This window comes from Manis javanica, chromosome 17 (genome assembly GCF_040802235.1).
Source record: "Manis javanica isolate MJ-LG chromosome 17, MJ_LKY, whole genome shotgun sequence".
In the NCBI taxonomy this organism is placed as follows: Eukaryota; Metazoa; Chordata; class Mammalia; order Pholidota; family Manidae; genus Manis; species Manis javanica.
Genome location: NC_133172.1, coordinates 11,352,663 through 11,413,610, shown reverse-complemented (window position 1 = coordinate 11,413,610; position 60,948 = coordinate 11,352,663). Strand labels below are relative to the sequence as shown.

The 60,948-nt window shown below is 46.6% G+C and overlaps 2 protein-coding genes and 1 pseudogene across 2 annotated transcripts; all 3 read left to right on the top strand.

Moving 5' to 3' along the window:
- The first annotated feature begins 3,323 nt into the window (after positions 1-3,323).
- LOC140847147 (leukocyte immunoglobulin-like receptor subfamily A member 6) lies at positions 3,324-10,807 on the top strand (annotated as a pseudogene).
- Positions 10,808-21,118: 10,311 nt separating this feature from the next.
- Positions 21,119-27,236, top strand: LOC140847146 (immunoglobulin alpha Fc receptor-like). Its single transcript, XM_073226397.1, is given in 5 exon segments — positions 21,119-21,215; positions 24,141-24,202; positions 24,204-24,434; positions 26,311-26,584; positions 26,935-27,236. Coding segments are annotated over 5 exon segments (966 nt in total).
- A 3,435-nt stretch (positions 27,237-30,671) lies between these two features.
- On the top strand, positions 30,672-34,096 carry LOC108386623 (natural cytotoxicity triggering receptor 1). Its single transcript, XM_073225863.1, is given in 8 exon segments — positions 30,672-30,705; positions 30,785-30,820; positions 31,010-31,294; positions 32,382-32,527; positions 32,529-32,664; positions 32,899-32,946; positions 33,719-33,766; positions 33,906-34,096. Coding segments are annotated over 8 exon segments (924 nt in total).
- The last annotated feature ends 26,852 nt before the right edge of the window (positions 34,097-60,948 follow it).

Genomic DNA, 60,948 nt, shown 5'->3' with positions numbered 1-60,948 from the left:
AGCTGTTCAGCCTCACCTGAGTACTCAGACAGGAGCCACTCTCCACTGAGATGCCGGGTCTCTGAACAAACACTTTGCCCAACATCACAGGCTATGTACTGAGGAATGGGACGTGGGCTCCTGTGAGCTCCTGAGCCCCTCTTGTCCATGAATCTCAATGGGATGGAAGTCACCAATATGGACTTGGGGGTGTTTCAGGGACCGGGTTCACCTGCCTTAGTGGGGGTTGTCAGTATCAGTGCCATAGGGCCTGATGGGAGCAACTCATTCTGCCATCCTGTTGACACGGCTGTGAGCCTGCTTCTCTGATTATCACATTCTCTGTGTTTCATGTGATGTAGTTTCAAAATCCTTTTGTCTTACTATTTCATAAATTTGAACAAATATTCCATGTTTTAGTATTTTACTTATTTCATGAAACATTGGATTTTGAAATAACACCTTCCTATTGCTGATTGCAAATAAAATTGCAGATTACTCAGGGAATATGATGTCTACCCTGACAGTATACATGTACGTGTATGAAAAGAATTGAAGTAAATTTTGTCTAATAAATGCTTAACATTTTAGGGACAACATGGGCCTTAAATATGATTGTTCTCTCTTTATTACCATGCACATAACATTATGTGTTATTTACTTATTTTTATACAATATTTTTCACAAATCATTTTAGGCATTATATATAATATAAATAATGCAAAGCTTTATAATATTTATACACATCAGATTATGCATTAAAATGTGCCACTTACATTTTTAGACATTCTTTTCACCTTCTTAACTTACAACATTTGGTGGAATAGCCAATTATGTATTAACACATGCTTTATGTATTTCAAGAATGTGTGATTAGAGAACTTATGTTTAGGAGTGCTTTACGTTTGCAGTGTACATATTATTTTAAAAGATTAAAAATTTTTAACACTTTTGCCTTATATTCAATGAGGTTAAATATTTATATATTTATCAGTTTATTGTCTTAAATAATAAAAACACATCCTCCCTTGATTTAAAATTCACGTTAATGATTCTGTTTTGGATGACAGGTTATTGCTAATAAAAATTTATTTTCTCTGGGGGCATGCTTTCATCTAACCATTGAGTAGGTCAATTAATCTTTCATTGTTTGGTAATGTATGAAAATTTTGAATTATTACCGTTTTACTTAAGTGTTGGCTCAGTGTGGATGGAAACATTTCTTCTCTTACTCTCCATTTGGTCATTTTATATAATATATCAACCTTCACTTTGCCACGAAATATCAGGACTCAGATTTCCTGCTCGTACTTACGCACAGTGGCACGTACGTGTGTTTCTGCATCCGTGGGAAATGCCCAGCCTCCTGGAAATGTGGGAAATGACGGCCCCGGGCTGTTCCTGCGCGGCATCTCACGCTGTCCTTCCAGCTCTCACACTATCCGTTGGCCTCTCTCTCTCTGTTGCACATGGACCTTAATTTTCTAATTTCAGACTCTCTGTGTTGCATCTATAGGACACCCTCAACACAGTATTCAAATCTGATACTATGATCTTGATGGAGAAGAAGCTGTGACTTCTCCTTGATGGAAAGATTATTTCGAATGTGTTAAATGGAAGTATTACATTTCTAAGATATTTTTCTAATTCATTTATAAAATTCTGTACTCTTCTGTAATATAAACCCTGATGTTGTTCCAAGAACGCAAGTCCCTCCTTCCTTTTCAGATACTTAAACATGCGTCAATTACAGTGAGTCATACGCCCTCGGGGCCTCTGTCCTCGTACGCAGAGCCCGCGCACGGGGCGGCAGACCCTCTTCCGCAGCACGAATCCCCATTATCGGGGTCACCCCTCCGTGTCCACCTGAGCAAACACTCCCCTCCCCTGCCCTGCAGGAGCTTCTCCGCGGCGCCCCGAGGGGCAGGGCGCAGGCGCGGGTGGTGTCAGCTGCACCGGCCCTTGGCGCCCACTCTCCCCATGTAGGATCTGACTAGGGCTGTGCCCGCAGGGACGGCCCCAAGGGGACCTCACACTCACCCGGGACGCGGGCTCCCGTCAGACTCCCCTGAACAGACCCTGTTTCCCCCCCCACACGGGGGCGGGGTCCGTGCTGGGGCAGGGGCGGGGGCAGAGGGGTGCCAGCGCCAGTTCCAAACCTGGGTGGGGGGACATCCCCTCTATTCACCCAGAGCCTGGAGCCTCCCTCCTGAGTAAACGAGCCCCGTCTCCTGTCCCCAGAAGGACACCTCCCCTCTGATGACCCCGGGCTGCACCCGGCACCACAGGCCAATCAACAATATTTTTGTTGTAGCTCATCCCAATTTGGGCAACTTTCATTTCTCTTTTTCTGCATAACTGGCTACATATTTCAGAAATACTATAGAGAACTTCTCAGTTTAGGAGCACGGGGGGCTCTGGAGTGGGGACACCCATCTCCCACCTGCACTGTGGGGCCGACACCACGACCTCTCCGGCCGCAGACCCCACACGCATCACCAGGCCTGCAGGTTCACAATGACTGACAGTCCCTGGGCACCACTGACCCGCAGCCACCCCGGCAGCGGGGTCGGGACATTACGTGGCCCAGGAGGAGCCTGAGGCTCAGAGGCAGGTGGTGACGCTCACGGGCACACGGGCAGTGGGCAGCGAGGAACACTTACCCAGCAATCAGCGCTGTCCGGACCAGCCCCTAACCACGCACTGGCCCCTGAAGCTGAGGCGGGACCCTGTGGGGGGCAGAGCCCTGCCCCAGGAGCAAGGGCCGTGAGGAGGCAGGAAGGACCCAGGGGCCCGTCCCAGGGAGGTGCGGGGGATGCTGTGCTCAGCAACTAGGGAAGCCCCTGAGGGCCGGGGGGTGGGGGGGGAGCCACCAGCCCAGGGCTGAGGCAGCCGGTTCCCTGCCCTGCTCCCCGCGTCTCCCCGGGGCTCACGGCCTCGGCTGCCCGGCCCTGCAGGCGCACTGACCCGTCAGACGCGGGTCTGCTGCCCTGGGCTCTGAGGGCAGCTGGACGGCTTGGCCCCTGAAGCACCCCCAGGGCTGGGGGACCCCGTCCCGGGCGAGGCCCCGCGGGATGTGCTGGTGGGCGGGCTGGGGTGTGGGAGAACCCCGGGGAGGCTCTGGGAGGAGGGACGTGGCTGGTCCCCCTTCCCTGAAGGGGCGTGTCCGGGAGGCCGGGGGCTGCCTGGCTGCTCCGCAGGGACCCAAGGCCGGGCTCCGGGAGGCTGTTCCCCTTCCTGCGGGCTGCGGACACGTGGGCCCCGTGACACAGAGCCCTCCCCCCAGTGCCACGCCCTGTGGTCGGCCTGTCCTTCGGGCACCGTGGCAACAGGGAGCAGCTGCCATGACGCCCACCCTCACGGCCCTGCTCTGCCTCAGTGAGCGCTGGGGGCGCCCTGGTCAGGGAGGGACCCGCCCCCCAGCCCGGCCTGGTCTGTCGGGAAAGCACCCCCAGGGCTGGGGGACCCCGTCCCCGGGGCTCAGCAGCCTCACGGGGAGGGGGTCTCTGCTCAGGCTCCAGGACAGGGACCTCACCGGACTCTCTCCCAGGGCTGAGTGTGGGCCCGAGGACCCGCGCAGGCCAGTGAGTCTGTCCCCAGGGGCCCAGCCCCCTCCTCCTCACGGGGACCAAGGCCCCCCACTGGGCAGCTGGGGATGGAGACCTGCAGGTCTGGGCTGAGCGGTGGGGCATCTGGGAGGTTTGGGGCTGATCTGGGGACCCGGGTGGGAGGGCTTGGGACCCAGCCTCTGGTTTCCTTCCAGGGACCCTCCCCAAACCCACCATCTGGGCTGAGCCAGGCTCTGTGGTCCCCCAGGGGAGCCCCATAAACATCTGGTGTCAGGGCACCCTGGGAGCCCAGTGGTACCATCTGGAGAAAGAGGGAAGCTCAGTAACCTGGGACACACAGAGCCCACTGGAGCCGAGGGACAAGGCCACGTTCTCCATCAAAACCATGACAAGGCAGCTCACAGGGACGTATCACTGTTCCTATGACAGCCCCCCTGGCTGGTCAGACTGCAGTGACCCCCTGGAGCTGGTGGTGACAGGTGAGACCCATTCAGGGCCCCAGCCCCAGGCTCTGCCCTCAGGAAGGGGGTCTGCTCTCAGGTGTCCCCTCTCCCAGCCCAGCCCTAGGGGTATGTGGGGACGTGAGCCCCATTTATCATGGCCGCCTCCCCTCTCCTAGGAGCCTACAGCAAACCCAGCCTCTCAGCCCTGCCCAGCCCTGTCATGACCTCAGGAGGGAACGTCACCCTTCAGTGTCACTCACGGCAGGGATTCAGTGGGTACATTCTGACTGAGGATGGAGAACACAAGCCCTCCAGGACCCTGGATGCACAGCGACTCCCTGGTGGGCATTACCAGGCCCTGTTCCCCGTGGGGCCCGTGACCCCCAGCCACGGGTGGACATTCAGCTGCTATGGCTATTTGAGGCAAGTCCCCAGGTGTGGTTGGAGCCCAGTGACCCCCTGGAGCTCCTGGTGTCAGGTGAGGACCAGCCCTGCCCCCTCTGGGTTTGGAGGCACCAGACAGGTTAGGGGGCTCTGCTCCCAGGGGAGCCCAGAGCAGGGTGTGGGCTGAGGGGAGCCTGGGGCTCCTGGGCCAGAGCCACAGGGGGTGAGGGACAGTGAAACCCGGGTTGGGACAGGAGGGGCTTGGGGAGCAGCCCCTTCCATGCCCGCTGGTCTTTCCCCAGGTGTGTCCGGGAAGCCCTCCCTCTTGAGCCAGCAGGGTCCTGTCATGACCCCTGGGCAGAACCTGACCCTCCCGTGTCACTCTGGCGTCGGCCATGACAGGTTCGCTCTGACCCAGGATGAGGGACGAGGCCTCCCCCAGAGCCTTGTGTGGCAGCCCCAGGCCCACATCCCCCTGGGCCCTGTGAGACCCTCACACAGGGGCCGGTACAGGTGCTTTGGGGGACACAGCCTCACTTCTGAGTGGTCAGCCCCCAGAGACCCCCTGGACGTCCTGGTGGCAGGTGAGGAGCCGGTGGGTCAGTCAGGGGCCCAGACTCTGCACAGGCCTTGCCGGGGTCCCCGGTGGTGATGTCCAGTTTGGGGGTGTGGGGACCCCAGGGAGGGAAAGAGGCAGAGAGGCTGGTGGCTCCATCAGAACAGGGCGGCGGCACCCCTCACCCACCTTCCTCTCCCTAGGACAGCTCCCGGACAGACCCTCCCTCTCGGTGCAGCCGGGCCCCACAGTGGCCTCAGGGGAGAAGGTGACCCTGCTGTGCCAGTCGTGGAGCCCGGGGGACACTTTCCTTCTGTCCAAGGAGGGGGCAGCCCAGCACCCCCTGCGTCTCAGAACTGGACACAGCAGAGCCAGGCCCAATTCCCCATGAGCCCTGTGACCTCAGCCCACGGGGGCACCTACAGGTGCTACAGCTCAAACAGCAGCGCCCCCTACCTGCTGTCACAGCCCAGTGACCCCCTGAAGCTCCGGGGCTCAGGTGAGGGGCCCCTGATCTGTCCTGTCTGAGCTCTGTCACCTCTGGTCCCCATCTTCAGGAGGGCCTGGGACAGGAATGAATGAGGGGTGTAGGGGATCCTCAGAGGAGGCCTAGCCCAGGAGGGATGGAAGAGAGGCATCCCCCTGGGCCCCCATCCCACAGTGTCAGCACAGATGGGGTGGGGTCAGGTGGAGGGAGGTGGGGGTGACCCAGGAGGTCGTGAGCAGACATAGTGGGAAGCAGTGGGCCCTGCTCACCCCTTAGTGTCCAGATCAGAAGGGGAGGCCCTGGGTGGGCAGCCCGACCTGGCGCCATCCTACAGAGAAGCAGCTGTGGGTCCCTCCCTGCAGGGCTCCCTCTGAGGCCCTGGGGCTCCCAGCTCAGGGCTCCCCTGAGACCGAGGAGGGTGGAGCTTGCTCTCCAGGTAACTTAGCCACTTGTGTGATTTCTTTATGGTTTTTACTTAATTTTATTTTCATTTACCTCACTTTATTTATTTTACATTTTTATTTGTTATAAAATTTATTTGCATTTTACCTTCATAAGAAATCAGTTGGGCTTTTTCCATTTAAGAAAACTTGAAGACTGGCTAACGTGATATTATAGTAGTTACAGGTTTACGGCATGGGGATTTGACATTCGTGTGCATTATAAACGCTCACTTGCCACCGTCACCACACGCAATGATTACTGGATTACCGACCGTGTTCCCCGTCCTGTACCTTTCATCCCCGTGACTTACATATTTTAGGACTGGAAGGTTCTCCCTCTTTGTCCCCTGCACGTATTTCGCCCGTCCCCACACCCTCCTCCCCTCTGGCCACCCCCCGATCGTTCTCTGTACGTCTAAGTCTGTTTAGGGTTTTTATTTATTTGCTTATTAGTCTTCTGCTTTGATTCTACATACTTGGGGTCAGTCCCCCACACAGTGTTTTGATTATCACAGGCCTTTTGTAGAGTTTGCGACAGGGAGCGCGGTCCCTCCAGCTCTGCTCCTCCTCCTCAGGATTGCTGTGCCCCCGGGTGCTCTGTGGCTGCACGCACGGTGGGGACTATGCGCCCCAGCTCCGTGTTCAATGCCGCACGGTGGGGACTATGCGCCCCAGCTCCGTGTTCAATGCCGCACGGAGGGGACTATGCGCCCCAGCTCCGTGTTCAATGCCGCACGGTGGGGACTATGCGCCCCAGCTCCGTGTTCAATGCCGTTGCAATCTGGATAGGGTTTGCCCTGTGTGCGTGGATTGTGGGGTGGCATGCCATTTACAGTGTGTCGTATATTGCAACTTACATGTTTTATGTATCATACACAGCATAGTATATATCAGGTTGAGGTTCATTACATTTGAACACGTTCTGCAAGCACTACCCTATTATTATTAGTCATCCTGCTCTTTATCTATATGATGCCATGACTTAAATCCTTTTATTTTGTATATCCCTTGCCTACTGTATGGAAGTGATTTTACTGCTTTTTCCTTAGAACTTCATCCTAGCTGGTAACTGATGGATCTGTGACCTTCTGTGCTCTTCCCACCAGTGATATTTTTCCCTTTTATAATTTTCCTAGGTCTGCTTATGGCCTCCCCCCATAAAGCAGTCCATTTAACATCTCTGTAAGGCCGGTGTAGCGGTGGTGAACCCCTCTAACCGTTGCCCGTCTGGGAGACTCTCTCTCACCTTCCAATCTGAACGATGACCTTCCGGGCAGGGGATTCCTGGCTGTCGGTTTTGTCCTTCCAGCTCTGTGAGTGTGTCAGGCCCCTCCGCCCTGGCCTGCGGAGTCTGCTGATAATCAGCTGACAGCCTTATGGGGCTCCCCTGGCCCGGAACTGTCTCCTCTCCTACTGGTGCTTTGAAGGTGCTTTTTAATCCTTAATCTTTGCCTTTTTAGTTTTCTTGTGTCCTGGTGTGGATCCTTGGCTTCATCTTGTTCGGGGCTCTCTGTGCCTCCAGGACCTGGATGCCTGTTTCTTTCCCCGGGGGGGGGGGAGTTTCAGCTATAACTTCATCAAATACGTCCTCTGCCCTTTCTCTCCTCTTCCCCTTCTGGGACGCCCATAATGCCAGCGTCAGTGTCCTTGCTGTGGTCCCATGGGTGTTCTTTACGTGCCCCTGAGGTTTTTGAATTCTCCTGTCCACTTGCTCTTCTGTCTGGGTGCCTCCCACTGTCCCGTCTCCCAGATCACTGCCCCGTTCTTCTGCACCTTTGGACCTGCTGCGGGGTCCCTCCTCTGTGCTTCTCATTTCAGTTGTATTCTTGAGCTCTGAGTGGCTCACTTTTACATTTCTATCCCTTCCCTGAAATCTTTTCTGAGCTCATCCACCCCTCTCCCCACCTTTGTGACCAGCACTTTGAGCTCATTATCAGGTAGATTGCTTATCTCCACCTTATTTAGCAATTCTTCTAGCATTTTCTTCTCCTTTCACTTGGCCCATGTTCCTCTGCCTCCTCACGCTGTCTGGCTCTCTGCATTTGTTTCCATGTATCAGGGAGGTGAGCTGTGTTTCCTGGTCTTCAAAGCAGTGGTCTGATGTGATAGGCGTCCTGTGTTGCCCAGAAGGGCAATATCCCTGCCATGAGGACCGGATGCCCCAGGGGCGTCCTCTGCCAGGCTCGTTCCACCCTCCTGTGTGTCTGAGCCCTGACTCTGCGAGTGGGCTGTGGGGGAGCCTGCCTCTCTGCCCGGCTGGCAGCACTGGCGGCCCGACTACTGCAGCTGCACTTTGAGGAGGGCTTCCTCCTGGCCAGGTGCCTGGGAGGCCTGGTTGGATCTCCTACAGGTGTGCTGGTGAGTGGGGCCACCTACTCAGGGCTGGGGAAGCTCTGGGGGCTCTGTCAGGGTGGGGCTGGTCCCCGGGTGTGCTGGGGTGGGAGTTGCTTGTAGAGGTGCTGCACAGGGGAAGGCTGGGGTGCAGCGAAGCCCGCGGGCTGAAGCCTGATGTTGTAGGAGCTCATCTTCCCAGGGCCGCTCTCAAGGGCCAGGCAAAGCATTTCCTGGGCTTTATCCCTCTTCCCCTCTGTGCCTCGCTCCCTCCAGCTACTGGGCTGGGCTGGGCTTGGAGCCCAAGCAGCTCTGCCCCTTTTACACTGTCAGTGTGGCCTCCTCCGTGGCATCTGGGGAAGGTCCTCTCTGCGGGACCTCAGGTCGTTTTCTGAATGAGTTTCATGATGTGTGGTTGCTGCCTGCGTCTGTGCTGGGAGGGGGCTGTCACAGTGTCCTCCTACTCTGCCATCTGCCCAGAACCCTCGGAAGTCAATCACTTTCCAACTGGTCACTACTTTACTGATAACACTCACACCAACCCCAAGGAAACTGAAGCCTCACTCACCATCGTGCACCAAACCCACCGACATCAACACCTCTTGATGATGACGACCGTGTAAAATGCTGACTGGAACAGTGTCATTTCAAGGAAACACCCCGTGGTCAGCCCCAGTCCCCCTGTGGCAAACACACTGAACAGTCTGTTTTCTGCAACAGCACGATGGACTCACCCATTTCTCTTCACTTCTCTGTTTCAGCAGGGTTTCCTTAGGGAAAAAACTTTTTGGAAAACTAAATTGTGAATTTCTTTTCCAGACAATTGTATGCCTCCTGAACAATTACATTTTCTCTGATGTATAATCATGGTGAGATATATTTAAAAGTCTTTTGGTATCAGATACTAGGATGCTAACCCTACAGGGTCATGTCTGTCACTCATAGTTTCTGAAAAGTATAAGCCTATTTCAGTGCTTCATGTGGAGATCTGTAGGAAGACTGATTTCTAACGGTTTTTTTATGTCAAAAGGGTTCAGTGGATTTGAAGGATTCCCTATTTTTTTGTGCCCCCCCAGTTTTACAGCAGCACTGATTTTCTCTGTTCCTTAACGATTTGAAGACAAGAACTGCGCCCTCCTCTTTCTGGACATTATATATGGGAAAGGTAGATAGTCTTTTAAGATATAAGACAAGCGATTAGTCTTCTCTCCTTGAATATGTGCAGCAGTTTCCAAAGTTTCATGAAGCTAGAAAGAGGTGCGGCGGCGGCGGAGGAGGGTGGGCTCCCTCCTCTGGCCTGCGCCCCCCGCCTGACTCACGTACCCCAAGCGCCCAGTGCCCAGTGCCCGCCTCTCCTCTGGACCCTCCCTCCACCCCGCAGATACGACTTCATTCCTTCCCCAAGAACATGCTTAGACCCGTCTGGGGACCCGCTCTTCCTGTAGCCTGCAATGTGCCTTGTCTGGGTCTTCATGCGACCCTCTCGGGCACCATGTCTGATTCAGGAATCAGCTTAAATGTCATCTCAAGTGTGACTGTGTCTGTGGCACTGCTCACAACAGGCCTGCCTTGGTAGATGCACACAGGACCACACTCACAAAGCAGAAATTCACTTTGCACGCCCCTCTGAATTAATACCACCCTTCAGAAAATGTATCTTTGTCTCTGTGTGTCCCCTGCGAGTAGGCCTGACTCTGTGATGTATGATTTAATGACAAAATAAGTAGATGGGAAACTCCAGGTGGTGATTAAAATGCAGCCCTGAGAGGGAGGAAATGGGGCAGGTGTGCAATGGGGGACCCGGGGCAGAGCCTAACCCTCTGTGCTCCTGCACTCAGGCGACTCCGAGACCAGCCCCTCAGCCTAGGATCTGGGTTCCCAGCCGCTGAGTGAAGGGAAGTTCTCACATCCAGACGAAAGAGCTCACATGGTGCCCAACCCAAGAATAAACAGGGCAAGAGCTCAGTTATTTCTGTATCGAGACCGTTTTTCCCTTGAGGCCTGAGCTCTCAGGGCCACATCTGCTCCAAATGGAGTCAGAAGCAAAGCATGAATTGAAAAGACAGGGAGGCTGAAAGGACCCAATGAGAGCAGAGGGGGTCCTCCTGCAGCAGTGGGAGGGCTGCTCAGGCGGCTTGATGGGCATCTCGTGAGAAATGGGGGGGGGGTGTCAGAAGGCAACAGAGCCCAGGCTCCTCAACTCCTCATCCAGCCCCGCTTTTTACTGTTCTCAGTGGCAGCTGAACCCGTCAGCTCATCACAGAACCAGTCGGCCCCTAAGAAAGCTGAACAGGAGCAATTCTCAGCCATGGGGCCGGGCTGAGGGTCCTATCCTGTCAGGGGACTGTGGGTATCCAGGGTATACATCCAGGATCCTGGGGTGATTGCGGTCTGTGCTGACCTCTGTGACCTCTTTGCCAACAATTCCTAGCCTCCCACCCCCAGGATTACACGATGGAGAATCTCTCTGGATGGGTGTGGCTGGTGTGGTCCTGGTGGTCCTCGGGGTGCTGCTGTTCCAGGCTCGACACAGCCCTGCAAACCGCCAAGATGCAGCCAGGAGGCCCACGCAGGAGAACAAGCCAAGGATCCCGGGGACAGAGCCTGGGAAGTGACCTTGGGTGCCCCGGAGCTTCTGGAGAAGTGTCTGGGGCGCATGCTGTGTGAGCCGTGTGCAGGCCACCGTGAGGTGGAGGAGGCGGTGTTCACGTGCAGGGACGAGGCCTGTACTCTTCTGCCATTAAGCTGCAGAATGTTCCCTCCCGACCACAGCTGAGGGTCTTGACTGGCTCCTGTCTCTCCCCATTTCTGTGAAATCTGCTTATTCCCTGCATGCTGATTGGGTCGCCATCGCCAGACACATCTACTCTGGTATGTGTTTGTGTAATAAATTTTTATTTATTTCTAGTTAATACATACCTTGAAGGACACTAAGGAATCTCCATCTCTCGACTGCAGAGCAGGCAATCTCTTTTAATAAATTGTCACAACAAAGATAACAACAATCAAGCCTGATAAAGATAAATCGAAAGTGATGCCCTAACACCCTCTCTGGGCCCCACAAGCCTTCCACTTGTCATCAGATGCCGCTGTGCAGTCTGCTCAGAAATATCCTCCTGGAACCAAGACATCCTTTGGAGGGAGAGCTGGACTGACCTGTTGTTAAAAATGCTGACTCACAGCATTTGTCCATTTCTCTGGTGTATATGCTCCCGTCATGGCCAAGTTTAAGGACCAATGTGAGGCCCTGGTGCAGTCAGGAAGTGATGCACAGAATTGACTTTCACAAACCAGGAAAGCCAGAGGGGGACCCCTCTTTTTGTACTCTGAGAGCCCCAGCCTGTGCTGGAGTTTCCTTGCATTTGATGTGTGGGGATCATCCCTACTCAGTGGTGTGGCACAGTTTCCATGAATATCAGTCATGGGAGAGAATAGTGGACACACAGAATTCCAATAGGCTCCCTGTAAGAGTGCTAATTACATCAATCAATTAGAGAGAAGACTGACTTACCCAGTAAAGTAAGAGACACCTGGTGCTGATCATAAGTATACACTTTAAAGGAAATGTGTGCATGTGCACCGGGATCCATTCACAAGAACCCTGGTAAGAGAGAATCAGCTCCCCTTTCCTGTGTCAGAGGCCCTGGTCTGCCAGGCCGTGGATCTGTCCGTCTGGTTCTCTCTGTTCTCCTCACAGGCGCAGAACCGGACAAGCAGGCTGGGCCCGCCTGGGTCCCCAGGGGCCCCACCTGTATTTCCGGAGGGGAGGGGTGTGGCCTGCTGGGGCATCTGCCCAGACCTGGTCTTAGGGCGAGTCCCCACACCCCGGAAAACATCAACAAGTGAACCGCTATCATGAACAAAACAGCTCTGGGAGACCTTAATGTCCACTTAGGAAGTTTTAGCAACCATGAAACGAAAAAATCTGAGAATCGCTGCACAAGAAGAGATGGAAAACAACATCCCTTGGCAGTGTCATCCCATCCCCTGAGCGAGCACTGAACCGCCAAGAAGGAACTTCACAGCTAGAAGGAGCTCATCTCACCAGGGAAGGAAGAGGAGGGGCCCTGTGCGCGGACCCCAAGACGTCACCCAGCCCAAACCGGCAAAGCGGAGATGTGTTGAGCCCCATGGGAACAAGGAAGAAAAGCAGAAGCTCTTGCTGGCAGACGTGCTCTCAGCAGATTTTGCCACCAGTGAACACAAGGCCCAGTACAGCTGCCACAGCCTCTGCAGGTCTTGCCAGCTTTTGCCCAGGTGCTCGCATTCACTGACACCAGCTTTCTGAGTCTCTCCCTGCCCCTGCTGGTGACCGGGAGCCATGCTAGCAGCCACATCAGGCTTCTGTAGCCGTGTGAGTGCAGGACGCCAGCCAAGACTCCCTGGCACCCCCTGCACTGTGCCCACACTAAGGGTCAGCCTCTCCAGCTGGGACCCGACTTCTGTCTCTGGCCTCCGCTGAGACAGGGCAGCATTAGGAAAGCGCACCCCCAGCTCCAGATGCCGCTGCTGCCCGCTCCAGGCCTGAGCTACAGGACCCGGGGGCACTGCTTAAGACCCCAAGAGCCCTCACAGCCCCCACAGACCGCCCCCCACCTCACCCAATTAAGGACCACACAGTCATTAATGCCATGCACCCAAGTAGGTGAGCCAAAGAGACATCACCACCACCACCCACATCACCCCCAAACAAAATATAAATACTGCACTACTAGACCCAGGGTCACTTTCACCCACGGGAAAAAGGCTTCCTTCCCCAAGCTAGCAAAGGAAGATAAACAAAATTGACAGACCTTTATCTGGGAAATTGCTTTCTCAGAAATAAATGAGAGGACTCAAATAAATAAAATCAGAAATGAGAGAGGATACTTTATAAGTGATACCACAGAAACCCACAGGATCATGAAAAACTACCGTAAACACTTACACATGAAGAAACAGGACAACCGAGAAGATGTGGATAAATTATTAGAAACATGCAACCTATCAAGAATGAGGGTCAAGAAGAAATAGAAAATCTGAACAGACCAATATGAGTAAAGAAATTGAATCAGAATAAAAAACTTCCCAGTATACAGAAACCCAAGAATGGATGGTTTCAGTGGAGAATTCTACTAAATGTTTAAAGAACTAACACCAGTCCTCTCACCTCTATCCTCAAACTCTTCCAAATAATTGAAGAGGAAATAATCCCAAACTACAAAATCCCTAATTTCATGAGGCCAGTCCCTGACATGAATGCCAGATAAGGACACTATGAGAAAATAAAATTACAGACCACTGTCCACATATGGACGCAAAAATTCTGAACAAAATATTAGTAAAACAAACTCATTGAAACATTCAAAGGGTCATACACCATGATCAAGTGGGATTTACTCCTGGGGTTCAACATAGGCAAATTGATTAAAATGATATACCATGTTAATAAAATGGAAGATAAAACTTATGATCATCTCAACAGATGCCAAAAAGCACTGACAAAATGCAATTCCCTTTCATGAAAAAATGCTCGACAAATTGGGTGCAGAAGAACAGACCCCAACACAATAAAGGCCATATATGACAAGCCCACAGCTAACATCATGTCCAACAGTCCTCTAAGACCAGGAACAAAGCAAAGATGCCCACTCTCACTTTTATTCAACATAGTACTGGAAATCCTAGCCAGAGAAATCGGAGAGCAAAAAAAAGAAATAAAAGGCATCCAAATCAGAAAGAAAGATGTAAAACTGTTTCTGTTTGCAGATGACATGATATTATATATAGAAAATCCTAAAGACTACAGCAAAAAGAACTCTAGAACTAATTGATGAATTCAGTAAAGTTGCAGGATACAAAATCAACATACAGAAATCAGTTGCATTTCTATGGACCAATGAAAAAACATCTGAAATATAAAGGCAACTTGTCTGGGTCACTGCTCAGCAGAAGCTGCACCTTCCTGCCTGCGACTGAGTGCCTGGCAAGGAGTCTTGGTGAGTTCTGGAAGGGAAGGAAGGGAAGGGAGTGCTAGGGCGGAAGTGCTGGCCTGGAAGTCTGGGCCTCCCCCAGCAGGGAGCCCTGCCCGTGGGAGCAAGGTGGGCTCTGATGGCCAAGTTCATCCTCAGCTGAATGCAGGCCTGGCTGGTGAGGCTCACAGGACAAGGAAGGGCTGGAGTGGGAGGCCGTGTCTTGGATGGCGAGGGATCATCCATCACGAGTCTTTTTTCCAGGATTGTTATTGGTCCAGAGGATCTGTGCACAAGTGGCTGAGCCCCTTCTCCCAACCTTGGGTTACCATCCACCCCAAATATGAGTGGTGGGTCTACCACAAGGAGCCTTGTGGGTGAATCCCTTGTGGAAAAGAAAGGGGGGGTCCAGGGAAATCTGGTCCAGAGACCCTCCTCAGCCACTCTCCCCTTGGCTGAGCCAGGCTCTAAGGGCACCTGAAGACTGTGGTGCTCAGAGAGCGGGTGTGGGAGGATCTGGTGTCAGCTGTGGTGCAGGAAGCAATTGGTGGCAGGAGCAACAGGGCACTTAGATGCGGCAACCACTCAAGCTCGCCAGCATTTCCGGGGGGCCCGCCGCTCCTGCTGTCCTGCTGGAAGAGCGGTTGAAAGGGACATAGTGGGTGGGTCACAGGGCCTGGGGGAAGGCGGCCAGGGAGGCCCCAGTGCACACGAGGCTGACCACAGCATGCAGTGGCCTCTCTCCTGACCCCACCGGAGAACTCAGGAAGGGCTCTGTGGGAAATGGGTCGAGAGCAAACGTGCCTCAGATGAGCACCGTGGGAATGGAGCTGGGCACTACCAGAGGCAGCGAAACAGAGGAAAGGAGGGAGAAGACAGAGGGGGACACAGAGACACAGAGAAGAGGAGAGACCGATGCGGGAGTCTCCCATTTTGGGTCCCCTGGAATGTGGTGAGGAGGGATGGCTTCCCTAAACTCATGCCATGTATGTTCTTAGGTTTTTACAGAAAACCTTCCCTCTTGGCCCAGCCAGGTCCCCTGATCAACCTGGAAGAGTACGTGATGACCCTGCAGTGTTGCTCAGAGACTGTGTACGAAAGCTTCATTCTTCACAGAGATGGAGCGTCCGGGGCCCCTGGCCTTGGTGGGCAGCTCAGTGCCAGAGGCTCCCATGCCAGCCTCTCCACGGGCCCTGTGGCAACTGCCCTTCTTGGAACCTACAGAGGCTTCGGCTCTCTCAGCCACGCCCCCCATGTGTGGTCGGCCCCCAGGGGCCCCCTGGACATCGTGATCACAGGTGAGAGTGTCCACATTCCCCCCATCCTCTGCGGGGTACAGACGGCATGTCCTAGGTCTCGGGAGCCCCAGCAGGTGATGGGGATGAACCTGAGGTTCTTATAACGACAGAGTGGGTGAGGGCTATATCCAGACAGACAGCCAGGTGGGGGCCATCTGGGACAGCATGAAGGACAGCACAGAGGCGAAGGCAGGGGGGCAGAGTAGGCATAAGGGCGAAGGGACAGATGCAGGCAGATGCACACATGGCAGGGGGAGGGCGCCTCTCCGCTCTGTTTGTTCAGAAACCTGGGGCCGTTTAGAAGCTTGGTTTCCACTTAGCTCCACACTCTCTTCTCCACCAGGACGGCCCAAAGACACCAGGTACCTGACCTAAGTTTCTGGGTCAGGCTGGCCCTTCCCAGGCTGATCCCGTGGGCCCGGTGTCCTCACGCCATGTGGTGCTACATACGCTTGGTTTTTATTCTGGCATGACTTCCTTCCACGTGGTTGAGCCAGGATGTGTCCCAGGCTACCATGGTCCTGGGTGGAGGAGCCAAGCACCAGCCCCTGTATGTGGGCATGTTTTATGGGTCCCCAATATTGTGTCTCTGGTCCCTCCAGAAGTTATAGGATTCCTGAGGTCCAAAGCCCGCAGAGAGATGCAACAGAGAGAAATCAGTCCATGAAAAGCAGAGACACAGAAACACATGCCTGCACACACACAGAATGAGCCACACACTCACGTGCACACACACAGAATGAGCCACACACACTCGCGTGCACACACACAGAATGAGCCACACACACTCGCATGCACACACACAGAATGAGCCACACACACTCGCGTGCACACACACAGAATGAGCTGGAGGGATGGGAGAGAGACACTGGCTCAGAGACAGGGAACAAGAAAGACAACGGTGGAGAGAAAGAGAAGAGGATACAGAGGTGGAGAGAAAGATGGGAGGGGGAAAGCAGACCCCTGAGTGAGGGCCACAAAGACAGAGAAAGAGGGCACTGGGGGGGGGGGTTGACAGAGATTCCCAAGAGAGGCAGAGAAAGTCACGGAGATGGAGATGATAGAAGATTAGATAGATAGATACACAGATGAGAGAGAGAGAGATGATAGCTGAGAGCTGACAGGTGATGGGTAGGTGACGGCATCAGATGACAGGCAATGCAGAAAGATGGGGACAGCACAAAATGAGAGAGTTGGGGTCAAAGAAAATGACAGATCAAACCAAACCAACCCGAGGAGAGGCAAAGAGAATAAAAAATACAAATAGGAAGCGAAATAAAAGGGAGGCGAGGTCAGAGACAGAGGGAGGAGGGGCCAGGAGAGAAGGGCACCAGGCCCGAGCGCGGAGGGCGGGTTCCCCGCCAGCTGCAGGCTCTGGAGAGAGAAGCCCTCCCCACCCAGGCAGCCGGCTTTCCTGCTGGGAAAATGTGAGAACCCGCTCCCCCAGCCCCCCGGGTGCCCTGGGGTGACCAGCAGAGAACCGACCAGCTGGCTGCAGGGCGGAGTCGCAGGGGGCTCCCAGCCGCCTCCCCTGGGCCCTGCCACCCAGCCCACAGGAGCGCACCCCCTGATAGGTGAAGGATAGGGGACAGCGTCTCCCCACGCATGGTCTGCCCAGAGTGACCGGCTGCACCTTCCTGTCCCAGGTGAGGAAGCCTCAACCCGCCCCATGGGTGGAGATCTGCACTGTTTAGGCCGTATCTGAGGGGTGTCCTGCACAGGAATTCTGGGGAGAAGGAAGCCCCCCGTGAAGGGAGGGGGAAAGCAGTGAGGAGACCCCCCCAAGACCCCCCCTCACCTCCCACGTGAGGCCACACTGGCGTCTGTACGTCCAGGCGGACGAGGAGGGGGTCCAGGCGGACCCCGGAGGAGGGCAGGCCCCGCTCAGTTCGGGGGATGAGAGGCCGTGTGGGTCGTCACCATTGTCTGCTTCCTGGGGGCCCTTGCTGACCCCTCGCCCACAGGGCGATTGCCCCGGCGGCACAGGGGCAGCCTACGCAAGGGTCAGAGGCCCTGTCTGCATGGACATCCCAGAGGGAGCGTCGAGTCCCCCTGGACTCTGGGATGGGGGACCGGACCCCCAGGAGCCAGCGCAGGTGACGAGGGAGCCTCAGGGGGTGGGAGGTGGAGCCCCGTTTCTCCCCACTCTCCTTCAGCTGGTCCCCTTCCACCCACGGAGCCAAGCACCACAGCTCCAAAGGGTGACTGAGAACCCCTTTGCTGGCTGTGGGCGCCCGGGAGAGGGGGGCCTTGGGTTCCAGGGTCTGCCCAGCCACCTTCCTGCTCTGTGACCTCGGGCCTGTCCCCTTCTCTCTCTGATGCCCGGGCTCTGCGAGGGCAGGAGGGACCTGGGTGGATGCGGGGCCCCTGAGGAGGCTTCATCTCTAACTTCCTGCAGCAGAGACCCCCTCCGGGGCAGCCAATGGGAGTCCCCCTGACCCCTCAGGGATGCTGCACTCGTGCTCCGCCCCCAGGCCTGCCTGGAGATGAGCCTCCTGGGGACTTGAGGGGGAGAGGAGGGCGTGGCTGCGGGGGGAGGCCCTGTGCTTAGAGGGGGTCCATGTGCCCAGACATGCAGCGAGCTGGGACTCGGTCTCTCGCCCCCATGGAGGAAGGACCCCGCACTGATGCAGCCGCTCCAGGGTGCTGCACGCAGTGGGAACGCCATGTGCATTTCTTTCCTTCCGCCGCTGTAACAGGTCTCCACAAGCTTAGTGGAGCAAAGCAGCAGTTTCTTTTCAAGTCATCGTTCAGTTCTGGAGGTCGGAAGTCAGAAGCCGGTCTCACTGGGCTAAAATCAGACAGCAGCAGGCGGCACCTCCTTCGTGGGCCCCGGGACAGCGCATGTCCCGTCCCCCAGCCTCCAGAGCTGCCCGCCTTCCCTGCCCGAGGCCTCCTGCCTCCCCCTTCGGGGCTGATGACCGGCCAGGCCTCCCTCGCGCAGAGCCGCGCTGACGCCCCTCCCCACACCTCCCGCCTGGTCCTCTCCCCTGCCTGCCTCCTTCTCGGGGGATCGCGCTGGGGCCCCCCAGATCACTTACAATAACCTCCCCATTTTAGAGCCAGCCGTCTGGAGCAGGCCTCGTTCCTCCCTGACGTGCAGTATGACCTGATCACAGATTATGGGGCGCATCTGGCGGTGGAGGCGTCTCTTCCACCTACGGCAGGTGGCAGACAAGACGAATTTGGGGAAGCTGATGCTACGGTGCAGGTAAGTGGGAGGACAAGACGAGTGTCCCCTTGCCCGGGCCAGGACCAGTGATCTCACCCGCTGGGTTAAGACAGGATAAGTGGCATGAAGTAACGGGCATCCGGACTAACCCTCTGGTAAATAATTTTGTTCATCAGATGGGCTAAACAGCCACCTGCTCTCATGGGCTGAAATATGAAACTTACACCAGGACGTCAGAGATACCTTAATAATTTCGACGACTTCTTCTCCTTACAGAAAAGACATTCATTCTTTTTTTTAAATTAACGTATCATTGATATACAATCTTATGATGGTTTCACATTCACAACACCGTGGGTTCAACATTCGCCCGTATTATCAAATCCTCACCCCCTGCCTTGCGGTCACTATCAACATAGTGAAATGTTATAGAGTCATTCTTTGTAGAAAATTTCGAAAACAGAGATAGATAAAAATCACTCATACATCTATAATCAGATAATCATTGTTTCTTTCTTTAATGTTGGTTCAGAATATCTTTGTGTATAGTTAGACAAACTTTTACATATTCGCTTCTTTGCAACCAACACCCCTACCAAAACGTAGACTATTCTGAACGCTCTGGAAGGACCCCTCAAGTCTTCCCAAGTCAGGACTTGAAAAGTCCTGTTGGACATGGTTCTGGCTTCCCTTCCTGTGTCACCGCCAACACGGCAGATCGGTCATCCCCCTCCCTTGCTGTTACTGACCTCCGTCTACACGCGACCACAGAGTATGAACTTTTGAGACTGATTCTTTCTTTCAACATTATGTTTGAAATTTAGTCATATCTTTGCATGTGAGAGTTTCTCCCCACCCTTTGTGAGGAGGAACACACACACACACACACACACACACACACACACACACACGGCCACACTTCCATTTCCTTTTATATAAAATATAAGTATTTCACATATTGGAATCTCCTGAGCATCTCTCATCATTTCTCAAAACTCTAAGTTTCAATTTTATTTTCTGAAAGATGTGCTGTGCTCCCCTTGAGAAAAGCCATGTATTTTACTGAATATTCACAACTCCAGAACACCACCTGCTGCCCACGCATGCTCTGATTTGGGGAAAATTGCCTTGAAAACTGCAAGAGAGTAAAGGCCCTCACTGCCCAGTCTCTTTCTGCATCTCTGAGGTAAGTGGGTAAGATAGACAGATAAATGATGATAGATAAATGATGATAGATAGATGATGATAGATATAGATAGATGATAGATAGATAGATAGATAGATAGATAGATAGATAGATAGATGATAGATGATGGATAGATAGATAGATAGATAGATAGATAGATAGATAGATAGATGATAGATAGATGATGGATAGATAGATAGATAGATAGATAGATAGATAGATAGATAGATAGATAGATGATAGATAGATAGATGATGGATAGATAGATGGATAGATAGATAGATAGATAGATAGATAGATAGATAGATAGATAGATAGATAGATGATAGATAGATGATAGGTAGATGATAGATATAGAGAGATGATGGATATAGAGAGATAGAGAGATGTGGGTGTTTAGATATATAGACATAGACACAGGAGGTTCTTTCTTTAGAGGTGACAAGTAGCTCCTGAGAAATCCCTGTGCCACCAGCACTGAGAAAATCCCCAGTGGGAGAATATACTGAGCACCTGCTCAGGCCCAGGTGGGTGTCCGGAGTCCCGGAGGCCAGAGGGAGGATGCGTGGGTCCATAACAGGCGCGGTCATGGGGTTTCTGACTGATGGTCCCATGAAGAAGAATCTCTGTGTGTATGAGACCGTTTTATATTCTGCCCCAGGCCCTTCCATCTGAATGTGGGATCTGGTCCGAAGAAGGATTGGAGCCCCGTTAGACTCTGGCTGAGGAAACAGCCACTTGTCCTGTGAAACTGGAGCAGGAAGGCCTGGCTCCCCTCACCCACCCGGGAGCTCTCCACAACTAACCTCTCCGGGAAGGAACCGTTTCTCGGGCACCAGTAGATGAGGAAATTCTCTGACCTCATACTTCCCGTGGGTCTCCCTGCCGCGTCTCACCCTGCGGATGTGCACCAGCGGGAGGTGGGCTGGGCCGAGGCCATGTGGGGCTATGGCCTCCAGAGCTGTCACTGTCCTCTGTCCTGGTGATTCCGACATGCAGGCAGGCTAGACAGGAAGAAGGGGGAACCCCCACACAGTCGGTGTCCCTCTTAGCTTGAGGACTCCGTGCTTTTGGGGGCTGCCAAGGACATTCTGGCCTCCTAAGTGGAGAGACGGCCTTTGGCCGCGTGAGCCCAGGGGACCTCGAGGCGTCTCAGCTCTCAGGTCATCAGCTGGGCCCCGAGGGCCTCACCCAGCCCATGTCAAGCTCTCTGGGGATCCCTGGCGGCTCCGGAGTTCCCACAAATGAGAGCCTGATGGGATCTAGAAGATAAAGCCAAACAATCAGTCTCCTCAGCTATGTTCACTGTAGAAGAAAAAATGATTTGCAACAGAGACAGGAAGCCAAAGGGCCGATCTACCCTGAGACCCTCTCTTCCAGTGCTCTGTCTGAGCCAGGAGGTTGGGGCACAGGGAGGTAAGTGCCGCCGGGTCTCCCCAGCTGCCTGTGCCCTGGGGTGGGAAGGTTGGAGGGACCGTCCACCGAGGGGACGGACAAGTCCCCATTGGAGCCGCCTTCCAGTTGGCCGAGCTGTGCCCCCCCACCCCCGGCCTGCCTCTGTCAACCCCTCAGACAGCGTGCTCAGACCCACGCGGATCTCTGCCCCCGTCAGTCTCTGCCCCTCAAGCCATGTGTCTCACTGAGTGTTCGCAAGGGGAAGGATAAGGACGTCAGGAGCTCGCTGGCATTGCCAAAGACCCTTTCCTGTTTTGAGTCTACGTGTTTTCATAGCCTAGTTCTCTCCGGACTATCCACTTGACTTCATTTAAAGGGATGTCGCCTTGGGGCAGCCCGACTCTGCAGCCGGTGTTTTCCTGTGCACCACCCCAGCGCCAAGCACCAGCTGCTACCAGGACCAGGTGTGTGCCACCCAGCTACTGGCTTGGCTTCCTAATGGGTGTGACCCCCTGTGCCTCCACATCTCATCTCTACCAGCTCCCTCTAAAGACCGTAGCCTTTGAAATATAAATGTTTATCTCCCCTTAAAACTCCTCAGTCTTCTATCCTCAGATAGGCCTGTTGACTTCCCCAGGCTCCCCCAGCCCTCATCGCCTGGCCTTGTGTCTCCTCCGGTGCACTTTACCCTGTCCCTCCACGTCTTTGCTCTTCATCCATGCTGACCTTGATTTAGTTTCTCCCTCACTTGCTCCGTTTTACTAACTCAGGTCCTTCTGTTATCACCCGTGGTCCCCCAAACCTGCCTGCCAAGTTTGCCTGGGCAGTCAGGCCTCATCCTTATGTGTCTCAGGACCCTCACATCTGTTACCAGGCCTCCAAATTCCACGTCTTTATACTTCAGACTGCACATCATGATCTGCAGTGATATACTTGTACATTTTAAAATTACTATCTGACATTAACCACATCATCGTCTCATTAAAGATATTCACCAGGTCTCTTTAGGTCAGAGTTTCTCAATCTCAGCACTACCTACATTTGGGACCAGATAATCCTTTGTTTTGGGGTCGGTTCTGTGCACTGTAGGGCCCCTGGTCCTTACCCAGAAGATGCCCATGTTATCTCCCACCCCAGTTGTAACAACCAAAGATGTATCCAGACATTGCCAAACTGTCCCCTTGGAGGTAAAATTGCCCCATGTTGAGAACCGAAGGTCTAGGTCACAATAGTGAATAAACAGTATGCCTGGGTTAGTGGAGGCATCCCTCCATGCACTTTGGAGCCACAAATGCATGGACATACTGGTGGGTAATGGTACTGACTGTAAGGCAGTCCTGCAAGCTGTGGGGAATCTGGTCCGCAGCTTCCGCAACTGCCAGAGCAGGTGTGTCTTGCTTGATGACAACCCTCTCGGGGACGGAGAGCTCCCCTCGTCCTCCTTCCCAGAGCTGCAGTTGAGAGCATCGCCATCAGGTCTAGAATAGATGATACGCCTCCATACAGGGAACCGGCTTTAAGAGCCCCTCTCCACCCCCACCCCCATTTGCTAGTTTCTGCTGAGAGCAGAAATTTCCCAAGTGCACAATCACTTGCTCAAAGCCATTCAGCGCAAATGGACTGGGGCCAAAAGCTGAACGGCACCCCCTTCTACGCCCAAACCTTTCCAGACTCCTGTCTGTCCTCAGTCCTGCCCCTGGAGTGGTCAGGTTGCAGGCACCAGCCTGCTGGCCTGGTCTCACAGAGCGGGTCACCCTACGCAGCAGACCCCTGTCCGCTGCCTCCTCCACCTGCTTTAGGATGGCATGCTCTGCCCACCTGGCAGGGGGCACAGCACAGAATCTGGAGTGAGTCTCCTAGTTGCCAAACCAGATCTGACAACCCTTCAGTTTGTGCTCTTGGGCCACTGGCATGGTATCTCCAAGTCTCAGCCTCTCCCTTTAGAGGGAAGAGCAGAACTGCATGCTGGTGAGGATTACCATGGCGACCAAACACCAAACAAACTTGGTGGCAAACACGGTGGACTGGTGGTTGCTGGGGGCTGTGGGGAGAGCAGAATGGGGGGTGACCCTTTCACGGGCATGCAGACTCCTTTAGGGGTGATGAGATGGAACTAGAGAGAGGTGACGGTCACACAACATTGTGAATATACTACATGCCACTGAATTGGATACTTTAAAATTTTGTGCTATGTGAACTGTACCACAAAAACCAAATGAATGCAAAGGAAGGAACTCAGTTTCTCAAAAATCTAAACAGAGAATCATTATACAATCCAACATGTGAAAAAGCAAAGGAATGGAAAGCAGGGACTTGAACACACATTTGTACTCTGATGTTTGTAGCAGCATTATTCACATTAGCCAAAAAGTGGAGACCCCCCAAATATCCATTGACAGGAAGGGATGATTAAAATGCAGTAGACACAGCAATGTAGTATTATTCCATGTAAAAAGAAAAGACAGGCTGACACGTGTTATAACATGGATGAATCTTGAGGATGTTACGTGAAGTGAAATATGCCAGACGCGGAAAGACAAACATCGTATTCTTCCGCTGATATAAGTACCTCAAATAGGCCACTTCCCAGAGAAAGAGGGTATATTACAAACTGCCAGTGGCTGAGGGGAGACGGAGCTGAGAGTCATTGCTTCATGGGTTAGCGTTTCTGTTGAGAATCATGAAAAATGTCTGAAAATAGAAGTCATGGTTGCCCAGTATGGCGAATGTAATTAGCACTGAGCAGCAGCCTAAAAACTGGTTAAAATGGTAAATTTTATGTTATATATACTTTACCACAATTAGAAAACACCCAAAAAAAACAACTTTAAAAAGGAAGGAATTACAGGTCCTTCACACCATAATTTATATGTGTTCCCCCATCGAGAAGGAAAGCACGGCTTCTCCCCGGGGGGCCACCCAGGTCCCAGCTCTGTTTCCTTGCAGGGGACTCTCCGGTCCCTGTTGTGTCTGCCGCTCCTGGTTCTGTGGTTCCAGGGAACGAGTCTTGTGACAATCTTGTGCTGGGGAGACTCCCGAGTCTTTCCTGTGCCACCTGGGACCCTGGAAAACTCCACATACAAGGTGGTGGAGAAGAAACTGGAATTTCAGAAGAAGGCTGACTGTATCATTAACTGCACAGACGCAGACACCGCGGGGCATTATCAGGGCCGGTATGAGAAACACCACAGCTGGTCAGAGCGCAGTGACCCCCTGGAGCTCGTGGGGACAGGGGAGCAGGCAGCCGGGGTCTCCAGCCCTCATGCATTGTCCTTTTTTTTTCTCTTCACAGACTTTATTCTTAGAACAGTTTCAGATCCACAGAAAAATTCAGAAGAGCCTATGCAGCTGCATGGAAGATGGTGACATCTGCCAGGACTGCGGTACCTGCCTTGCTGCTAATGAACCAGCATCGACCCATTATTATGAGCTGAGGTCCACGGTTTATTTGGATTTCTAAGGGTTCACCCAGTGTCCTTCACCTGTCCTAGGATCCCATCGCACATGGCATGTCGTTGTCCTGTCTCTAGGCTCCCGTCAGACTGTCCTTGGCCTTGACGACCTGGGCAGTTTGAGGCCTGGTCAGGTACTTGCAGGGGGCCCAGCTCTTGGAAGTCACCCGATGCTTCCCTCAGGATGGCTCAGGGGTTCTGGGATCCTGGGAGGAAGACCACAGGAGCTCAGTGCCATCGTCTCCGCTCCATGTGAAGGGAACATCACGCACCCAGGAACACGGGTGCTGATGCTGGCCCTGAGTACCTGGCTGAGGTAGTGTGTGCTGGGTTTCTCCTCCAGAAATTTGCTTTTCCCTATGGAAGGAAAACTGCATGGCGTGGGAATTATGTTCCTGGCACAAGTCCAGCCCTCAGTGTTAAGCTCTGTCCTCAGGGTGGCCGGACCCTGTGTTTCTGAGGGAGGGCCCTGAATTTCCAGGTGCTTCTGTCTCCTGACATTCTTTTTACACAATGTCACCTTTCTCAGCCCCTCACATAGCTCCTCAAACTCTTGGATGCCATCCCCCCCTTTTTTTTTGTCAAAATATCATTTGTGACAGTGTGATTTATAACAAGAAGTATATATTTGGTCTTCGTCTCCTGGCACAGAGCTCCTAAGAATGGGAATTTCCTGTGATTAGAGCACTGAAGGTGTGTTTTGTTGGGCTAATGAGCTGGTGTTAGGTCAGCACCTACAGATGGGGATGGTCACTAGGGGAAGGCCAGGTGACTGGAGGGTTGGAGGTTGGAACTTTCGGTCCCACCCCCACGAGGGGAGAGGGGCTGGAGGTTGACTCGATCACCAATGGCCAGTGATTTAATCAGTCACACCTCTGTCATGAAGCCTCTGTAAAAACCCAAAAAGACAGGGTTCAGAGAGCTTCCAGGGTGGTGAGCACGTGCAGACTGGGGGAATGTGGTGGGCCCAGGGAGCATGGAAGCCCCTCGCCCTCTCCCCCCTGGCCCTGTGCGTCTCCCTCACCTGGCCACCAGCATCTCTTCTACCTGCGGTTCCTGAGTTATGTCTTTCTACAATAAGCCAGTGATCTAGTAAACAGCTTCTCTGAGTTCTGTGAGCTGCTCTAGCAAGTTAATTACACCCAGAGAGGGTCATGGGAACTTCTGATTTGTAGCCTGTCCATCAGAAGCCCAGGGGATCACCTGGACTTTCAGCTGGTGTCCGAAGCGGGGGTGGTCTTATAGGATGGAGCCCTCACAGCATGGGATCTGACATGATCTCCATGTGGACAGTATCAGAATTGAGCTGAATTGTAGGACGCCCTGCTGGTGTCTTAGAATTGCTCGATGGGGTGGGGGAAATCCTGCACATTACACTTGGGAACAGAATTGTCTGTGTCGCCCGGCTTTAGAGACCAGCTCTCCATCTCCCGCAGATGGCATCTCTTCTTGCCCGCAGGCTGCTTGTCTGCACAGCGCTGTTTGCAGAGTGTGCGTCCTGTGCTGGTGCAATGGGACGCTAACAGCTCCCGTCCCTCTGGAGCAGGGACCGTCTGCATTTCCCCTTCTCCGTGCAGACCCAGCGTGCGTGGCAGGGATGAGGGGGAAGGAGGGAGAGCCTGCTGAAGGGCCCCCCTCTCTCCTCTCTTAGGCTTATATGGTAGCCCTTCCTCCCTGCTGATCCAGGCCGCGTGGCAAGGCTTGGAGAGAGGCTTTCCCTCCAGTGCGGTTTAGCGCACGTCCCATTTGATAGATTTTCACTGGCCAAGGATGGAGAAGCTGCCTTGTCCCAGCACCAAAATGGGGGACACCACGGCAACTTCATCGTGGGTCCTGTGAACCCCAGCTTCTCAGGGAACTACAGCTGCTACGGTTGGTACAGCGGCAGCCCTTACATGTGGTTGGCCCCCAGCGAGGCCCCGGAGCTTGTGGTCACAGGTAGGTGCAGCCCAGCCCGTCCCTGTGTCCTCCTCCCTGGGGTTCTCCAGGCCACCCACAGCCTTGGTATCAGGCAAGAACATAAACAGGTGCTCTGCCAGGAAAAGCAAGCACAGCGTCCCCCAAACCACCTCCTTCCCCGTGCACAAGACTCCCCCGGGGGCTGCCGTTCCTTACCCTCGCACCCAGGCAGGCGGCCTCCACGTGGTTCTCAAGAACGCAGGAACTTGTTGAGGAGGGGGTCAGATGGGACCCCACACAGGGAGATGACTCCCCGTTCAGGGCTCTGGGTTGGGGAAGGAGTGGAGCGTGACCACTGATGGCTCCTCTCCTTTGGATTGTATCTCTGCATATCATGAACCAAGACTGCACGATGGAGACTGGGACCCACATGGGTGTGGCAGGGCTGGTCCCTGTGGCTCTCGTGGCCATCCTGGCTGAACACTGGCTCCACCGCCAGGCTTCCCACAAGGGAGACCGGCCTGGCCTGAGCTGGAGTCGATGGGAATGTCAGAGAATGGGGCTCTGGACCAAGCCCTCAGCGCCCCAGGCAGACACCTGGAATGGGTCGGCCCCTGCGGAGTGCCCCAGCGCGTGTGGAAGGCAAGGGAGAGAGGTGCTACCAAGCGTGGGCCCATCTTCAAACCAGTGAAATGGGATTTCCCTTCGTGGAGCCGATGCGCTTGCACCTCCCACCTTTCTGACGTCAGTGATTAAATTCTCAGTGAAGTCTTAGCTTAACTAATCACCCTCCCTATGATAAAAATAATGCAAGGCATTCTCAGTTCTCCTTGCAGACTGCTTTTCACCCTTCCTCTGTAGAAATTCCAGCTCATTATCTTCAGTTTGTCTTGAATGTATTAATGTTTATCAAATTCATCAAAACCGTAACAGGGAAGGGGATGAATGTGTTGAACAACTTGATTGTATTAATTATTTCACAATGTGTAAATATATTAAATCATCATGTTGTACACCCTAAATATATACAATTTTCTATTTGTCAATTATCCTTAATAAAGCCAGGAAGTTTTTTAAATAGGGGGAAGTGAAAAGGGAATTCACTCACTCCCAGAATGGAAACTTCAAACCATCTTGATTAAATGAAGTTCTGAACTTTTGGCTCCTGGGTAGAATATGACAGCTAAGTGCTAGGGTATGGTTTCAGTACCTTCCAGAGAAAACAGACCTGGTCTTAAGACATCACGATGCAAGTCTTTTGAACAGAGACCTCTGCTTAGAGTTAACACTGCACAGAGAAAATGCTGGTGTAAAGGCAATCTTGGCAAGGATTTCCCTCTTAGGAAAAGCATTTCTGGAATTGCTCCAATCACCATCTCAGAATGACAAGAAAACTTGCCTTTGCCGGAAAGTCTGGAAGCAGACTTATGAAAAATCAAAAGCACAGATGTCTTTTCACAAGAATAAGAGATTGAATTTCCTTTCTGAGCTGTGTGGGACCAAACCCATAAATGAATGTAAAATTGTCTACAGCCCACTGGACATCTGAGAAACCCCAGAAAACAGAGTGGAAGACAAGACCTGCTGTCAGTGAGCAGAAACACGGGTGCTGGAGTCCCTTAGGTAAGAAAATTCACTGTAAATGACCATCAGTAAATACTGCAAACCTCATGCAGAAACAAAGAACCCCAAAATTATTATGGAAGAATTAGCAACCCCAAAGGACTTGAGACATAGAACTGCTTCCTGCCTATATTAATTATTAAAATAGTAAGAGAGGAAACCCTAAGGAAACCAAGGCTTGACCAATTCTCTAAAGTCCCTGCCGACCCCAGTTAGGACCACGTGTGGAGATACTAACTTCATCCTCGGTGGTGCCAGGGGGTTGGTTCCGATTCCAGGGACTTCCCTCCCAACTTGCAAAATAATTTCCCGGGAACATAATATCAATGAGCCTTTTAAACAGAATCCCAGTTTCTCTAGGGAGCTTTCTGCAGGGGAGCTATTTCTATGCCCTGGGTCGCTTTACCCCCAAAGGACAGCAAGACCTCTCCTGACAGGGACTCATTAGCGACTTCCCTTCAGGCTGTGGATGGAATCTCGCGGGACAAGATGAGCGAGATGGACTCCGGGAGGTGGGGAGGCCACGCGCCCTCTCGGCCCAGGGGCATCGCTCTCACCTCCAGGTGGGCTTGTCCCTCGTCTTCTCCCTGCCTCCCGCTCAGGCTGAGTGCGATCAAAAACCATAGGTGGGTATATGCCTAGTGAGATAAGCCAGGCAGAAAGACAAATACCATACGATTTCACTCACATGTGGAATCTATGAACAAAACAGCAGGAGACTCAGAGACACTGAGAAGTGACCGGAGGCTCACATGGTGGAGGGGCTGGGATGGGTCCGTGAAACAGGTGAAGGCGTTGATAAAGGGGCTCAAAATCTCAGTCATACTATAAATTAGTCACAAGGATAAAAGTACGGCATAGAGAATATAGTCAATAGCTCTGTAGCATCTTTGTATGTTGACAGATAGCAACTACACTAGTTGGGTTGAGATTTAATCATGCACGTAACTGCCCAATCACTGTGTTGTACACTGAAAACCAATATAGTCTTTTGTATCGAGTACACTTCAATAAAAAGAAAAATCATAGCATTCAGCCAGGTTTCTCAGTGGCGTGCTCTGGGTCTGCTCTCTCTGTATGTGGTCGACATGGAAACTGACGGGTGGCCCTGAGTTGTCACCCACTTCCTTCACACTGTCTTTCCTGTAAGTCTTTCAAGGCTAAAGTCTCCAAAGCACACAAGACAGAGAGTCAGCTGGAGAAGCCCCCAACTGCATGCCCATCGAGCCCTATACTGGACACCCCCAGTAGGAGGACAAGACAGCAACAGTCCAGTGGGTGGCCCTGTCCACAGGGGAGCCACGCACTGGAACTGAGGTCAGAACCTGCCTTGGGGTTTGCTGTCCACGCTCTCCTCTTGACCGAGAGTGAGCGATCCACTCCAGCTTGTCCTCCTCAGGGGGGCTTCTGAGCACAGCGTCACACACGTGAGGACGAAGCCTCCCCTCAAAATGCTATAAGGACATTCTGGTGGAGTCTCGAGACAGGCAGACTGGATGGCTGTTGGCTGGCTGGAGAAGGGGCATTCTGGCATTTGGAGCTGAGGACTGAAGGCAGAAGAAAAGAACGGAATGAAAAAGCTGTTGTTTGCAATCACATGACTGATTCCAGAGGACACGAGGCCAAAGGAAATAAGCCAGACACGCAAAGACAAATAAAACTTGTTTCACTTACATGAGGATGAAACTGTTCTATATTTTGATTAAGGTGTTGGCCACAGGACTATACACATTTATCAAAACTCATAAAACTGGACACCAAAGGAGCAAATTTTATTGTATATAAATTAGAAAGTAAGTGGAGAATGTTTGACAACATCCAGAAATAAGAACAAAAGAAAATAGATTGTGGATGGAGATTTTTCTCATAGGATGTGAGGCAGAATATGAACTGACACACATTTCATTTCCACAAAATGTTTAAACCCTTTAAAACAGAAGAACAATGGCATTTTGAGTTTTAAAATATATTAAAATATCTGAGATTTTAATATTTAATGTCTGGTTTATAACAGACTAAAGGCGTGTGCTTAGGTAAGAAATAGAACATTTCTGCTAAAGAGCAGCGTTCTGTTGAAACACGACAAATCTCTTCCATTCTGATGAAGCCAGTTAGCTTATCCAAACCTACACACATGGTACACGGGAAAACCAAGGTCAAACTCAGTTTTTTGGTGATTCTAAGGTTTTTGCTTTGTACCCTGCCCTATGCCTTCCCTGCACATAATGTCCACATTTCAAAAAGTGGACCCAGAAATGAGTTTCAGGTGAGGCAGACCATTGTCCGCAGACCTGGTTGGGCCCCAGAAATGACCAGCTGTGCAGTGAGAATTATGTCCTTTCCTGGTGCCCTGCGGTCAGAGGTGGAGGGGAGAGCTGCGCCTCGTAAAAAGCCCCATAGTCACAGGTGCTAGTTTCAGCCCCCACATCCTGTGCCTCCTGGTAGCTGTGTGCCACCGGCTGCTCCACGTCAGTTGGGCAGGACCTGTGCCAGGATCTGTGCCATGCCTTCTGCTCTGCCTGCCCTGCTCTGCCTAGGTGAGGTCTCACGTGGAAGGGAGATGGAACCCGGGGGTCTTGGGGGGGAGACAGTGAAGCTCACTAGCCTGTCTTCCAGGGCTGTATCTGAGCCAGAGGATCAGCGGTCAGACACGTGAGCCCCTCCCTTGAACCCCCAGCGTCACTCCTGGGGGTTCAGGCTCAGGATCCACCTGGGAGCAACAGCTGGGAGCCAGGCCAGGGCTTGGGCTCCGGGGATCCGGTTAGGGCGTTGGGCCAGCTGCTGGGCGGAGGTGGGGGGGGGGGACTTTGCCTACAACCCCAGCCTCTGATTCCCTTCCAGAGACTCTCTGGAAACCCGTCATCTGGGCCCAGCCCAATTTCATGGTTCCGAAGGGAAGGCCGGTGACCATCTGGTGCCAGGGTGCTCGCGGCGCCGTTGAGTACCAGCTGTATTTCGAGGGACGCCTTTTGGCCTTAGAGAGACAGAAATCACCTGGAGTGATGAGCAAAGTGAAGTTCTCCCTCTTGGCCATGACCCCCTTCACTGTGTGGCAGTACAGCTGCTTGTACCAAAGTGGGGAGCTGTGGTCCGAGACTAGTGACCCCCTGGATCTGGTGGTAACAGGTAAATGCCCCGTTCTGCAGCCGTAGAGTCATCTCAGCCTGAATCCGGGGCAGCGTCACCGCTTATTAGGCCCCTCCGAGCCCCTCCAAGCCCCGCGCAGAGACTGAGTAGGCCATGATGACCTGTGGGGTCTCCTATTGATCGCCGTCTGTGTCCTAGGGGCCTAGTGACTGAGGGCAGGTTCTCCCGCTAAGAGGTCGAAGTGGATGTTTCTGTGCAGGGGGCTCCTGGGGCGTGTCCTCAAAGACAGCCTCTGAGGTGGGCGAGGGCAGCGGGCCGGGCAGAGCGCGCAGGCGGACTGCGGTGCTGTGTCCCAGAGACCCCAGCCCAGCAAGTGGGGAGCTCCAGGCCTGGGACGGCCCTTCAGGGGAGTCTCGAAATGAGGACGGGGGCTCTGGGCCTCCCAGCTTCAACCAGTGATTAGATGAGAACCCCTCCTACAGAGCCGTTTGCTAAAGGACGGACACTGTGGGATTCCACTTTGATGGCATCCCTGGAACAGTCAGCTGCATAGGGACAGAAAGTAGAATAGCGCTGGCCAGGGGCTGGGACAGGGCGGGTACTGATTAATGGGGACAGGGTTTCAGTTTTGCAAGACAAGAAGAAGGCTTACGGGTGGTGGTGGTGGCGGCTGAGCATCGGTGTGAATGTACTAGACACCTCTCAGCGGTGCACTTAACAATGGTTAAGGTGGTACATTTCGTGTTACCTGTATTCTACAGCAATTGAAAATAGTAACAATTTTTAAGAACGCAGGTGACTGCTGCACCCCGCCGTTGGATGCCGTGGGTCTGGGGTGGAGTCTGGGAATCCTCGTTCCTAACACTCTCCCAGGCAACACTGACATTGCTGCCCCAGGAACCCGACTCAAAGGACCACTGATGGGGTGCAGTTCACCCCAAACACCCCTGGAAGTGCCTCGGTCTTGAAGGGGTAGAGCACGGAGTGTGTGTCCGTGACCACGACAGCAAGGAAAGGGAAGAGAACGGGATTCTGGGGAGCAACACCGGGTCTCATGGACGAGGGGATGGGAGATATCACAGAAGGACACAGATGCCCCTTACCCACCGGCCACCTTCCCCCACAGAAATGTATGACACCCCCACGCTCTCAGTCCATCCCGGGCCGCAGGTGGTCTCAGGAAAGAATGTGACCTTCTACTGCCATCTAGAGACTGCGACCAGCACCTTCTTCCTGCTCAAGGAGGGCCGACCTGGCCGCCCGCAGCGCAGGCAGACATGGGAGCAGCCAGGTGGCATTCCTCCTGGGCCCCGTGAGCACAGCCCACAGAGGAACGTACAGGTGCTTCGGTTCCTACAACAACCATGCCTGGTCTTTCCCCAGTGAGCCTATGAGGCTCCTGGTCACAGGTGAGGAAACCCCCCATCCTCTCCGTGTCCTCCTGGAACCCCCAGCAGCGCCGAGGAAGGCAGCGGAGGGGCAGGTGCGAGAGGAGGACAGGAGGGGACATCCCGCCGCCCGCATCCGCCCCTTCCCTGGAGGCAGGAGCAGCAGGCTGTCCACAGGACACATGCCACAGGGCCGGGTGGGGAGGAAGCCCAGAGAAAGCCCAAACCCTTGCTCTCCCTTGTCCCCATTGCCAGGAGATGTTGGGGACAGCAGCCTTGCTCCCACAGAGCTCACCTCTTCCGGTGAGCTACAGTGACTTCTAGCGTGGGGGGTGGAAACGACCCCGCAGGGGCCCTGAGAACGTGCAGTCCCCTTGGGATACCCACTGAGTGCACAGCATGGGCCGCGAGCTGCGGCTCTCTCTGCCTGGCAGATAAGCAGCCCTGCCTCTGGGGACCGTGTGGCCCAGCACAAGACAGACCGTGAGTCCAGGTCAGGATAATGGAACCGATTGCATAGCATGCGAGGAGGCGATGATATGGAAAAAAGGCAGAACAGGGATAAGGTGACTGGGAGGGCAAGGGGCAAGGGTTGTCTGAACTGGCTTCACAGAGAAGGGGGCATCAGAGCAAATATCTGAAGGAGTTGAGGGCATCAGTCCCGTGGCCAGCTGGAGAAAGGAGTTTCCAGAAAGAGGGAATGGCCGGTGTCTATGCCCTAAGGCGGAGGGATGGCCAGCCTCATGAAAGAACAGCAAAGTGGGTCTGGAAATGATGGCAGGGAGGTGATGGTGGGCACCGGGCAGCTCGTTTAGGGGCTTGAAGAGAATGGTAAGACTTTGGATTTTACTGCATGTGAGGAAGAAGAAATGATGTTGATCAGCTTCATGGTGAAACTGAGACCCAGGTGACCCTCCCGATGGAGCCCCCAGGACCTGGGATGTGGGGTAGGGACCTTGAAAAGCTGTAGGATGTAAGGAGTGGGGGATATAGCCCAGGGAAGGAGAGGCTGGGATGGGAGAGGCTGACACCAGCTTTCTTCCTCCTGTCTTCACATTTTCCTCACCATCTGCAGACTCGGGGGACCCGCCCTTGCTAACCACGGAGGCAGGATTCCAGCAAGGTGAGTGGGCGGCCGGCCCCCCAGGGAGGAGCTGGGCAGGAGCGGGTCAGAGGGCAGCGAGTGCACGGTGAGTGAGGCGTCCTGCCACTCACCCTGTCGTGGGTCCCTGCCAGCGTGCACTCTGCTCTTCTGACTCCAGACCTTGCCCTCTGGAATCACATGGCCCAGAATCTCTTGCGGATTGGCCTGGATTTCCTGGTTCTGATGGCCCTCCGGGGCCTCCTGGCTGAAGAGTGGCTTTGCAGGAAGAGGGCTAGAGAGCAAGCCAACACCGCTTCCAGCTGGGAAGGCAGGAGAAGGTTCAAAACACGAACATTCCTGAACAAGTGATGGGAGACGTGGTGGCCCCGAGTAGAGCTGAGAGCTGATGGTGACCTTGGGTTGTGACCTTGGGCTGTGTGAGCTCTGTACTGAGCCCACGGAGGAGGGAGCCACTGCTGGACACTGGGACAACTGCGTGGGGGCTGGCGAAGCATGCTGGAGCGGGCAGGAGAGAGGGTGCTAAATTTCTTCTGCAGAAAGATCCCATCATCTCTGCTAGAGTCTGTGTTTTTGTGCCTTCTTACTGCAAACCAACATTTCAATCCCTCTGGCCTCCCCTGAAATCACCTCCTTCATTAACATTGTGGCCATGGGAATATTGCCTTCCTACTGGGGTCCTTATTCTATGTATTCTGTCTTTTCTCTGCAACATATCATTCAAAATGTTTAGCAACCCTTACAAAATAGGCTCTTACCGCATGGAACAGGAGCCAGAGAGGCAACCTCCAGATCATGGAGATGCAGGCTGTAGGCAAGAAAACTGATGTACAGCTACCGCAGCCTGTCCCAGCCAGATCTCAGCCATGAGCCGATCCCCTACCCTATGCCACCCCAAGATTCTGTCTGCTTCGCTTCTTCATCCATACCTTGCCTCGTTCTTTGTGTCTCCAAGTACATACCATCTCCTCCAAAAAAGTTTCCAGTTTGACTTACGAGTCCACATTCATACCTCTGGAGCACCTGCCATTTCTCTCTAGCAGGTACTTGAACTCCAGCACGGCATTCATGTCCATTTTCCTGTCTCTGCTAGGCACTCACGTGCATTAAATCACGGTGGATCTGATGGCCATGTCCCCAGCTCCCACGACTGAGAGAGCTCTCAGGAAAGGTATGGTGACTCAGCGGATATATAAATGGGGCCAGAGCACAGGTGAGGACTCAAGACTCTTGACGTTGGTCCTTGCAATGCCGTCTGGCACTGTGAGCTCTGCGCTCCTGAGACTTCCTACGTTATCAGCCCTTGAATATACCCATTACGTGGGCCCTCCCACCCGCCCCAGTGTTCCAACCCCTCACCCAGGTCAAATCCATTCTCTAAATCTGAGTTTTCTGTTAAATATCAGAGAACATGCATTCCAGCCTCAAAGGGATAACGTGGATATTTGATGATATAAAGAATACCAAGGGGGCGGAGAACCCCCAACAGAAAGGATCGAAGGAGGACAACACCAAGACACATAATAATTAAAATGGCAAGGATCAAGGACAAGGAAAGAGTTTTAAAGGCAGCTAGAGAGAAAAAGGTCACCTATAAAGGAAAACCCATCAGGCTAACATCAGACTTCTCGACAGAAACCCTACAGGCCAGAAGAGAATGGCATGATATATTTAATGCAATGAAACAGAAGGGCCTTGAACCAAGGATACTGTATCCAGCACGACTATCATTTAAATATGATGGCGGGATTAAACAATTCCCAGACAAGCGAAAGCTGAGGGAATTCGCTTCCCACAAACCACCTCTACAGGGCATCCTACAGGGACTGCTCTAGATGGGAGCACTCCTAAAAAGAGCACAGAACAAAACACACAACATATGAAGAATGGAGGAGGAGGAATAAGAAGGGAGAGAAGAAAAGAATCTCCAGGCAGTGTATATAACAGCTCAATAAGTGAGCTAAGTTAGGCAGTAAGATACTAAAGAAGCTAACCTTGAACCTTTGGTAACCACAAATCTAAAGCCTGCAATGGCAATAAGTACATATCTCTCAATAGTCACTCTAAATGTAAATGGACTGAATGCACCAATCAAAAGACACAGAGTAATAGAATGGATAAAAAAGCAAGACCCGTCTATATGCTGCTTACAAGAAACTCACCTTAAACTCAAAGACAAGCACAGACTAAAAGTCAAGGGATGGAAAAACATATTTCAGGCAAACAACAGTGAGAAGAAAGCAGGGGTTGCAGTACTAATATCAGACAAAATAGACTTCAAAACAAAGAAAGTAACAAGAGATAAAGAAGGATACTACATAATGATAAAGGGCTCAGTCCAACAAGAGGATATAACCATTCTAAATATATATGCACCCAATACAGGAGCACCAGCATATGTGAAACAAATACTAACAGAACTAAAGAGGGAAGTAGACTCCAATGCATTCATTTTAGGAGACTTCAACACACCACTCACCCCAAAGGATAGATCCACCAGGCAGAAAATAAGTAAGGACACAGGCACTGAACAACACACTAGAACAGATGGACCTAATAGACATCTACAGAACTCTACACCCAAAAGCAACAGGATATACATTCTTCTCAAGTGTACATGGAACATTCTCCAGAATAGACCACATACTAGCTCACAAAAAGAGCTTCAGTAAATTCTAAAATATTGAAATTCTACCCACCAATTTTTCAGACCACAAAGGTATAAAAGTAGAAATAAATTCTACAAAGAAAACAAAAAGGCTCACAAACACATGGAGGCTTAACAACATGCTACTAAATAATCAATGGATCAATGAACAAATCAAAATAGAGATCAAGGAATATATAGAAACAAATGGCAACAACAATACAAAGCCCCAACTTCTATGGGACGCAGCAAAAGCAGTCTTAAGAGGAAAGTATATAGCAATCCAGGCACACTTGAAGAAGGAGGAACAATCCAAAATGAATAGTCTAACATCACAATTATCAAAACTGGAAAAAGAAGAACAAATGAGGCCTAAAGTCAGCAGAAGGAGGGACATAACAAAGATCAGAGAAGAAATAAACAAAATTGAGAAGAATAAAACAATAGCAAAAATCAACGAAACCAAGAGCTGGTTCTTTGAGAAAATAAACAAAATAGATAAGCCTCTAGCCAAACTTATTAAGAGAAAAAGAGAATCAACACAAATCAACATAATCAGAAATGAGAATGGAAAAATCATGACAGACTCCACAGAAATACAAAGAATTATTAAAGACTACTATGAAAACCTGTATGCCAACAAGCTGGAAAACCTAGAAGAAATGGACAACTTCCTAGAAAAATACAACCTCCCAAGACTGACCAAGGAAGAAACACAAAAGTTAAACAAACCAATTACGAGCAAAGAAATTGAAACGGTAATCAAAAGACTACCCAAGAACAAAACCCCGGGGCCGGAGGGATTTACCTAGGAATTTTATCAGACACACAGAGAAGACATAATACCCATTCTCCTTAAAGTGTTCCAAAAAATAGAAGAAGAGGGAATACTCCCAAACTCATTCTATGAAGCCAACATCACCCTAATACCAAAACCAGGCAAAGACCCCACCAAAAAAGAAAATTACAGACCAATATCCCTGATGAATGTAGATGCAAAAACACTCAATAAAATATTAGCAAACAGAATTCAACAGTATATCAAAAGGATCATACACCATGACCAAGTGGGATTCATCCCAGGGATGCAAGGATGGTACAAAATTCGAAAATCCATCACCATCATCCACCACATCAACAAAAAGAAAGACAAAAACCACATGATCGTCTCCATAGATGCTGAAAAAGCATTTGACAAAATTCAACATCAATTCATGATACAAACTCTCAGCAAAATGGGAATAGAGGGCAAGTACCTCAACATAATAAAGGCCATATATGATAAACCCACAGCCAGCATTATACTGAACAGCGAGAAGCTGAAAGCATTTCCTCTGAGATCGGGAACCAGACAGGGATGCCCACTCTCCCCACTGTTATTTAACATAGTACTGGAGGTCCTAGCCACGGCAATCAGACAAAACAAAGAAATACAAGGAATCCAGATTGGTAAAGAAGAAGTTAAACTGTCACTATTTGCAGATGATATGATACTCTACATAAAAAACCCTAAAGACTCCACTCCAAAACTACTAGAACTGACATCGGAATACACCAAAGTTGCAGGATACAAAATTAACACACAGAAATCTGTAGCTTTCCTATACACTAACAATGAACCAATACAAAGAGAAATCAGGAAAACAATTCCATTCACCATTGCATCAAAAAGAATAAAATACCTACGAATAAACCTAACCAAAGAAGTGAAAGACTTATACTCTGAAAACTACAAGTCACGCTTAAGAGAAATTAAAGGGGACACTAACAAATGGAAACTCATCCCATGCTCATGGCTAGGAAGAATTAATATCGTCAAAATGGCCATCCTACCCAAAGCAATATACAGATTTGATGCAATCCCTCTCAAATTACCAGCAACATTCTTCAATGAATTGGAACAAATAATTCAAAAATTCATATGGAAACACCAAAGACCCCGAATAGCCAAAGCAATCCTGAAAAAGAAGAATAAAGTAGGGGGATCTCACTCCCCAACTTCAAGCTCTACTACAAAGCCATAGTAATCAAGACAATCTGGTACTGGCACAAGAACAGAGCCACAGACCAGTGGAACAGAATAGAGACTCCAGAAATTAACCCAAACATATATGGTCAATTAATATTTGATAAAGGAGCCATGGACATACAATGGCAAAATGACAGTCTCTTCAACAGATGGTGCTGGCAAAACTGGACAGCTACATGTAGGAGAATGAAACTGGACCATTGTCTCACCCCATATACAAAGGTAAACTCAAAATGGATCAAAGACCTGAATGTAAGTCATGAAACCATTAAACTCTTGGAAAAAAACATAGGCAAAAACCTCTTAGACATAAACATGAGTGACCTCTTCTTGAACATATCTCCCCAGGCAAGGAAAACAACAGCAAAAATGAGCAAGTGGGACTACATTAAGCTGAAAAGCTTCTGTACAGCAAAGGACACCATCAATAGAACAAAAAGGAACCCTACAGTATGGGAGAATATTTTCATAAATGAGAGATCCAATAAAGGTTTGACATCCAAAATATATAAAGAGCTCACATGCCTCAACAAACAAAAAACAAATAACCCAATTAAAAAATGGGCAGAGGAACTGAACAGACAGTTCTCTAAAAAAGAAATACAGATGGCCAAGAGACACATGAAAAGATGCTCCACATCGCTAATTATCAGAGAAATGCAAATTAAAACTACAATGAGGTATCACCTCACACCAGTAAGGATAGCTGCCATCCAAAAGACAAACAACAACAAATGTTGGCGAGGCTGTGGAGAAAGGGGAACCCTCCTACACTGCTGGTGGGAATGTAAATTAGTTCAACCATTGTGGAAAGCAGTATGGAGGTTCATCAAAATGCTCAAAACAGACCTACCATTTGACCCAGGAATTCCACTCCTAGGAATTTACCCTAAGAACGCAGCAATCAAGTTTGAGAAAGACAGATGCACCCCTATGTTTATCGCAGCACTATTTACAATAGCCAAGAATTGGAAGCAACCTAAATGTCCATTGGTAGAGGAATGGATACAAAAGATGTGGTACATATACACAATGGAATACTATTCAGCCATAAGAAGCAGAAAAATCCTACCATTTGCAGCAACATGGATGGAGCTGGATAGTATTATGCTCAGTGAAATAAGCCAAGCGGAGAAAGAGAAATACCAAATGATTTCACTCATCTGAGGAGTATAAGAACAAAGGAAAAACTGAAGGAACAAAACAGCAGCGGAATTACAGAACCCAAAAATGGACTAACAGGTACCAAAGGGAAAGGAACTGGGGAGGATGGGTGGGCAGGGATGGATAAGGGGGGGAAGAAGAAGGGGGGTATTAAGATTAGCATGCATGGGGGGGAGGGAGAAGGGGGAGGGTGGGCTGCGCAACACAGAGATGACAAGTAGTGATTCTACAACATTTTGTTAAGCGGATGGACAGTAACCGTAATGTGGTTTTTAGGGGGTCCTGATGTAGGGGAGAGCATAGCAAACATAGTATTCTTCATGTAAGTGTAGATTAAAGATTAAAAAAAAAAAGAAAGAAAGAAAAGGGGGATTACTCCTTGATAGGATAAAACTATTGGTAAATCAAAGATTAACACATGCTTTAAATATCCTTAATGTTGATCACTTAAAGGGTGTCAGATGATCAGCTATGGAGGTACTCTTTTCTGATAATATGCCTTTCTCTTAATAAAAAAAAAAAATAAAGCAGTTCCTGTGTGCTGACCTCCAATGAGTTCTACAGTGGTATAGAGGGCATGTCAAAGTGTGGGCAAAGGGTCTGTTTGTTTCTATGCAGAAGATCAAGGCCTAGCTTGGATACCCAGAAAATGAACTAAGATACGATATGAGGAGGAGCTTCCAGCATCAGCACTCTCTGGAGGACTCGTGCCGGGGGATGATCATCAAAAAGCCTCCACAGGGATCCGGGCGATGCTGAGGTTGTGGCTGCGTCCACACCACCGTTTCCTGGACTTGCCATTGGAATGAGGAGGGAGATGTCTAGGCTGGCATGTGCATACAGTGAGACAACGAATTTGACCAGATCTGTACTGTTGGAACTCAACCAGGAGTTGGGAGGGGTGCAAGTTGTAGCGCTCCAAAATCTTACGACTATAGACTATCTACGGTTAAAAGAACATATGGGATGTGAACAGATCCCAGAAATGGGCTGCTTTAATTTGTCTGATTTCTCTCAGACTGTTCAAGTACAGTTGGACAATATCCATCATATCATAGACACATTTTCACAAACGCCTAGGGTGCCTAAATGGTTTTCTTGGTTTCACTGGAGATGGCTGGTAATTATAGATTTGCTTTGTTTATGTTACCGTATTCCTATTATGTTAATATGTGAGCGCAAGTTAGTTAGTAGTTTAAAACCTATACATGCTTAAGGTACTCTACAGGAAGATATCTCAAAGAAATAATCAATCCTCCCATGTTTTCTTCCATATGCTACCTCTACAGCTTTTCTTCTTCCTTCCTAATTACAATCCTTAAATAGAATTCGTGCCTCATATCGAATTTACCGAGTATCATAATTCCTCCAGGTGGTAAAGCTCGAGACAAGTGCTGGGCCTAGAAGCCACAGGGCATAAATCTGCAAAGAAGTAAAAAGCTAACCTTTTCAAACAATATGGCTTCTCTCTCACTTACCAACTTTACATTTCCCTGTATGGCCCCAGAAGATGACTGGTTAGCCAGAGACGGGTAAGTTTCCTCAAGGGAGGAACAACCTAAGACAGGCACAGTCGCAGGGGGGCCATCAGGTGAGAAATTGGGGATCAACAGAGGTGAGGCTCAGAACCTCACCCCCCCTGCTTTGAGAGAAATCTTCTGCATCCGTGGATGTTTTGCTGCCCTTGTCTAGCTTGGATTAATACTTAGTCCATAGGCACACACCTGATCATCTACATTTGCCCTCTTACAGCACTAAACTATGTTTTCTACCTTTATCTTGCATCTACCTACCACTTCAGCATTTTATTAAAAATAAAAATAATAATAATAATAAAGGGAGAAATATGGGATCCACATATAAATCAAGTATAAAAATCAAACGAATATTCATATTTGATCTGATTGTTTATTGTTCATAATGTGTCATCAAAACCGAAAGTTTCTGTTATCACTGCCCTTGCACTGTTCACCATGTAAGAATTTATTCACTATGTAAGAATTCGTTCACCATGTAAGAACTTGTTTGTTATGCTTCAGAAGATTGGAGACTGATGAGACTTAGGCTTGAGATGGATTAATGATTATACATTGAGCATTGACCCCCCCTATACTGAATTTTATTGTTAACAACCATTTGATCAATAAATATGAGAGATGCCCTCTCAAAAAAAAATTGTTTACTTCCAATTAAGTGTCAGAAGGTATTATTCCCTTACTACACTGAGTAAATTAACAAAATATGGTCAACATAGTTAAAAGAAAAAAATCAATATAGTTAACAGAAAAAAACGGCATGAGTGTGAAATGTGTTTTAGCATACCACATGATTTTAGTGGGGGGAAAAACCTACTATAAGAGTAAAAATCTTATTTTGCATTTGCTGAAAATTTTCATCTAACAAAAACTTGCTCCATTTTTATCAGGCCTCAGAAACAGAACGAATAACTGCTGACACTGCAGATGCTCCCCAGAAGCTGGTTACTCATCAAAATGAATGTCAGACCGATATTTAATAGGTTTTGTGTGGAAAGAAGGAAATGGTGAAAAGTCCAGTTAAAATATGTCTGACCAAGATACATTTTTTACATTCCAGCAAACTTTGCTCTTAGTTTGGTGTAAGTATTAAAAACAGAGCAGCATAAACTATAATCTATATCCCTGGATAATGTAGATGATGATAATGAAGATAATGATATAATTTGACTATAAGTTCTGTTTATAAAGAAGCATTCTGTATCATGAGTAACTGAACTACCAGTTATTTTTATAAAGCAAATAACCTATAGTAGGACATACTATGTACACATGCATATATATGTTCACATACATGTGTGTGCATGTGTATAGAAAGAGAGGAGTTACACATATCCTTAACTACTAATCTAAACTCAAGAGAGCTATGCACATTTTTCTTCAAAATTTACTCTTTAGCAAAGCCTGAGATGAAAAGTCACTAGGTTATTTGTAATCTTTCTCAAGAAAAAAAATATATACTAATTGTGATTGTTCGCACATTTTGCAGCAGAAATACTGACTCTGATTACAGGTTATCGCCTCAGGTCCCTCTGGCAGTGTCAGCTGTTATATGGTGTATGCACTACATCTTCTGACTAAAAATGACAAATTCCGAATTCTAAAGCACACCTTTTCTCAGAGAATTTAGATGAGGTTTGTGGACCTATATTATTAAACCTTATAACCCAGAGACTGGAGGGATCATTTTCCCTGATTCAGATTTTTATCAAACACAATCATCTCAGATACTCTGCAACAAATAAAAGAAATTTGTTGGCACACATAATTGAAAAGACTAGCAATTGTGTGGGCTTCACCAGAGTTTGGTCACAGCATCATCAGAGCTCTGTTTTCTGGCACTTTTCTGAGCTGTACCCCTTCCAGTGACTTTCAGCTGGCTCTAGACAACAAATATCTGCAGTGCTAACGGCAGTTGGTAGGTCACCACTGGGTATCATTGCTTTCTGCTCCTACATATCAAGCCTGGGTCCTGAGTTTCACTGTGTTGAGCATCTTAGTCATAAACTTGGATTGAGGATAGGATGCATTAATTGGTTAAGCTTCTGTCACGTGCTATATCCTTAGACAGAATATAGGATCAGCCTCCTAAAACTACCAAACTCTGCAAATTAAAATCAGGGTCTATTGGAACGGATATTAGCTTTGGGGAATCAGTCAACATGATTACGATATAATCCACCTTGCAGAATTGTGGAGATTGAGACCCCAAAACAGCCTAACATAGCAAAAGACAGATTTTAAGCTGAGATTCATATGACACTGAAATCTACCCTCAATTTCTCCAAGCTTTGTTTTAAGACTGATTTTAATTTCTCTGTAGTTGAATCTTTTTCTGAAGAGTTTTCAGTATAGGTAAAATTTGAGATTCCATTTATATTTGTGAAATATATACAATGAAAAATCATTTATTTTGAAATATTTTCCATACTTTAAAATGTAAAACTAACTTTTACATAAGAATACATAAGAATAACATGTATACAACACATAACATGTATATATACCTACATATGGAGAGATATATGGATATGTATGATACATAAGAAAAGCACAATAGTTTGTTTTCCATACAAATGAATACTAGACTTTATACAGACATAGTTAAGTGTTTTCTTTTTGAAATTATTACACTGAGAAATCAAATGTGCTGAAGTAATATCAGAAATGATTAAGATAAATTATTCTGATTATCCATTTAAGGACTAATTGATAATGAAAAAATTCACTACTTTCATATACATAATAAATGTATATTGTCATAACTGGAAGCGACATATAATTTAAGTGTTGTATAGTGATGACAGAAAGAGAAAATCAAGTATCAACGTTTTATTTCAAATACATTTTCATATTTCCATCAGTGGAGTTTACACACTTTTCTATACAACAGATATTTATGGAATATTCGGGATCATCTAGTCTCGATCTTTCTTTTCTTATAGTTTCTTCTATTGTTATTATCAGAAAAGAGATCGAAAGAGGCTAAATGATATCCTGAAGTTGACAGAGGCCAGAGTATCATCAGGGACCCAGAATGCTACAGTCTCAGGAGTGTAAATGTATTTTCCCTCCTTGGCTCTAGAAAATTGAGCTGGAGCTTTGGAAAGAGAATTTGCTGACATGGCACACACAATGGTTTGTCTACAGTTCACAGAGAGGGGGTCCCCTGGGGAACCAGCAGGGCATGAGGGCTCTAGGAAAAGCCCAGGTTGTAACCTTTCTACAAGTTTTCAAACCAACATCACACCTTAGTGTTCTCGCCTGAAAAATGCAGGAACCAGTAGGTGATATATATATTCAAACAAGGGCTGTTTGGTTTAATTAGCTATAACCAAGGTTGCATGCAACATGCGTTATTCTGCAAGGTTTTATCCTTTGGATGCAGTTCCACATTCTCCTCCTTCACATTGATTATCTTCTTTTCTGACAATCTCTCTTTTAATACATATACAACTCATATAAGGTATAAGTGCCATGACTGCAGAAAATGTTTATTACGTTCTTACATGCTTGCTAATATGCTAAGAGGTTTATGTGTATTTCACCCAAGGAAAGCACCTTCAAAGTAGGTTCTACTATAACACCCATTTTGCTCATAAAGAAGCTGACCAAAGAGAGGTTAAATGACTTCCATGAAGTGACAGAGCAAGGGATTCAACCCTGAGCACAATGCCATTCTTATTCCAGTGTCTTTAGCCTTACTAGTTTCACTATCTTCCAGATAAGCTGTCAGCAAATATCTTCAGAGAAATAACATTAACTAAAAGTATATTTTTCAATAATATTCACTTGGTATTGTACTTTTAAATATGGTGTTTAAACATTATCATTCACAATCCAGAATGTCTGGCTATTCTTCTATATATTCAAATTGCCTCCTCTAGCAGCTTTATTTCCTTTAGGAACTGATTAGGGTATAAATAAATTAAAAAGTTTAAAGGTGTTTAGAAATTATTTAAGAGGGAGGAAAATGAACAAGATCAAATGAAAAAGAACTAATCATTAAACAAACTTGATAAGAATATGGCAATAGAGGCATGGATTACAGCCAGTTGTGTTACGTGTAATGTGTGATTTGCCATATTGATTAATAAGAAATAGTATTCTTTTCATGAAAATGCCTCAAACATGCAGAAAATGATTCTTGGTATATAATTAAAGTGGGTTAGGTAAGCCATGATCTCTGCTAGGATAACAGGCTTGCCATGGACCCTGGTTTCTAGAAATGAGTAAGTACTTCCCTGACTATGCCTCACGAAGTGTGAAGTGGCACCGCAACTAGACAGCTGGTGAACTATATCCAATCACCTTCTTTTCTCTCTTTCCATATCATACCACTGCTTCACTTAGCAATTCTCACTATGTTGCTACAATATCTCGGAACAGATAGATCACTTGTCAGCAGCTGAAACGGCTATATGGATGGAGAGACTTCCTGCAAGAAATGGATTTGCTTATTATAGTCATTTGCTGGAGCCGCCTGAATCTCAAACAGTTCAAACGGTTGAGCATGACAGCTTCAGTTACAAGAGTCAGAATAATACTCTCATCTTTCAGTCAAAGGGTCCCCATCCTTAAAGTTCATAATTATCTAATTAATGCAATTCAACTGAACTAACATTTGTTGATGCTACATTAAATTCAGTTTTTAAGATCTGGTTATACATGGGTGACTAATATGATCTTATATTGTAATGACGGAGGGATAAGACAAGTACAAATTGACCCCAGAAAAACCTTATCACATGGATATAGAGAGGGTAATGGGAGTGAGAGACAGGGAAAATTATCTTTTTAAAATTTAAAGTATACTGAGTCCATTTACTTTGACCAAAACCATAAATATACAGCTTTCTATCAATATTTACATTCTGTTAAAACTGTTTTAAAAAGCATTTAATACTTTAATAACATTATTCTGCAAATTTTGAGTCTTATTTTTTAATGTGTCAGATAATTTCTACTTGTAGAGATTCCCTGTCCTTCATTTAATTGGAAAGTACACACGCACTAAAAAAGTAACTTTGGTTTCAGTCAGTGCTGTTAAAATAGTCACTACACTTGATGCAGACATTTCAACTATGTTCAAATGTGTCTTTAGTGTGAATTGAAACTAAGGTGGTTTTCCTCTGACCTCAAGTGTCAGGTATGATCTGAAGGTCTATCAAGGACCTAGCAGGTTGCAGGTGCACCAACACTTCACTGATCATCTATATTCAGAGGCCAGGGGCACTGGATGCATATGGGGAGGGGGAGGTTTATAAGCATTAGGCCTTACTGATTCTAAGGAAGTGTCTAGGAAAATCATTATTATTCTGATAGATTCTATCAAGGATCTTTCTACTTTTCCTTTTTATTAATAACATCCACAGTTTCAACTAATAAAATGTTGTCAAAACCTTAGACAACAAAAATGAAAACACTTCTTAGCACGAGTGCTTTATATTTTAATTGTTTTTCTATATTATTTTATGTGATCCTCAGAATTATTTTCCAGAGTATACAGGATAGGTATTATTATGAGTGTCAAATACGAATATAGAGCACAGGATGTGTGGTGTTTAATGAGATTTCATGTAAGGGTTAATATTTTTTAAATTCTTGGGTCAAAAACTTTACTGTATTAGCTTTTGTAAAACACAAACATTTAATCACACAGTTTGTGATAACCTACTAAAACCAAATTTCATTTCTTCATTCTTATTTATCCTGCTTTGAGGATTATCTTTCACTTTCACAACAGAATTAAATTTCTGTGTTTGATGTGGTAATCCCAAGTGAGCAAAACCTTTTGGGGAGAATTCTGTGGGGTTCTTTCCTGATTCCTTCTCATTAGTCCTCCCTATTAGAGACCAACAAAAAATATGTCTTCCCACAAAAATATCAGAATGAGATGTGAGGAGCTATCCTTTGTAACAATACTGGAGGGTTCAAGGAACTCTAGCATTAGAATTGGACAACAGCCACACATAAGCTGCTTATTTCAGCTGTCTCCCTCTGGAATAATTTGTCTCAGTTTTATAGACATGAGGATTAATCCCAATAAGGATTTATTACTGCACATTGCAGTACAGAAATGTGATTAGGAACTTCAAAGTTAAAATAACTTACTGCTGGACTATAAATTGAAAGACAGTACATCAGAGATGTTCCTTTAATAAGTAAGTTAAAGTCTCCTGTGTCCCCAGTGCTACCCAGAATGACATGGACTGGCGAGAAAGATGAGATCACTTAAAGAAAACACAGAACTAATATTTTCCTGTACATTGGAAGGTAAGGGTATTTTTTTAGATTTCAACCCTTCTATAAAAGTTATTTTTGGAATATAGGGAAGCTATATTGTGTTCTCATCATATCTCAAGACACTTTATAATGTGTCTTTATTCTTGGAATTTTGACTTTATCTTCATTTTTATATGTATATGATAATATTTTGGCAAATAAGTTAATTTTTTACAAAAAATACACCTAATTGTACCATGCCTTAGTTCATTGTTTTGTCTAGAACTTGTAAAGCATTGTTAAATATTAATGCTGTTATTGGCATTCTGGACACTTCCAATATTTCACTTCATATTATGATGTTCGCTATGGAGTGACTGATATATATATATTTTTACCAATCTTAGTGTTTGTAGAATATTTTAAAGCTTGCTAAAATTCTTGTCCATTGGTTGATTGATTGGTTGGTTTTGTAAATGGATGTTCAATTGTTCCTTTCAGAAACAGTGGTATATGTTAACAAATATTGAGGCTATTGATATATTTAATTAACATATATATATAATAATTTAATAAATATATAATTAATAAATAAATATTTGATCTGATTTTCATCATTGTTATAGTTTTATGTATTTTTTTACTGTATGACAAAGAATAGAGACTAAATACATAATTATTGAATAAGTTGAAAATTCAGAAAAAATCCCAGTACCCTTCTCACTTCAAGAAAGATGTCCATATCTTAGTGTTCATTTGACTTGGTTTTATGCTGGTATATCATGCAATGTAATTTAACTCAGTTTTCTGGTTTTCCATCCCCCCTTAGTGATTTAAAATGTAAGCATAGTTCATAGCAATGAACACCTATATTACGAAGCAAGCAATATCCCAAATATACAATCTAACTCTACACCTTAAGAAACTAGAAATAGGATAAACTGAGCCAAAGTTAGCAGGAGGAAAGGAATTATACAGATTAGAGCAGAAATAAATAAGACAGACAACAGAAAAAAGAAATGGTCACTCAAACTAAGAGTATTTTTCAAAGATAAACAAAACTGACACTTTTTAGTTATACTAATCAAGGAAAAAAGAGGACCCAAATCACCAAAATTATAAATGAAAAAAGAGACATTATAACTTATACCACAGAAATACAAAGGGTCATAGACACTACTACGAACAACTGTATGCCAACAAACGAGACAACCTAGAAGAAATAGAAAAATTTGTAGAAACATACGACTTGCCAAGACTAAATTAGGAAAAAACAGAAACTTTGAATAGACCAATTACTAGTAAGATTGAATCAGTATTCAAAAATCTTCCAATGAAGAAAATCCCAGAACCAGATGGCTTCACTTGTAAATTCTATCCAACATCTAAGGAAGAACTAATGCCAATCCTTCTCAAACTCTTCCAAAAAATCAAAGAGGAAGGAATACTCCCACATTCATTTTAGAAAGCTAGCATCATTCTGATACCAAAGCCAGATAAGGAAACTACTAGAAAAGAACATTACAGGCTAATATCCTTGATGGATATAGGTGCAAATATTCTCAACAAAGAACTAGCAAACGAAAATCAACAGTATGTCAAAAGGATAATTCACCATGATCAAGTGGAATTTATTCTTGGGGTGCAAGAATGATTCAACATATGCAAATCAATCAAAGTGATACAGTATATTAAGAGAATGAAAGAAAAAATCATATGATCATCTCAATAGAAGTAGAAAAAGCATTAGACAATTGCAACATCCACTTGTTATAAAAATCTTAACAAAATAGACACAAAAGGAATATATCTCAACATAATAAAGGCCATATATGACAAGCCCATGCCTGACATCATAATCAGTAGCTCAAATTTGACAACTTGTCCTGTAGGATCAGGAAGAAGACAGGGGCGCTCACTGTCACCGCTGCAAAGTCTAGAAGTCCTCGCTGGAGCCATCAGGCGAGATAAAGAAACAAAATGCGTAAGAACAGCCTTGTAAAATCATATTGGCAAGGGTTGTTGGCCATGTGACAGTGTTTGTATCCCTTATTTAAAGTTCATGCTATTAATTAATAAATGTCTGCTTGTCTGTTTTAAAAAAAAAGAATTAGAAAGGAAGAATTAAAATTGTCTCTATTTAGAGATGACATGATTTTTATGCAGAGAAAATCCTAAAGACACAACCAAAAACTATAAGAACTAATCAACAAATTCAGTAAGTTGCATGATACAAAATTAACATATAAAACTCTATACACTATGTCTCTATACACTAAGAATTTTCTGAAAAAAAGAAGTAAAGAAATAGATCACATTTACAATAGCATCCATCCGAGTGTCCATCAGTGGATGAATAGATAATGAAGTTGTGTTGTATATCTACAATGGAATAATATTCAGCCATAAAAAGTGAAATTCTACCATCTGCAACAACATGGATGGATGTTGAAGGCATTGTGTTAAATGAAATGAGAAAGACAAATACTGTCTGAGCTCACTTTTATATGTGAGTCTGATAAAATAAACCCAAGAAGCTCAGCTCACAGAAAAAGATCAGAAGCAGGGCTTGGAGGCAGGGGGACCTGGAGGAGGGAGGTCAAAGGTACAAAGGTTCCAGTTATAAAATAAAGAAGTTCTAGGGATGCAGAGAACAACATGGTGACCAGAGCTAACTCTCCTGTATCATATACAGGAAAGTTATTAAATCCTATGAGTTCTCATTACAAGAGTACACAAATTTTTCCTTTTTTTCTTGTTTTATCTTTTCATTTTATTGTATCTATATAAGATGGATGCTAGCTGAACCTATCATGGTAATCATTTCACAATATATGTAAACCAAACCATCATATGTATACCTAAATCTTATACAGTGATACCATCAATTATTTCTCAGTGAAATTAGAAAAAATAAAAATAATGAAAATGTAAGCATATTCTTGTCTCATCCTGGTGCAGAACTCCACCTTATATTCCTTCTATGCTGCCAGTTTCCTTGATATCAAACTCGAGACCTGCATTGTTGTGCTCTTTCTTTCAACTAATTTATATTCTCTCACTGGACCAGAGGTAACCTACTCAGTTGCCCACATCACGCTCAGCACACAGGGATTCCAGGGGCTTTCTACGGGCTCATCTCCTCGTGAAGCACCACAGTGATGGAGACCATAGGATTCCTTTGTTACTCAGGGGCTCCCAAAGGGGAGGGGTCGCGGAGGGCTGGTGGGAGGAAGGGAGAAGGGGGTCGAGGGGTGTTTGACAGCCACACACGGCGTTTGGGGAATCATGGGGAAGACAGTGTAGCGCAGAGAAGACAGTGACTCTGGCATCCTACTGCACTGATGGACAGTGACTGCAATGGGGTGTGTGGGGGGGACTCGATAATATGGATGAATGTAGTAGCCACATTGTTTTTTCATGTGAAACTTTCATAAGAGTGTATATAAATAATACCTTAATAAAAAATTTTTTAAAAAGAAAATGCAGCATTCACACCCTTCAGCCACAGGATAGGTAGGGATCTGATCTGATCCGATCACCACCCCCTCAAAAAAAAAAAACTAAACAAGATGATCCTAAAGCTACCCTTCTGTTCCAGAATTCTAGGATTCTGTCAATTAATAGCATTTATTCCTATTCCACGATAGTTCGGTCCTACTGTTTAAAAAAATAACCTATACCAGGTTTTTTTCTTTTGCCAATGTTTGGCTAGTATTTATTTACTATATATAACATGAAGAGGAATTGATACCTTGCATATATAGACAAATGGAATAAAATAATTTCAAATAATTCCTTACTTTATCAATTATAGATATACAGAAGAAAAATGATATGGAAACTAATTTTATAGTTACACTTTAAGAAAAATTTAAAAAGTTTTATATTTCAAATCTAGTGGTCTGACAAATGGCCTAAGAAAATTATTCTATATTACATAAAATACTATAAAAAAGGTAAGACTGATAGGATCCACTCTGCAGAAAGGGCCTTCTCAGGATTGTCACAGTTGCACATAGAATGGGGAGCAGTGTCTCAGATGTATTTGAGCAGAGATCAACCTTACCTTAAAAGACCCTTATACTCTGGTGAATTCATGCCCAACATAAGCCATGATGAAAATGCAGTTATTCTTGTAAGAGTTTATTTTCTGGTAATACCTGGCACCTCATAGGGAAATAAAAGTCATAAAGGTGGTATTGGTTTCTGGAAGAAATGTACATTGGAAACTGTAGTAATCATCCACTTTTCCTAACTGTGATTACTTCAAATCTATTTTGTACAGTGACAGTGTTTAAATAATAATGTTATTTTGTGTTTGTTGATGTTAGTGTATTCTATGTAAATTCTGTAAATCATAATCTTTATTTCTTACTGTCATCCTGCTAAGATATCTGCCTTACCCTACCTAGCTTTCCAAAGTCTGCTCTACTATCCTGATATATTTCATTATGGTCATTCTGCAGTCAGCCCACAGCTGATTTTCAGAAATTAAAGCCCTCTTAAGACAAATGTAAACTCTTTCTCTTCTTTCCTCTCTCTCTATCTGCCTCTATGTCCCTTCCTCCCTTCTTCCTTCTCTCCCTTTCTAGTGCTGGTTAGATCTTTCCAAAATATCCTGAGGATATTTATAAAGCAGAACATTTTGCAAAGGACAACATATTTTGTCATTTGCCATTATATTTCAATGATTTTTATCATTCTAGTTTAATATTGAATTATTTTTGAATAATTGAAATATTTGGCTTTGCCATTATATTTCAATGATTTTTACAATTCTAGTTAGAATACAGTTGTTATATTTAGTATAAATTTCTGTAAAGTGAGATAAATTAATCTGTAGAAAGGAAAACTTGGTTACCATGAAGGAAAAGGTGTTTAATGTTTCAGCAGAACTCCTAGTATACAGGGGTAACTTAAAAAAGAACCATTGGCCAATGTATTTAGGCTACTAGTCCTCAATCATTACTGTACATTACAAATACTTAGAGGACCGGATAAAACACAGATTGCTGAGTTCCACCCCCAAAGTTTCTCATTGAGTAGGTTTGGGATAAGGCTGGAGAATTTGTTTTGAAATCGCTTTCATGTAATGCCAATGCTTTTGTTTCAGGGACCATTTTTCAGGATGACTGATTTAGGCTCTAGTCAAAATAAATCTAATTGTTCCTGGGGGTTTACATATATATATACCTTCTGTAAATAATATTTAAGGAAATACGATTTCTATGACAAGGATTTGGTGACTTTACGTGCAAAAGTAAGTTTTCATCATTCGGGGATTATCCCTGAATTATAGCTGGTGAATTATCCCTGCTTAATACTTTGAATATTTTTGTCCTTTGCCATTTGATGGTTTTTATTTTTATTCTTATCTACCTCTAATGAAGGAGAGCTGTTGTGGAACTCCTTATATAACACTAAGTACTAGAAAATTTGAAAGCAGGTTTGGCTGCATTAGTTTACTGCAAAATATATGTCTGCATAATAGTGACCTTTGATCTGTGAACAGAGAAGAATGTCTATATTCCTGGTATATTTTAAAGTCACTTTTCAAAATAAAGGAATGAAAGGAAGAAGAAAGAAAGGAAGAAAATACTCTCCAAATCAGATACCCAGAATAGTCAACCCAAATTGATTGAGTTAATATTTTAATACAGTGTAAGCTTTTTAATACTCTCATTTTGTATTATCAGTGACAGTACAGCTTTCCAAATAAAGATACTTTTTTATTCATGAAAAACTATCTTTAATGTTTAGCTGCACACCAAACATTTTATTAACATTTTGTCTTGAGTTCTTCTTGGCATGATATTTCCATGCATATTCGGCCCATGACATTTTTTGGGCTGATGAACACTGTATAATGCTATGTGGATTCTTCCAGTCCATAGGAATTTTGCATTGGAAGCCCACAAGACCAAAGTATGTGTCCTTTGGCTTTTATGATCTGTGAGTAACAGGTCAACTGAATTCCTGTATACAAACATGAAAAACAAAGAGTGAAAAATACTAATATCATTTTTGACTGATGAAATACATAGATACATGTGATCATTTACCTTATTTCTACCCATATGCAAAATACATTATTTAGCTCATTGTGAAAAAATGCATCAGAAAGATTTTAATTTTTTTTAATTAAACAAGTTATTTTTTTGACAGTCAGTATGTGCTGAATGTTAACGGAACTCTTTAGTACTGGTTCATCTGGAGAGTTATCAAATAGCCATAGAAACTGGCAATTCAGAAATCAACCAATAGAAATCTTCCACAAGTGATCTCAATTCTTCTAGAGCCAGAAAATTCCAGTTGACTGCAGTTAGAGTAAATTATCTGGAAATGCAGCTTAAAAATAACATTTATGTAGAATTCTAACCATATGCTGGCATATATTATCTCTTAATAAAATTTTCTCTTTTAAATTAAAGGGGTCATAAGATAGAGAATGTTGTAACTTTTTCTAGAAGGGCTTCATGAGTAATGGTAATGAGTATTTGTAAATCACTGAGTTTCATTTATTTCTATGTCTGAAGAAAATAAAAGAACAATATTTGTTAACTTTTAATTTCTGTCCTCTCCATGAAGATGCTGCTTTTGTTTTGTCTCAATGTTAAGTAATCATTTTAATGGAATTTTCAAATTCTTAAAGTTTTAGGAATTTTACTCAGTAATGTAAAGCCCTCTAAAATTGGCCATCATTTCCCAATCACTTAGTGAACTGAACCATTATGAGGTCCCAGCCAGTCAACAGGAAAAATACTAAGTATGAAGTAAAGACATTGAGGTCAAAAGGTAGCTGATATTTTTAAAAGGCTACAAGAGTTCCTGTCAAGGAGAAAGTGTACAGAGTACACCTATTAAAAGCCATGGCTTGATCTGATTCCGTCTTTCATTCAGGAATGGCATGAAGGAAATCTTACTAATCTCCAGAAATACCCAACCACAGGTCCATGTTTCATGACACCGTGGGGTCAGTTAGTGTACTGGATACCTTACTAATGCTCTCTGGTTATTTTCTCTCTTTAGACCAAATGTATAAACTGCCCTTTGTTTCCACACATTCATTCCACTGTTTGGAACTTCTGGTAACACTAATGTTCATTCCCTTTAATTGATACATCAGTCACACAAACCATTTTCTACCACATATACTTCAAGTATCCTGTAGATCAAACATATAGTAAGTAACAGGATAAATGTGACTGCTGTTTGGAAATATAAAACTTACTCTCCCTTAACCACCCACTTTCTGATTTCCTCTCAAGGCAGACTTTGAAGGGGTATTTTTAGATAATTATTTCTTCTTTATTCCTCCCAGAAGAATTTAACTTGTTTTCTTATTGAAAGGGGAGAATAGTTTTTGCAGACTTTTTTCATAGGAAAACAAAATAGAAGATCAAACAGAAAAAAATGGGGAAAAAAGCATTTTTCCAACAACACAAACTTGGAAAATAGCTGTTTTAGCAACATGTTACTAGCAAAACAAATAATGATAGAAAGTTAGAAAATTATTTTTCAATAGAGATAATAAGCATAACAGTATTTTCACACATTACACCAATGAATATATACTAAAAAGCTCTGAATTTTCACTCTCTGATTAACCATGTGATTACCTTGGCCAAAGCAAACAGCCTTCACAAATAATAATAATTGCTCTTCTTACCATTCAGGACAACTGCCTGAATGAGATGAGAGAATGATGCATATAATTTTAAAACTTTCATGTGTTATTTAAACATACAGTGTTTTTCATACTGTTGTTTTCCTAACCTTATCAGCTTAGATAGGATTAATATTAGCTTTCATTCATTCATGAGTTACTTGATGAACATTAACTGATTGCCTCATGTGAAAAGTTTGAATGAACATTTCCACTGATAGAGTGTTTCCAAAATAGAGGTAAAAAATGGAACCGACTTTTTATATTCATTTTTCTGTGTTCTGAGGGGAGAAAGGGGAGAAGGAAAGAGACAGATAATACACTATTAGACTGTTCAAATGGGAAATTCAAGTATTAGAGGATTTTCAATGAATTCTTTTTGAAAATGGAATGTAACAAAAACAAATAGAAAAAGAACAAATGATAATAAGGAGTGGAGGCCCTCTGTGGGAGTGGAATAGATAAGACTGGAACAGATAAGATTTAAAGGGCCTGGCACTTCCGGTGCAATTTAGTAACTGTCAACAGTATGTGTATGATACTGTCCTTTTACCTCCTTTGCCCCTAATCTAGCTATCTGATATTTATTAATTCCCACAAACATAAGTTATACCAAGAGGCAATATGTGCAGTGGTTATGAGCACAAACTATAATGAAAGATTTTCTAGGCTTAAATCTTGGCTCCATTACTTATAGCTTTGTGACCTTAAAAAGGTTCCTTGAAGTCCACCAGTAGAATGGATAAAGAAGTGGTACATAAACACAATGGAATATTATTCAGCCATAAAAAGAAAACAAATCCTACCATTTTCAACAACATGGATGAAGCTAGAGGGTATTATGCTCAGTGAAATCAGCCAGGCAGAGAAAGACAAGTACCGAATGATTTCCCTCATTTGTGGAATATAACAACAAAGCAAAACTGAAGGAACAAAACAGCAGCAGACTCACAGACTCCACAAAGGGACTAGCGGTCATCAAAGGCAGAGGACTGGGGAGGGTGGGTCAGGAGGGAGGGAGGGAGGAGGGGATTAAGGGGCACTGTAATTAGCAATCACAATATAGGGAGGTCACGGGGAAGGCAGTGCAGCATGGAGAAGACAAGTAGTTACTCCATAGCATCTTACTACGCTGATGGACAGTAATGCAATGGCGGGTGGGTGGGGGACGGTGAGATAATATGGGTGAATGGTGAAACCACAATGTTTTTCATGTGAAACCTTCATAAGATTGTATATCAATGATACTTTAATTTTAAAAAAAGGTTACTTAAATTCTCTATGCTTCCACCTCTTCATTGCAAAATTGGGGTGATAATAGTACCTGTCTTGCAGGATGGAATAAATTCACATATGAGAAATACTTCAGATTGCATCTGGTACATCATAAGCACTATATTGCTGTTAAATATAACTATCTCCATATGTTTCTTTAGTCTCTAAGTGAAAACACCACACATTAATTGACAATATGATAATTTAAGACATTAATAATAATAATAATAATAATAATAATAATAATAATAACTATCATGGATAGAGAGAGATTAGCTTTGTCTGGCACTTCTAAATTTGCTCCATTCAATTATCAGCTCAATGCTAGTTACTATAATTATCTCCATTTTGCATATAAGAAAACTGAGGCATCTTGAGATAAGCTAATTTACCCAAGATCATAGAGCTAGAAAATGTCTGAGCCGTAGTTTTGATTCAGACACTTTGTCTCCAGACTTGCACTGTCTACTTGTAGAGCCTCTAAAAGCACCATATAGATATAAATATTTATGTCTGTAGCAATTTAAAACTACTTAAATGTTAACAAGAATATCCAGTTTCTCTATTATTCTGGAGAAACAAAATTTTATTACACATACTTTGAATGCACTCTTAAATATTCTAATAAACTGTAAGCCCTGAGCTGCCTTAATAACCCTGCACAGTAAATTGTGTTAAAAGATTTGCCACAAGATGGCAAACTTCACTGAGAGGTGCTCATCCTTGTCAGGTGCAAAGACATATTATTAGGTACTTTACAGTGAAGCCAGGGGAAAACAAAAAGATGAGCAGACTTCTGTATTTTATATAAACAAAAATACTTAACCTTCATTTAATCATGCTCATTCTTGGAAGAAAAAATGCAATTATATTATTCAGTTCATACATTCAAAGTCACATCTTTTGTTTCTCCTTATTAAAAGCATCATATCCTGTTTCATATACTCAATATTCTGCTCTCAAGATCAAAGCTCTTGGTCTGGCTTTGTAATGCTTTCTCATGAAATATGTTGATTATACAAAGATTATATATCCCCTGGGAAAAACACTCTTTCAGTGTACCTATACCATGTGGGTGCTTCAGATGGAAACAAACATTTGCATTTGCACTGTTCTGTGGCCCATCAACACTGGCAGGGCATTACCAGGAGACTAAACACCGGGGCAAAAGCCTTGATAAGTTAGACTAACTCTGAACCCATGAAAATGGTCCTTTATGGGAAGATTCTGAGGGCTAATCCCATGCAGAAAACAAAACACTGACCTGTTTTACACTTGTAAGTACAACTATATTAAAAAGTGGAATGAAAACACTATGAGACACATGACAAAACACCTTCGTATTATCAAAATGCAACCAATTTTTCACACCGCGGTCCTCATGGAGTTCTAAGGCCTTGCCTGCACTTGAAAAAGTTGGATATGATTAAGGCAGATTTTCATGTTTAAGTAAGAACTTCCAGTGAGTGATAGAATCTGCTCAGAGAGTTGTCAGTTCTCTTTAAAGTGCATAGTACAATTCCCAGACAGCTAGAGGACAGTCCCTCTACAGCGGGGTGAGGTCAATGAAAAGTCATGAGTGGCTCAAACTTTCTCACCCCTGAATCTGAGAGACAAAATCTGCAGAATTCCCAGCTCCGGCCAGCTTTGGAGTGGAAAATGGGTTGGCGAGATTAAACCTAAATCTCTTGTGTGTGGAGGCAAGGAATTAAATTCAGGACTCCTGTGCTGGCTGAGTGAGGAAGAAATGCTCAAACCAAACCCCACAGACCATAATCTCAGCATTGACATCTAAACCTTAAACCCCCCCTTTTTTTTAACCCGTCAGGAGGAAAAAGAAGTTTTAAGATGCAAAGCTTTTTTGTACATAAAAACTGTTGTTTTTAACTTTCTATCTGTTTACTTATATATACAAGAGGATTTGCACGGGTTTCTTACCCACAAAAAGTGCATTTGGTTCCTTTCCCCTTGGAGCGCACACTTAACACAGAGCTGAGAACAACGACAGCCCCGATGACTGCCACCTCCTGCTGAGCGCTTACGCTGAGCCAGGCACTCTGCAAAACACTTGTCCACACAGGACCTCACATGATTGACACAAAGGCTCTCGAAAGAAACATCTGTTACTATTCTTGTACTTCTGGTTTTCTAACCTGGGATTAGAGAAGGGAAATAACTTGCCTCCACATCACAAGGTTAGAAGGGGCAGAAAGAAGACTGGAACCTGGGAGGCCGACCCAGGTACCCCTTACCTCTGGGGGTCATCCCATCCATCCCCCTACCGCTGGCCAAACTTCTCCAGCTCACCCTTTACCTGGATGATTTCTGCACAGAACAGCAGCATCTACACCCACACTGAACACCGCAGGTGTTAAGTCCCCAAAGCCGTGTAATCAGAAACGGCCCCTGTGGTGCGAGGTTCTGGGTGGCCCAGACAGCAACCTCAGCAAGGTCCCAAAGAAGGGAGCACAGAGAAAGGGCAACCTGACCAAAACCCACTCCCTGCTGCCTCAGTTTCCCCAACTGTGAAATGGGCCTAATGTCTTGTCTGTCACAGAACATGACAGATCCTGGAGGTGGCGAAACAGACTCGCACGGCAGAACCAATGCCATAAATGCACAGTAATAATACAGCTGAAATAGTATGAAGGCTGGATCTGCTTTATGGTATCTACCAAAAGAGAAAAAAAGTGTGGGGTTGGGAGAGGGGTAAGGGACAAAAAAAGATCAGCAGAAAGCCAGTAATGGGTACACAGGGTTGATTATGCTATTCTCCCAACTCCTGGTGAGTGCTTTTAAATTTCCATGATAGAAAGTTAATAATAATAATAACAATAAGCAAAGTGAACCCTCACTGCCAGCTCCCAGATCCACCCGGGCCACCTTCAAGACTTTCTGCATCTTCACTCAATTCAGCCTCACAAAGAACCCCCGAGGGAAGTTCTGATACAGGGGAGGAAGCTGAAGCCCACAGGGTTCTGCCTTGGACCCTGTCCTCGGTTTACAATGCCAACATTAATTGCCCAGGGTTTGGGGGAAGGCAGTAAGGGCTTGGGGATGTGAGCCCATGGGAGCCTTCGCTAATTCGCTGATAATCACCACCACCTCAGCATCACCACCCCCCACCAAAGCCACTAATGTGACCAGCAGCATGGCCACCATCAGCATGGCCACCATCACCACGGCCACTATCATTTTCCTGAGCACCTGCTATATGCTAGGCACATAGTAAGCACTGAACATCCATGAGCACGTCTGAAGTGGGCTTCCTGTCATTCTCATTCCCCCGGTTGAGGCCCAGAGCTCGCAAGCCCCTGGCCTGCAGCCACTCAGCCAGCAGTGGCAGAGACAGGATTTGGACCAACGAACAGTTGGCTTCCAGAGCCCATGCTCTTGACCTCCACGCCAAAGTGCAAGCACATGATGTAGGCCACAGGCAGGAAGGAGGAGGGCAAGGAAATCACAAGAGGGTAAAGACAGTGGGACTGACAGGTTGGCTGTGCAGAACAGGAGGGGAGCAGCTTCCTTCAAGGCACAGCTGCAAAGGTACCAAGAAAGACCAAATGACACAATGCAGGCTCTTGATCCAGCAATGCCACTTCCAGGAGTTTATCTCACAGACATACCCACCTCCCGATAAGATTGGATGTGTACCTTCCAGCTCTGCATGCAAGGAAACGCCTCCACACCCACGTTAAGTAAGAGAGGGTTCGCCCACCCTGCAGAATATCATGCAGCCAAGATGAAGACAGGGTGTGCGATAGGGTCTCCCAGGGAGATGACCTGACGAAAGCGAGGTGCAGCACGATGGGCAGAGCGAGCTGGCCCGTGCGAACTGTTTCTGAAGACATACACGGTATATAAATGTGTGTGCACAGAACATCAGCACTGAGGTGCTGCCCCTCGGGAGGCAAACTGGGGGTGGGGGCAGGGAGGCCAAGGGGGTGGAAGGAGAGACTTACTATGCTTGGGTTTTTAATTTGTCCCACATGAATGTGTGGCTTGGAAAACAAGAATGAGACAGAAAGAAAGAAGCTGCTTCCTCCTTGGAGCCCTCCAGACCACCCAGACAGAATTAATCAAATCCCCCAGCAGCTAATCCAGCCGTGCGGACAACTTATCTCTAACCTCCTCCTGGACTGGGTCCCAGTATCCTAACTGAGCCCCAGGGCCCTGGCACACAGTAGGCCCTCAGGAAGTTTAGGTGGGAACGACAGAAAGAAAAAATTCCCTGCCACTGTGAATACAGAAACTTGTACACAAAACTAATTGCCACCAAACTAGGAATATCTTAGAAAACTCCATTGGGGGATCTTGCATGTCATGAAAGCTTCAGTCTGAGGGGACAAAACTCTAATGGTGGCAGGGACTTCTACGGAAGGAATGAGGAGGGAATCCTTGGGGACAATTCAAGCAAACATTTCCCATGTGTCTCTGGTGTGACAGATCCTACTCTGGGGAGCCGCCTCAGACAGGCCCTCCAACCTTAAAGAGGGGAGAAAAACTCAGATATGAACAGGAGAGTCAGTGGGGTCGGGAGGGATCACTCTGACGAGGGGGGTGGCTTACATCCGTGGACCAGTAGCTCAGGGAACTGCTGTTTCCACCAAGAGGGAGGGTGCCTGGGGCGGAAGGCCCAAAGGGGCAGGGCAAGACCAC